General features: G+C 38.7%; 1 protein-coding gene across 1 annotated transcript; it reads left to right on the top strand.

Moving 5' to 3' along the window:
- Positions 1-47672: 47672 nt before the first annotated feature.
- LOC145565181 (uncharacterized) lies at positions 47673-48293 on the top strand. The gene has a single exon (XM_081625262.1). It carries the CDS (start codon positions 47673-47675, stop codon positions 48291-48293), a length of 621 nt encoding a protein of 206 aa, XP_081481388.1.
- The last annotated feature ends 23796 nt before the right edge of the window (positions 48294-72089 follow it).

Here is a 72089-nt window from a genome sequence, read left to right as displayed (position 1 = left end):
TTGCATCTTCAGCTTCTTAAAACATGAGGAAAAGCCATGGAGAGCCTTCGACACCACCTTTCTCTTGAGAATAAAGAAAAATAAACAAATAAAAGAGAAAAAGCAATAAAAACTAAGCAAATGCAAGAAAAAGGGAAAAGCAACTAAGGATGAACCAGCTAAAGAATAAAAGGCTAAAACTAAAGAAAAAGACATAAAGAAGGCTATTAAATGACTAAAATAATCCCAAAATAAAGCCTAATGAGTGCCATAAATGACACTCATCACAAATCTCTTTTTGTGACTGTGAATTTCGAAGGGTATGAGCTAGGAAAAGTATTAGTCGATACAGAAGTGTAGACACCTGATTGGGTCTCCTCAAAAACTAAACCCATTGATGAGTACCTTTCACGTCATTGAATATCGAGCAAGGTGAAATGTTGAGCCATCTTTTGAATTTCCCCTTTTCTAAAATGTTTTAATTCAAAATAATTCATTTTGTATTTTAAAAATCATTCATTTCGCATCCTATTTATGAAAAACGTCCAATCAAGTTAGTTTAGTCCATAATCTGGGTCCATTAATTATGTAGATGGATGAGACTTGAAAAGAGCTTTCCAACGATATATGATAAGCCTAATTCTGAGTTATAACGAAGAAGTTATGGTCCAAATACTAAACTAGGCCCAATTTAAACCTTATATGTGAACCCAATGATCATGTGGAGGGTCCATTGATATTAATAATTATATTTCTAAAATCATTGGTCATAAGCTTCTAGAATCTATAGAAGGTTGTTTTAGATTCTAATTATCCTATTTTAAAAAATAATGATAAAAGGTTTTATGTCGGATAATAATGTAATTTAATTTTGATTTAATGAAGTCGGATTCCGTACGGATCTTATCTTCTAGAACGTATCGTGCAGCGATGGATATATCTCACATCGATAGAAATATCGCGATGCGATACCCCATCGTGACGCGATGAATCTATCGCTACGCGATAAAACCTATTTTTATTCCGAATGGAATTCTAATCGTTTTCTAATCTTTTTTGGTCGTTTTTCTATAAATAGGGGACGTTGTCCTCCGTTTGTATTCACCCACAATAATTATCTTTTTCTCTCTTTAAGCTACAGCTTATTATTTCTCTCTCTCTCTCTCTCTTGATTTTCTAAGCCTTGCCATACAAACACACATCCTTTTGATATTTCTTGATTTGTCACGAATCCTCATTCATGAGATTTAGATAAACCTAGCCAAGCTCGAAGTTTCCTTAGACTTCGACGTGAAAGGTTGATAATTCTGAGGGTTTGGTCCCAAATCCATATTTAAATTATTATTATTTAGTTGTTTGATTTTATCTTTGTTGAAGTTACTAACGTGTGTATTGTTTTAATAGAAAGAGGTAGGCTTCACAGTACGTAATTCAATTGCTTTATTCCTTTAGAAACCATGATTAGAATATTATTTTAATTCCTAGTATCAAGTTAGGATGTCTTTATTGATTCATAGTATCATGTTTAAGATAAAGCTTTGATTTTTTATTATTTTAGTGACATGCTTCGATTTATTATTAATCATGTTAGTATCATGCCTAGGATCTTGCTAATATTATATTGCTTTTTGAGAATATTATTATGATGATGATTGTCGTGTCAATATTATAATTAATTTTTATGTTGCTTGATTATTCATGATTTATTGTTATTGTTTGATCACACACTCTCTTGCAAATTTAAAGGGAATTTGTACTTGAAATCACGCTTAAAAATATAATTAATAATTTAATTTAGGCTAATATGATTTTAATTCAAGTAATAACCAATAATAGATTTATTTATCCATTAAAAATCAACCAACGTAGATTAAACATGCGTAGGATAAATTTAATGTAGTATGTTGATCGAAAAGCGCACATGAATATGAGAAGAATAAAGTAGAGGCCTATTTAGGGCGGGTTCAATCTCTTTTAGGTAAGATTCGTATCATCATCCTCGAATATTCAGTCATGGTTCAGGACTACTATGGAGTTCGGATCTTTGTGATTGTGAATGGGGTGTAACCTTCACACCCGTGAACGGTTTACGAGTTCCTAAAACTTGTTGGCGACTCTTTTGCGCTAGCTTCTTTCCCTTTGGACGCCACCATGCTTAAATGCATGATCACAGTGGGGCTCAAAGTTGAGTGTTTGAAATATTCTCTACAAGGAGCTATCATAAATCTAATCCCTTAATCTGTTTTTTATAAAATTGGTAAAAGCAAGAAATAAGTTAGCTAGTGTTAAGATTAATATCGCTGCTTTTAATGGTTAGTCTGAACAACTAGAGGATAGGCAATGTGGGAAATATAAGTAGGTACAACTAAGACTATTTTAGCATTTTTTATACTAAGAGGAGAATCGTTGTGTAATTTTATCCTAGGTAGGGAATGGTTGCATTAAACATATGCTATTCCCTCATCTTTGCATCTAAAAATAATATTGTGGAATAGTGATGAATATGAGGTAGTTTGTGTTGATGTAGAGGCTATTATGATTGATACTAACCAAGATCTTCTCAGGGTTCTTGTGAAGTCAACACCAAAGATAGATGAGATTATACTCAAACTTGATTCTCAGCCAGTTCTTAAACTAAAGGTAGTATCAAGTGTAATCGCCAAGATAAAAAAGGTAGATGCAGATGAAGACAAACACAACTTTTATGGATAAATGGATATGTTTAGTATATTTTCATGTATAACTATAATTTAAACAAATTTTATGGATAATTACACAAAAACATATTCATATCTGGTACTTTATTAGCTCTTCAAAATTTATATGCAAGTTATTATTTTCAACAAGATATAGAGGTTTACACAAAAATGGAAACTCTTGAATGTTTATCTTACTACTCAAACACTGATGACCATAATCGATCATCACCAAACTTTGATAAATAAAACTATGGTAGGGAAGAGAATAAGAAGGTATGGACTAAGAGTGAAGATATTAAACATGAAGTACATGATCCTCTATAAGAGGTCAATCTTAGAACAAATTACTCCCCCAAATTCACTTATGTAAGTAAGGAACTACTCAACAAGGATAAGTCATTACTGATTAACATATTTTATTGATATAAGGATTGTTTTGTATGGGAACATCATGAAATGCCAGGTATAGATCCTTCTATTATCCAGCATAGGCTTCCCATCAAACCTGATTACAATCCTATAGTCCAAAATCCTAGACGTTTATCGCCAGGATTAATTCCAAAAATAAAGGAAGAAATTCTTAAACTCTTGGAGGCAAGATTTATACAACCCACCAAATATATCTAACATTGTTCTTGTATTTAAAAAGAATGGAAAAATCAGAATATGCACAGATTATAGAGATATGAACAGTGCATCCCCAAAGGATCAATACCTTGTGCCTTTAGGAGATATGTTGATAGATGCTTCATCAAGACATGAGTTTATTTCATTACTAGATGATTTTTTTAGGTATCACCATATATGGATCGATGAAGATGATCTCTCAAAGAATGTATTTAGGTGTCAAGGTTCTTTGGGACTCTATGAATATTTTGCAATGCCATTTGGATATAATAACACACGGCTAACGTATTAAAGAGATATGAATCTCATATTTGATGAAATGATTGGCGACTTTATGGAAGTTTACATAAACGATGTTTTGGTGAAATCCCATGACTTATCAAAGCATTTGGAACATCTCATTTTGTATTTTGAAAGGATGAGGAAGTTCAATCTAAAGATGCACCCCCTTAAATGTGCCTTCGGGGTTAAAGCCAATAACATCTTTGGATTCCTAGTCCATAAGAATGGAGTAGAGGTCGATCCAAACAAGGATAAGGCTGTTTTTGAAGCATCACCTCCAACCCATAAAAGGGAACTACAGAAATTTATACGGAAAATTAACTATGTTCGAAGGTTTATCACTAATCTGGCTAGAAAAATGAAAGTGTTTAAGTGGGAACAAAAACATCAAGAAGCCTTAGAACAAATTAAGAGGAAGCTAGCTACTCCACTAGTATTAATTCTTCCCAAGCAAAATGGAAAGCCATTAAGGTTGTATCATTCAGCTATAATAGATTCAATTGCAAGCATGTCAACCTAAGAGAATGAAAAGGGTCATTAACAAGCAACTTATTTATCTAAGTAGAATCTTACATGATACTAAAACCAGATACACCAATGTAGAGAAATGGTGTCGGAGTTTGTATGATGCTTCCATCAAATTTAATCATTATTTTATGACTTTTCCAGTAGAGATAGTTTCACCAGCAGATGTACTCAAATACTTATTGAATTATCCTTTCATCAAAGGAAGGTTATGTAAATGGAGTACGCATTTATCACAATTCGAGCTGATTTATGTACCTCAATAGGCTATTAAAGGACAAGCGCTGGTAGATTTCTTAGTTAACCATCCACCTATGGAAAATGTTATGGTCCAATAAGAGAAACCATGGACTATGTTCTTTGATGGATCTAGCAAGAGAGAGTTAGTTGGAGCTAGAATTGTGATTTATTCACCTTTCGGTGTAGTTACTATAATGGCGATCACTTTTTAATCTAAATGCACAAATAATAGAGTAGGGTTTGAACTTTGAAGTCTTGGTTAATGGTTTGAGGACTCTCAAATATAAGAAAATTTTGTCAACAACTACTAATTAAAGCACGTGTTTTGAAAACAAATACCTATTCAAATTTTTTTTTTTTTAAAAGAACTACTACAAAGTTTTAAATAGTTTAAGTAGCACTACCACTCTAACAATTTTAGCTAGAATCTCCGGCATTTGAGTCTCACTTTTTACCTTAGTGAAAGGGTAATTTAGTCAATTTAGATGGTGATTTTATGACGTAAAGGTGAAAAGTAGAACCAACATGCCGAATATTTTAATTAGAATTATTACAATGGTAGTGCTACTTAAACTTTTTACAACTTTGTTGTAGTTCTTTTAAAAAAATAAATCTACTCGGTAGTTGTTTTTAAAACAAGCTCTTTAATTATTAGTCCTTGACAAAATTTCCTAAAGATAAAGAGGAAAAAAATTAGATAAAGATAAGAAAAAATGAAAAGTGTGGTGTTTTGGGTGAAAATATCCCTACCACGTGGACAAATCACATGCCAACAAGAAGGCTTACGAGAAGCTACCTGTAGAGAATAATTCAAACATTCAACTTTGAGCCCCACTATGATTATGCAATTAAGCATAGTAGCGTCCAAAGGGAAGGAAGATGGAGCAAAAGAGTCGCCAACAAGTTTTAGCAACTTGTAAATCGTTCACAGGTGTGAAGGTTATACCTCATTCACGATCAAAGAGATCACTAACTCCACAGTGGTCCGGAACCATGATTGGATATTCGGGAATGATGGTACGAATTCAATCTAAAAGAGATTGAATCCGCCCTAAATAGGCCTCTACTTTATTCTTATCATATTCATGTGTGCTCTCCGATCAACATACAATCAATAAAATAATCCTAAGCGTGTTTAATTTACGTTGGTTTATTATTAATGCACAAATAAATCTATTATTCGCGATCACTTGAATTAAAATCATATTAGCCTAAATCAAATTATTAATTGTGTTATTAAGCGTGATTTTAAGTACAAATCCCTTTAAACCTGTAGAAAAGGTGTGATCAAGCAATAACAACAATATCATGAATAATCAATCAACATATAATTATTAACAAATTATATATAAATTATTTGTAAATTAACAAACTACGTAAAATTATTCGTATATTACCAAATAATGTAAAACTATTCGTAAATTAAAGAATACCGTAAAACTGCTAATTAACAAATAACGTAAAAATTAATATATAATTTGACAAAACAATCATCTTAATAATAAAATATATCCTTAAAGCATAATATTAGCAAAATCCTAAGTCTGATACTAACAAAACTAATAACAAATCCTAGCATGTCACTAAACAACAAAAATCAAAGCTTTATCCCTAACATGATACTAGAAAGCAATAAAAGAATCCTAACATGATATTAGGAATTAAAATAACATTATAAGCATGATTCCTAAAGGAATAGAGCAATCGAATTACTCACTTTGAAACTTCGTACCTCTTTCTATCAAAACAATACACACGTTATTAATTTCAAGAAAGAATAAACCAAACAAATAATATAATATGAATTTAAATATAGATTTGAGACTAAACCAGACAACTATCAACCTTTCCGTCAAGTTCTAAGGCAACCTCGAGTTTGGCTAGGTGTATTCGAGTCTTGTGAAGGAGGAATGATAATCAAATCAAGAAGAATCAAAGAGATGTATTTTACGTGTATCTAGGCTTGGAAAATTAAGAGAGATAAAGAATGAATAAGGTTTAGCTTAGAGAGGGAGAAAGATGATGAATGTTGGTTAGTAAAAACGGAGGAAATCGTCCTCTATTTATAGAGAAAAACGATCGAAAAGATCAGAAAAGAGTCAGAATTCAAATCAGAATAAAACTCCTTTCATCGCGTGGTAATAGGAATATCGCAGAGTTTTGGCTCCATTACGGCGCGTTGAAATTATTGCGGCGCGATACAAAACACTTTTCTTGCGGTTTTTGTTTTTATCATAAATTTTGATCCAGAAATCGGAATAAGATAAATAATATGTCGTTGGAAAGCTCTTGAAGTCTAATTTCTAACTCAATTAGAATCAAATAAAAATCTTTTGTAGAATAAAAGATATGGCTGAAATAGTGGAAGGGTGTCAACTTTGGATAGAGTTTGGTATTTCATTCATATTTTCTCGTTATAGCTCGGAATTGCAAATATAATATATCATTAGAAATATAACTTCATGGGCTATCTAACCATCTAATATTTAGATAAAAAAATATGAGGCACAAAAATAATTTCTGACTATCTTTAAACGTCTTTTAATTCGAATAGAATTAGAACTTATAAAAAGAGGAGTTTTATTCAATTTCAAACTCTTTGATCTTTATCTTTCGAAAATGATAGATTAGAACCTTATAGAGACTTCTAGAAGCTCCTAATAAATTTTAATGGTTTTAGAAATATAATTAACATTAATGGACCCTCCACATGATCATTGGGTCCGCATAAAAAGCTCAATTTAAGCCCATTTTAGTATTTTGACCATAACTTCCTCTTTATAACTCCTATTTGGGCTTATAATATATGTTTGGATAACTCTTATCAACGCCTATCTAACTACATAATTACTGGACCGAGATTATGGACTAAACTAAACTGGATTGGACGTTTTTCATAAATAGGATACGAAATGAATGATGTTGAAAATACGAAATGAATTATTTTGAATTAAAACATTTTAGAAAAGGGGAAATTCACGAGATTCTTAAACATTTCACCTTGCTTGATATTCAATGACGTGAAAGATACTCATCATTAGGTTTGGTTTTTTAGGACACACATTTAGGTGTCTACAGAAGCCCCCACTTTGACTGAGTTTTAAGAAACATAAGTTTCAAAAACAAAATTCAAAGTAGTCGATAGGAACGGAGAATGATTCATAATGTTTGCAATCCTCTATCATCTTTTGTAACGTCGATACCTGCAAACTAGTGTTAGTTATACAAATAAAGGAGTTAGAAACGCGTATTTTGCACCGTCGAGTACGCCCCGCTATGTGACATCTTTTGTTGTTGAATCTAATTTTCTTTGCTTAACAACTTCCACAATACCTCGTGAACGCCGTCAAAGGTAACAGTGCTTTGCTATCTTCATTTGTAGTGACAATCTTCCACATTCTAGGGAACATCGTCTAAGGTGACAGTGCCTCGCGCTTTTGATGTCATGGTTGTGCTTCGTCGCTGTTAATGTCGACTCGTCTCTAAACAAAAGAGCTTATTTAAGGAATGTTCACTCGTCTCTGAAATAAAGAGCTTTGGTAAAGATTCCCACGCGTCTCCGAGCAAAAGAGCTTTAATGAAAAGAGCTTTGGAAGATGTTCACTCGTCTCCGAAAAAAAGAGCTTTGAATGTCCATGTGTCTCTGAACAAAAGAGCTTTGAATAGGATGTCCACGCGTCTCTAAACAAAAGAGCTTTGAATAGGATGTCCATGCGTCTCTGAAAAAAAGAGCTTTAATAGAATGTCCACGCGTCTCTGAACAAAAGAGCTTTAATAGGATGCCCACGAGTCACTAAGCAAAAGAGCTTTGAATAAAATGTCCACGCGTCTCTCATGGTGCAAGGATTGTAGCATCTTAGGCTATCTCGATTGATGACTTGGTAATGAATGTATTTGGGTAACTTAGGCGCGGAGGCTAAGTATTTCATACTCTGTGGTGAAATGATGTTATGATAATGCGTGATTCTAAGATGACAAGGCATGCTTCAAAATTGTATCAAGATTTAATGATAAAGGGTTCCTAAGGGAAGGATTATTTGGCTTTGTATTTGTGACGTGTGTGAAAGTGACAATAAAGTTAGGCCGCAACGGCTAAGGGTGTGGAAAAATATTTGAGAAGAGCTAAATGATGGTGACTCTTAGGCTAGGTAGGCTAATGATGTAGGGATTAAGCCCCCAAGCCTAGCTCTAAATGAATAGGGATGAGCATTGGAGATCCTCTGATATGATCATGATGAATGTAAATATGAATATGAATGCATAATTATTACGGTCGCACCCCAATGTGAGGTTGCCTACGTATCCGTTAGGAATCAGGCTGAACATAGCTCTAGTCGAAACTCGCATAAGTGTGTGTATACCAAAGAGGTCTTTCAAGGGTCGTAACGGGGTACGGTTAGGATAAAGGTTGAAAGTAGAAGGGATAAAGGATCATCACCCAAAATAAGCCCCCAAGGTGTGCAATGTTGCATTTGAATCTTGGTATTTGTATGCTTGAGATTTCTCACTTTTGAATTTTCTTTTGTTTATTTTTCTCTCTTTTTTTTCTTTTGGATTTTTTTTTATATTCTAATCCTTTTTATATGTGTGGTCAATCCCGATCAAGCGGTCTATCACTCGGCATTCATGTTTCTCAGGCATAGTACCGAGCACTCGATAAGAGACGCAATCTGAGACGTGTTCATATCAAAGACATGTTTATATCAATGACATTGGAACACTTATCCTATTACACACTTTTATTTTTTGCTATTTGAATTCTTCAATTTTTTATTTTTTTTTTTGAATTTTGGTAAAAATCTCTCAAGCTTTTGTATTTGAAAATTAAAAATTGCACAAGTTGCACACCATCCCATCCCAAGGTTGGGCATATGTAGGTCGAAAAAAGAAAGGCCAATCGTCAGGCGAGGCACAAAGTGGTTTATCAAGAAAGGATTATGTAACGAATGAAAAAGGTAAAGGTAACATGATGTGGCTACATGGAGTGCCTCAAATCATTTGTATACCTTATGCTTAGTTCGGCATGGAATTTTTTTTTATTTTTTTTTATTTTTTTTTTAGTTTATTTTTTTTTTATTTTTTTATTTTTGCAATGCAATGATCACATGCAAGGAAATAAATGATCATTTTATTAAAATGGAAAAGATAAAACAAACTCATGAAGTAAATCTAAGGAAAATGAAGGGTGCCTATGCTAGACTTATTAAGGGGAAGAGAAATCATAAAAGAATCATGAGATCTTGTGGTTAAAGCCCGCCTCGTGTATTGTGCTTTATCATCACTTGGTCTTCTTTCCAGTTGGTGGGAATGAAAGCTTGCTTGCATCGATGAGATCTTGAATAAAGTTTTGAAACTTGTGACATTCATTTGTAGTATGACCGTTGCCTCGATGGTACTTGCAATAGGAGTCGGGGTTCCATTCGGGTGTTCTCCATTCAGGAGGAGGATCTTGCATAGGTCCAATTGGAGTGACAAGTCCCTTGGCATGGAATCGATCAAAGGCAATATTATAGCTCATCCCAATAGGTGTGAACTCTCTTTCTAGTTCCTTGGTCTTTAAAACATCTTTGTTAAGAGCCTAGATTTCATCGATGTAACTGCCATTTTGATGGGAAGAAGCGGAAGAAGGATTGTCGTTCTTCCTGCTCTTGCCATTGTCACCATTGTTCTTGGCGTTCTTGTTGCTCGGAGGAACATGAAGTCAATTTGAATCAATGCGATCTTTAAGGGTGAAGCACTTTTCGGTGGTGTGACCATGACCTCTGTGATATTTTCTATACGAGTTTGGATCCCGACTGGGAAGCCGTTTCTTAGGTACTAGATCAAAAGCTTCATTATAATTCATTCTTATTGGTGTGTATTCTTCAAAGGTCCGTATTTCCCGTGGCTTAGGAGCATTGAATTTTTCCTTAAGTCCTTGATGAGAAGAAGAAGAAGGAGGGTGGTCTTTCTTTTCATTCTTCCGTTCTTGACGAAAAAGTGTTGTTTGATGACTGCATCCGACTTGCTAGGCCTTTCACCATAATTAAGAGCATGGCAACGACATCTCAAAGTTCATGAACGTCTTCTTTTAAACTTGATAAGTTTTCCTTTGCAATATCTAAGAAAGCTTCTTCATCTTCCTTGATCATAGTCACTTCATTAATGGAAGCTATATAGACTTCTTCGATCATGGGCTCACCAACAGGTGTAATGAGGAGAGAAGGATTAAAGAATATTTGATCTTCTGCGATGGCTAGAATCTCGGAATTTTTATCGTCATCGATCAAGTCTTTGATAGCTTCTTTGAGTTTCCAAGATTCCTCAATATCGTGACCCCTTCCCTAGTGTGTTTATTAGGATCCCACTTAGGTGGCTCTTCCTCCGGAATTGGGTCTTTGATAGGTCCTATAGGCATGACCAGTCCTTTTGTGGTGTAACTTATCGAAGGTTGTCTCGTAACTCATACCAAGTGGAGTAAACACTCTTTTCGATCTTTGGAATCTTTTCTTAGAAGTGTTTGTATCATGTACTTTATTAATGGGAGAGGAAGAAAAAGGATGGTCGTTCTTCTTTCCTTTTGCATTATTATGGTTAGCAGTAGCCAACTTCATAAGGTCATCTTCAATTTCGATACCTATATTGTAGACAGCTTTAAAAGTGTTTAGAGGTTGATATTTCACGTGCTTCTAGTATTTGTCTTGAAGATTTTTTTTTGAACACCCTCACGAATTCCTTCTCACTTGGAACCTCAATCAACCTAGCGGAAGTTTCCTTCCATCTATTGTAGAATACAGTGAAACCTTCATTCTCTTTTTGTTTAAGCAGCTCAAGTTCTCTATGATCGGTTTCTACTTGAATATTATACTTGTATCTGTCGATGAAAGCATGTGTAATAGATTCCCAATTAGCGATCTTCACTTTAGCTATAGAGAAGAACCATTGCTTGCATATTGTTTCAAGGGAAAGTGGGAAGAGTGAAGGGAAAACTCTCCTTTCAATTCCCTTAATGTCCATGATTGTTTCAAAAGCTCTTTATTGAAAGTAGGGATTGTCAGTTGGCTTGAAATTAGGGATGTCATTAGCATTGAACTTTTGCGGAAGAAGTTCCTTGTCCACTAAGACCCCTTAGGAGCTAATCTCGTGGTACTTGTACTCATTGGACATTTGACTCAAGCTTTCTTCTATGAATTTGATGGTGTCAACTGGTACTTGTTTTCTAGGATCATTAATTTGAGTAGCAAGCCCCTTAAACATCTAAGTAAGTCCATTCACAGCCTGTTAAAGTTGTTGAAATTCTTCTTGTGTGGCCATTGTTCTTATTTTTCTTCTTCAACGAATTGGTCTATTAAAAAGTAGTACTTGAACAAAGGTATTGTCCTTGATTAGACGCCCTTCTTTGCTTGACCAAATGCTGTGGAAAGGGAAGTCATGGATACTCATTGTCAATTACTTGACTCAAACTCGATTCAACATGCATAGATGGGAAAGATCATAGTCTATGAGGGAATGATATGTATGGAGAGGTGATGTAAATGGAAAGATATGGAAGAATTTGGTAATAGAATAGACCCTCAACTCAAATGACAGAAAGGACGACTCATGCATGGACCCAAGACATGGTCATGGTGACATATATACAAAGTATGTGCATTTGACTAGTGAGTGAAAGTGACATGTTTAAGACTCGTGTAATGACCATGTGACTAGATATGTGATTAGACTCAAACAAAGACTAAGTTAAGACTTTGGTTATTAATGAAAATTAATTAATCATGTGAATTAGACTCGACACGAAGACTCGGAAAGAAAGGATCGAACCATCGCATAGCGATGAAACTATTGCGTCGCGTCAGCTCCATCACTGCGCGACATTTTGAACTCCACGCCGAGACTGGAATGTTAGTTTATTTTAACTTCTTTTTGGTATTTCTTTCGTAAAGGTAAGCCTATAGTCTTGCTAAGTCAAATATAATTAGACTTTTTTTAATTCGAATTAATTTATTAAATAATTAAGCAAAGTCCTTTAGTCATTAGTTAGTTTGTTAAAACTTATTTACAAACACAAATCATCACAAATGGTTAGTTTAATCACAAGTAAGGTGAGCACAAAAAAGGAATGCACAAGTAGTCAAGTAGTCATAACATGATGCAATAATTTTGCAACCTAACTATGGCTCTAGTTCTCTAAAGTTCAAGGATTATGGTAGTCAAAGAGGGTCCATGGTTATGAATCCGGATGCATCGCGTGGAAGCCTTACCTTTGGAAAGGTTGGCGCGTAAGGATAGGACCCCGCAAATTAGACTTGCTTCCATGGTTTGGTGAATTCACAAACTCGAATGTTGCACAGAGCGTTCGATTGGGTAGATGGAGCGTGAATTCCCAAGAGCTAAAGCCATATGTAGAACACATATGGGTTTCAAAAAGGAAGGAAAAACTCAATCAAGAAGTAAAATCGGCCAAATAGTACTAGAATCGGTCAAAACAAGAAGGCAGATTTCAAGCTCGGTGTTCGAAGAACTCGGGACGAGAAAACGCATCGCGATGGTGCCATTGTACAGCGATGGACACTATTGTCTCGCAACAGTTCCTACACTCCTCGGTAGCCTTCTGTGTTCTCGGGATTTTCTAGTTTTCGTAGTATTTTTCGATTCTAGTTGTGGAAGATATTTCTCAATTTTCCTACGTGTAAAAATCCTATGTTTTTTACGCATTACGGATGGTCTTTCCAATGCAGACCTTTTTATGCCACAATGCTAAATAAAATTACGCACATGAATATTTAGAACATTTCAAGTCTCATCCACTCATTCTAAATCAATTGCCAAAATAAATTTTAGGAACAAAAATAGAAATCCTCCCCAGTGGAGTCACCAAAAAACTGTAGGGAGTATTTCAAACACTCAACTTTGAGCCTGTGAGGAGGGTGTGCCCATCGTAGGGGATCCTCCTCTTCTATGCCCATGGCCCTTTAAAATCCTAGTACTTTACACTTTTTAGCGTGTATTAGGATTTGAATTCCTGACTCTTTGGGAGACCTTGAGTTAATTCTATCATTACGCTTTTCTCCAATGAGTTAAAGGAAAACTCATAAATCTCGTTCATGCCTTTCTCCCAAGTAGAGTTCAAGGAATATTTAGCATGAATCATAAGTTTACCCATGCCCAAATTGGTCTACTTGTACCAGAAATGAGTTCGGGAGCGAATGTACTAAAATAACGTTCCCTTTAGGGGGAATCGCTATTCTAGTCCTTGTGCGGCCTCTACTAGCTCTTCCTTTTTCACAATTTCATTACCAAACAATATTGCAACGTGATACCTAAAGCTAAGTTAGTTGATTTTATTTACACACATTAATCACGTAAGAATTACATTGCAAAAGTCGTTATTCTTATTTAATCAATATTCGTGAAAGAACAAAAATAAACAAGATTCGCCTTGGATTAGGTGACAAAACAATCAATTAATTATCCAAATTCTAGTCTTGTTTAACGAAAGAGCATTATCTGAATTAATTAATTAAAAGTTCTATTTAAATGATCAAACAACACTAATTAATTGATTAAAAGTTATTTAGACAATAAAAGAAATAGTAATTGATCTAAGTGCTCGGAATTTTCCGCTTTTCCTTGTTAGATCTTCGTTTAGAACACTTATGGACTCCTTGTTCAGAAACCACCACCGTAAGGACAAGTAACAAAGGGGTGAGTGTTTAGGACAAGAGGGGTGATTAGTGCATAAGTTCACAAAGTTTCTACCGACTTTTTAGGTTAATTTTTGTGTATCAAATCTTCGTATTGAGCCTCTATCTATAGGGAAAGGATGCATTTGGGGTTTTGAACATTCTGTCACAGCAGGTGGCGCGCGCATCTTAAAAGGTCGTGCGCGCCTGCTACGCGCAAGTAATTAGGATGCGCTACTGAGGGCAACGCAACTGATCTTCTTGCGCGTGGATTTATGGTAAGATTCGATTTAGTACTTTTGAGAAATTCTGAATATCCCGCGAGCACAGCACAGTAGATTGCGTTGGGTGTCGCTGATGAGGGTCATTTATGGTGTTCAAAAGAATAAGATTTAGGTTCTTTTTCTATATTTTCTTTCATTATTTTCATATAATTTTCTTAGCTTTCTTTGATTTTACATTTTAATAACTCATTTTGGTTCTCGATTAGTTTTTATGAGTTTTTCATGTTTTTTAGTTCCTAATCCGTAGTTTTAGTTTATGTTTATTTTATTTTGTTTTCTCCCTTAGTTTTATTTGTGTTTTATAGGTGAATAATCAAAGTTCAAGTTGTCGCGCTCTCGTGATTGCGCTCTCACTAACTTTGGTGATGAAAACGCAAAATTTGAGCATTTAGGGCTGCCTTGCTGATGGGCATCACACAAGCTTGATGCTCGAGAGCGCAAACGAGTCGCACTGCTTCACACCACCAACTCACATCAAGTAGTAGCACAACAACCCGAGCAGCCCTGCCACCATTTTGCACCACCTTCCCCTGCTCTAGCCGCAACCAATGCCACCAGCCACCGAGGCAAAACAACCACCAATCAGCCACCAATTGCCTCCAACAACAACTGCACCTCCAAAGCCGCACAGCTCCCGTAACAGTAAACTTCGGCAGCCCACTGACTTCACCATCTCATCCAACAACGGAAGCCCACAGCAACCACTTACCGCCACCAAGTTCCGCCAATAATCGCAGCAGCAACTAGCCTCAATATTGTACTCTAATGGAAGGATCAGAGATGCGCTCATTGTGAGGGTGATCAACCCCTTTGTGCGTGCGCACAGCTGGGTATGATTTGGGTCGTTGATATTGATTAATTTGATGATCAAATGGTTGTGATGGTGCGTGATTGGTGATTTGAGAAGCATGGGATTAATTCCCACTTATAAGAGCAGCCAAAATCGAAAGTCATTGACTTCGATTCTTTACATTTTCTTTTTTTTAATTTTCTTTTTAATTTTCCTTTTATTTTCTATTTCCTTTTTGCTTTCTTATTTTATTTTATTTTCATTTCCTTTTCTTTTATTTTTCCTTTCTCTTTTATTTTCTTTTAACCTTGTAATTTTAAATACCTATTTTGGGGGTAAAATTAGGTGAACAATTTTAGAACAACTTTTTAATCCAATTTTAGATCTCATATTTTAGCTTAGGTTGAGAGTTTCTCTCTCTAGATCTAGGGTTAGTTTTAGGAGTAGATTTAGAGAGAGAAAGTGAGGAATTTCATTGGGGATTTGAAAGATTGAAGATTCAAGGTGACAATTGTAGTGAAGATCTCTATAATCCTATAATCAATCAATGAGGATTTCTAAGTCTATCTCATTTTATTGCTTTGTTTGATTTCATGTTTGTTTGATTTGATTTTGATGTTTGATCTTCATTAGTGTAATTGTTCTTCATATTTTGTTGATTCTTGATTTCTTTAGTTTCTTGTTGATTAGATGATGATTCTTGAGTAATTGGTTGGCTAGGTATTGGGTAAAAGTTGTATGATCGATTGATTGTGATTAATTTGGGAAATGTGTTGATTGATTGTTGAGATTAAAGTGATTAATGAAAGTTTGCATGTGTGTAGTTTGATTAGGCCTTGAGAATTATACTAGATTGCATTGCGATTGCTAAGAATTATACTAGATTACATTGCGATTGCTAATGACACGATCCATTGATTTAGGAATTCTAATTATCAATTGGTTTGGATTGTGATTCTCCTTGTTAGTCATTCATAGTGAACCCTTGCTTGACTTATAAGAGATAGCTCTTTGATTCCAATTGATAGCTCTTATCATTAGTCTTCACAACCATTAATTAGCATATTCTTCTCTAGTTATTGCAATTGTCATGATTACTTGTTGATCCCCATTCCCTAGTGTTTCATTTTTTTGTTTACTTGTTTAGTAGTTGTTTAGTGTTACCTCTTTACCCTTGACTTCGACCTAACATAGGCATAGATTTGAAATACTTGAACATAACCGTTCCTAGTGGTTCGACCCTTGACTTACCTCTATACTCGTATTTAGGTTTGTTAAGTTATTATAAATTTGTTTGTCTCTAGAGAGGATTAGATAACTACCTACTTTTCCCTACGTCAGTCACACGCAACCTTTTGGGTTGCGCTCGCCAGGCCAATGCGACCCTTTGAGTTGCACGCAGTTTTTCTTGCGACAAGCTCGAATTGTAACCTAGGCGCCTCTAAATCCGTCAAAAATAGCACTTTCGGTCGGGACAAGGGACCAAAAGTAGGCGTCTACAGAGCCCCACTATGATCATGAAATTAAGCATGACGACGTCCAAATGGAAGAAAGCTAGAACAAAAGAGTTGTCAACAAGTTTTAGGAACTTGTAAACCGTCCACAGTTGTGAAGGTTACACCTCATTCACAATCACAGTGATCTCTAACTCCATAGTAGTCTGCAACTATGACTGGATATTCGAGGATGATGGTACGAATCCAACTTAAAAGATATTGAACCCGTCCTAAATAGGCCCTACTTTATTGTTATCATATTCATGTGCATTTTTTGATCAACATACAATCAATAAATTAATCATAAGCATGTTTAATCTATGTTAGTTAATTATTAACGCACAAATAAATCTATTATTGGCGATCACTTAAATTAAAATCATATTAACCTAAATAAAATTATTAATTATCTTATTAAGCGTGATTTCAAGTACAAATTCCCTTTAAACCTGTAGAAAAGGCGTGATCAAGCAATAACAATAATATCATAAATAATCAAGTAACATATAATTATTAACAAATTATATATAAATTATTCGTAAATTGATAATTACGTAAAGCTATTCATATATTGCCAAATAAAGTAAAACTATTCGTAATTTAACAATTAACGTAAAACTATTTTTTAATTAACAAATAACGTAAAATTTTATATATAACTTGACACAACAATCATCATAATAATAAAATATATCCTCAAAGCATAATATTAGCAAGATCCTAGGCATGATAGTAACATGATTAATAACAAAACCTATCATGTCACTAAACAATAAAATTCAAAACTATATCTCTAATATGATACTAGAAAGCAATAAAAACGTCCTATCATGATACTAGGAATTAAAATAATATTTTAATTATGATTCCTAAAGGAATAGAATAATCGAATTACTCACTTTAAAGCCTCGTATCATTTTCTATCAAAACAATACACACGTTAGTAATTTCAAGAAAGAATAAATCAAACAAATAATATAATATGAATTTAAATATAGATTTAGGACCAAACCCTCAAAAATATCAACCTTTCACGTCAAGGTTTAAGATAACTTTGTGCTTGGCTAGGTGTATTCGAGTCTTTTAAATAAGAAATGATGATCAAATCAAGAAGAGTCATAAACATGTAATTTTTTGTATAGCTAGGCTTAGAAAATTAAGAGAGAGAAAGAAATAATAAACTTAAGCTTAAAGAGGGAGAAAAATGATGATTGTTGGTGAGTAAAAATGGAGGAAATCGTCTTTTATTTAGAGAAAAGAAACGACCAAAAAAATTAGAAAAGAGTCAGAATTCGAATCGAAATAAAATTCCTTTCATCGCGTGGCGATAGGAATATCGCAGAGTGTTAGCTCTATCGCGGCGCGATACAAAACAAATTTTTTTGTGGTTTTTTTTTATACCGTATCTTTTGATCCAGAAGTTGGAATATTATAACTAATATGTCGTTGGAAAAATCTTGAAGTCTACTTTATAACTTATTTAGAATCAGATTAATATCTTTTGGTGAATAAAAGATATGGTTTTGGATAGAGTTTGGTATTTCATTCATATCTTTTTCGTTATAGCTCGGAATTGCAATTATAATATATCATTAGAATATAATTTCAAGGGTTGTCCAACCATATAAGATTCGGATAAAAAATATGAGGCACGAAAATTATATCTGACTGTCTTTGAACGTCTTTTAATATTCAAATTCTCAAAAAGAGGAATTTTATTCAATTTCAAACTCTTTGATCTTTATCTTTCAAAAAGGTTAGATTAGAACCTTCCAGAGACTTTTAGAAGCTCCTAATAAATTCTAATGGTTTTAGAAATATAATGAACATTAATGGACCCACTATATGATCATTGGGTCCGCATATAAAGCTCGGATTGGGTCCTGTTTAATATTTTGACCATAACTTCCTTGTTATAACTCGGTTTTGGGCTTATAGTATATTGTTGAAAAGCTCTTTTCAAGCCCTATTCAACTACACAATTATATGACTCAGATTATGGACCAAACTAAATTGGATTAGAAGTTTTTCATAAAAAGGATACGAAATGAATGATGTTGAAAATACAAAATGAATTATTTTGAATTAAAACTTTTTAGAAAAAGGGAAATTCACGAGACTCTTCAACATTTCACCTTGCTCGATATTAAATGATGTGAAAAATCCTCATCACTAGGTTTGGTTTTTGGGGAGACACAATCAGGTGTCTACACTACCAAATGACATCCAACTCTGCTCCCATGGTCAATTAGAGCCTTACACATGGCAATTCAACTAGAAGTTCTTTTAAAAATATGAGCTTGAAATCTCATGAATGAGTTTATGTTGGATAACGGAGGCTTCAGTAACACGTATTACTCGTGTATTAGACACTCATGTGGAGTGCTTATTTCAAGTGGTCGTCCAAGACCTTATGACATTCATTCGAATCGTAGTTTTCGAAGGGGTATAATAAAAACTCTAAAACTTGGGGACTAAAGAGAACAATATAGTCTACCTTCTTTACAAAAGAATTAAAAATCATTTTTTTTTTCTAAAAAATAATTGTCACCTTTAAAAATCGTTTTCCACCTATTAACAAAATAGCAAAAAAAAAAAGGAAAAATTGACGAAGGGAAATCATTTGTCGTGAAAGAACGAACAGAGCCTTTAGGTGGCTTTCTAAAAGAAGATGCGTACTCTAATTAACTTGAGTTTGTTTCTACATTTAAAGAATGGGTTTCGATGGATGGAGCTTTTGATTAGGCACTTTTCGCAAGTGGTTCTAAAGAGTGTAAGTTAATTATACACATCAATTTTCATCTTAATAATTGTTGGCAATTATCACAAAAAGGTACTAAAATCATATGTGATTTCATTTTTAAATTATTGTAATCTGAATCTTAATTTCCTTATTTTGATAGTTTGAGAATCACATATTTCCTTTCTTGTGTTTGCGTTATGTTTTATATTGCGTGAATTGTAAAACGCAGGTAGAAGAATGTGAATAAAACGTTTTCTTAAAAACTCTCTCTATTTTTCTTCACAGAATTTCTCCAAAAACACAAAGAGGCAATTGAAGTGAAAGTAGTAAAATCTAAAAATTTAGGTTTTCAATCGCCGATGTAAAATTTACAGATTGACGATCAATAAAACCGACGAGCACGTTAAGGTAATAATTTTTCTCTCAATCAACTTCATACACATAAAAGTAAAAGATTGCTTAAATCTAGTTTTACCCTAATGTCAGTTTCCACTTCCTATGAGTGCCAAGCATATTTCCAAGATGCTTAATTAGGTGCACTTCGAACTACGCCTACAATCAGTAATTATTAACTTGGAAGTGGAAAGTTACCAAGTAATTTACGTGACGGTTTATTTCAAAATTCATCTATTTTAATCTGATTTTTCGGATAAATGACTTTAAGGAATGTAGAGGGTTACGTGGTTTTACCACGATAGTATTGAAGTGGAGAATTTTAACCTAAGGGTGATTATATATATGTTTAGCCAACTAGCCACTTCACTCAAATTTTCCTACTTCATTTAGCCAAGTTTATCTCTCTCTAGAAATTTAAACAGTCAGAGTTTGTTTCCTTTCTTGAAATACTCAAATAAAGTAACTACAATGGTGGAAGAAGTAATTCATGAGGAAATGCCGTAAAATGATGAAGAATTGCAACATGAAGATCAAGAAAATCAAGGTCAAGCACAAGACAAAGCGATGGTACCATGGCCAGTATTCGTGCCGAAAAATAGCGTGGAGTATTTGATGAACGAATATGATGGCTCTTTGAAGTATCCTGGTGTATGTCCAAATCACCATTTGGCCGTTAACAGACATTCTAAATGAATTCAAAATTAAAAAAAAAATGAATAGAGGAGTCCTCAATAGGAGAATTAGAAAAAGGTGTATTGTGGAGAACGACCAGCAATTCTAAAAGACCCTACAGGACCTGTCATCGCCAATGCTACCACTGTTGGTTCAGATGCTAATCTTCTTAGAAATCACATCTCGCCTAAGCTTGTGGAAGACGATGATAAGGCAAATGTTGCGTTAGTATGCAAGGCTTGGGTGCGAGAAGTAAAAGTTGTTCATCCCCCTACATGTAACAGGTTGCTCATGAAAAGGTTACTAGTCCGTTCTGGTACACTTTACAATGTCAAGGTGACTAGAGCACCAAAAGGGGAAGCCCATATCCTCAGATATTGGTGTGCATGTGAGCGCTGGGATGACTCAATTGCTCATCGCAATGTAGTGGATTGGAGCCTAATGAGTCTTGTTGAGGATTGGGATTTTAACGATTATATGAAACACCCTATCATGAAAAGAGCACTAGCAATGATGCGAGACGACCCAGGATATTAAAGGCGTCTCAATAAGTATATCGTTGTATATATACAGCGTTAAGTCCTTCAAAGAGCATACACGACTCAAAACTTATAAGTTTTGATGCTCTTTTTTTGTAATCATCTTCATAACTTTTAAGTAATGTTTACGTTCTGTGTTCTTTGGTATTTAAAGAATAAAACATACACAGTGCTTTTTATCTTTTATACATAAAAAGTCATAATTTGGTTGGCTTCAAACGCCATCAACCACCCAAATTAGGGGGCATTTATTACACCCAAAATTAGATTTTTGACTTTTTATTTGACCTTCTTGACTTTGACCAAGTCAAATGGGTCTTAGAGTCAGCAAAAGGTTTTTGGGCTGACTAGTTAAGATATAAAAGGAACTGGTCCGATATCACTTAGAGGCCTAATAGACAAAAGCTGGTTTAGGAGGCAAGTGGATGTGTTTAAATTTTGAAGAGTGTTGGCACCAAAAAACATAACCGCACGAGAGTTATAGGAGTCAGCCATAACCGCTGCATTTCGCCTATAAATAGAAGTGCAAGGATCAAAGGAGGAGATCAACAAATCAATCAACAAGTATTTCATTTCTTTTAAGCTTTTCTTCTTAGCTTTCGTAGTTTCCATTTGCTTAGTAGCCAAACGATAGTTTAGTTTATCTCTTAGCATATATGTATTGAAGATCGTTCCTATTTTCCAATTGTATGATCATGCATGGAGATAACCTCTCCTTCAACTTACACAATTGTAGACTTAACTCTATCCTTTAATTAATGGAATGCATTTGTATCTTTTGTCATATGTTTATCTACTCGTTTCTTTGTGCAATCTAACTTGTTTTACTTCTTTAGGTAGCTTTCTTATTGTTTTTATTTTTATACTAAGGTTATCTAATCAATCTTTGAAACCGGTCACTTGAGGGGCCCTATTACTCTAGAACAAGATAGAGCATTTAACTTATTGGCGATGAACAATATTTGCCTCAATACATGTAATTTATACTTTTTACACATTATGTTATGTAGCAAATAGTGGAGTGAATGGTCTTCCTAAAATGTCAAGCCCTCATAACCTTTATCATTAGCTTTTCTAAGCACGCAAGGGTTATTAAAAAAAAAAAAAAGAAACTTTACATCATTATTATAAAACAATATTTAAATATATATTATAATCTACTTCCTCAGTTTTTTGTAGTTGACATCGTTTGACTTTTACACTATTCACACAACACGCTTTGACTCGCTTTTGTGGTTTATAGATATGATAAAACATATTCATGTGGGATCTTGTTTGAATCGTTTCAATGTCTATTTTATTAATATCTACTTTTTATAATTTTATAATGTTGATAATTAGGATATTAATCGTTAAAAACATGCGTTGGCAAACGCGTGATAATAGAAAGGTGTCAACTAAAAAAACAAGAGGAAGTATTAAGTTAAAAATAAATATTGCAATAAGTTAAAAATTTTAAGGGTTTTTCTAAGCTATGCCCCCCAAATTCTTTGGTTTCTAAGCTGTACCCATGCATTTTCAAAGTTATAAGCTTTGCCCTCCACCTCACGATATTTTTTATCAACAATACCCTTTGACAGCCATATCCGTTAACGAAAGTTAAGTTATTTTATCAACAATGGTGTCGTGGCGTTATTAATTTGACACGTTTCCCGTTCTAATTGGTTTAACACTTTAAATTTTTTTAAAAAAATCAGAAAATAAAATAATAAAAAAAGGTTATTGTTAACGTCAAAGGTTATTGTTAATAAAAATTAGTGAGGTTAAGGGCACAGCTTAGACGTTTGAAAAGCCATGGACACAGCTTAAAAAACGACTGATTGTATGATAATTATTAACGAATAGATTATGATTCAATTATCACAAAGTTGTATATGTAGTTCGTAGTAATTCAATTAAAAGAACCAACAATAATGTTGGATCAATTTGTTATTCAATAAATGTAATGGCCATATCATAATAGAAGGATAAAAAGAATACGCACGATAGTGTCAGTAATTAATAAGAAGAGAAGTGAAATACTACCTCTGATTTTTTTTAGTTGTAACTTTAAAATATTTTATATCTCTCAAATAATACCCCAAAGTTGTAACTAAAAAAAATCGGAGGTAGTACTTTAATACGTCAAAGGAGTGAAATAATTGATTAGGAAATTATTGATTTGCATTTGAAAAGATTGATAAATGAAGAATACAATCTTGTTGTAATTAGGGAAATTTTTATTTAATTTATTAAGGGATTGATTTGTTAAAATCACTATTTGAATTTTACAAGCATTTGATTTAGAAAGTTAGTTAATTATAATAGAAGATGATGACTATATTTTTTTTTTCTTTTCTTTTTTTGTTAATTTTATTCAATATTGTGGTATACGCCAAGAAGGGTACTAAGCTCTTTTTAGGTAGACGTTACAACCTTTCTCTTGTTTAAATAGTGGAGATACTATTTTAAACTTTACGATAGTATTTCATTATTCGTTTATTAGAAACTGCTCAAAACGAAAACATTCGAAGTAACAAAAAGTACAATGTGATATACCATAAAATTAATCTTAATGTATACTTTTATTGTACAATTCATATGAGATATAGAAGGGGTAATAATATTTTAGTATTCGTAATGTAAAAGCATACTCTTGTTCATAATTAAAACACACTCACTATTCATGTTATTCTTGTTGATAAGAAAAAAAAAATAAAATAAAATAAAATAAAATAAAACATTACTCCGTAGTATTTTTTTATAATATCCTAAGTAGCATTTTATTATATTACATAACATTTCTTGTTCTTTACCACTATATTTTTTAATTTTATTTTAAATTATTATTGTTGGACATCATTCCCTAAATATCCGGACAAACCTTCTCCCGAATATGCACAAACTCTTATATGTGGTTGGCCACACGATGTGGCCAATCATAATAAGAGTTACTTTGTTAGTGTTACTGGGGTTACTTGATTAGTGTTACAGGGGTTAATCGATCAATATTACCGGGGTTACTCCGTACTGTTATAGGGATTACTTAGTTAGTATTATTGGGGTTATTTGATTAGTGTTTTAGGGGTTACTTTATTCTTTTACAACCGGCCACACATAAGACGAGCTGCTTGATATGAGATAGTAACAAACTTTTTTCAATAACAAAAAAAAATAAAAAAATAATAGTCACAAATTATTTTGGCAGGAAAATTTTTTATGAGGTAGTGACACTTGTACTTAGGGGATAATTACAGGGATTAGGTCCTGTTCTTTTGAGTTTCTGGGCAGAGTAGAGTAGAGCAAATTTCAGCAGAGCAAAGCAGATTAAAGTAGAGCAGAGCCGAGCCGAGCCGAGCCAAGCAGAGCATATTTATTATTATTATTATTATTATTATTATTATTATTATTGTTATTATTATTATCATTATTATTATCATTATTATTATTATTACTACTACTACTATTATTACTATTATTAATATTATCGCATTATTATTATAATCATTAAATACAATTATTAAATATTAATTATTATTATTATTATTATTATCGTATTATTATTATAATCATTAAAACAATTATTAAATATTAAATATTATTATAATAATAATTAATTAAGTAGTATTTAATTCTTATTATTCTTATTATTATTATTATTTTATTATTAAAAATTAATAATTAGTACTATCTTTAAATATTCACTTTTATTATAGAAAATCAATTATTATTATTATTATTATTATTATTATTATTATTAAGTATTGTTATTACTATTATAATCATTTTTAATATTACTATTATTATTACTATTATTATTATTACTATTATTAATATTATTATAAATAAATATTAATTATTATTATTAATATTATAATTATAATTATTAAATATTTTTATTATTGATATTATAATTATTAAATATTAAATATTAATTATTTATTATTATTATTATTATTAAATATTTATTATTATTATTATTCAATATTAATTATTATTATAATTATTAAATATTAGTTATTTATTTGTATTATTATTATTAAATTTTAATTTTTAATAATAATATTATTATTAAATATTAATTATTTATTTGTATTATTATTATTAAATTTTAATTTTTTATAATAATATTATTATTAAATATTAATTATTTATTATTATTATTATTAAATATTAATTATTAATTATTTTTTATTATTTAATATTAATTATTATTATTATTATTATAATTCAATATTAATTATTATTATTATTAAATATTAATTTTTATTATAATAATTCAATATTAAGTATTATTTTTAAGCAGAACAGGGCAGAGAAGAGCAGATTTCAGAAGAATAAAGCAGAGCAGCTCTAAAGAAACGGGTCTTACTTTAGTATTTAAGTATAGATAGAAAATTAATATAACAAAAAGATAAAGATTAAAAAAGCGTTATTGTGTTTTACCTATAGTATTTTGTTTTTGGTGTAAGAGTTTGTAAAATGCAGTAGAGCTGTATTTATTCCCCTAATTTTATGTTCTTTTTAGTGAAACAATTTAATTTTAAGTAATTGGGTTAATGATTTTAATCTAATAATAATTTTATAATGGAATTTTGTTATACATTCAACTATTAATTTACTTATTAATTGTACTTCGTAAAGCATCATTTTTTCGGTGGATTAAACTTCACTGATGTTCAATCGTCAAATACTTTTCATTAAAATCAATCACAATTTCATACAACATCTTTTATTACAACTTGAAAGTTGTCTCAAATATAACTTGATATAATTATGATTAGAGGTGAGCAAAAAATCAGGGTACCCTGATCCGGAACAGGAACTTGTTAGGAACCGCAGATCCTGGAACCGGAACCTGTGTAAGAGGTTCCGGTTCCGGGTAGCAAAATGGAGAACCTGTTGCAACAGGTTCCGGCTCAGGTTCTCAATTTTTTGAAACCGGAACCTGTAGAGTACCCTATAATCTGATAAATAAGTTCAAATTATACACCAATTCTAAACTATTTTTTGAATAATAAATACGATGTATGAAACAATTATAAATATATTTATTAAATTTTCTCAACAATTACTATTAGTTTGTTTTATTTGCAAGTTATAAACAACATAAATTAATGATAATCCTGTTTTTTATAAAAAAATTCCGCAAACAATGATATAGTATATTACAAGACAAGGTACCCAAAATCGTAGGGGCAGATCTTGTTTAGAGCGTGTAAGGGCCTGGGCCCCCTTAAGCATATTTCATTTGTTGATTATAAGTAATATAATGTCTAATAATTACAAATAAAATGTTGTGATAGTGGTTAAGTATTGTTATTTTTGTGCAAAAGGTCGAGGGATCAAACCTTGTCCCCTTTAACTTTTTGGTCCAAGATCCGCCATTGCTATGCTCACCCCTAATTATGATACTTCGAGCCAAATAAACTCAGGCTCTGTTCTTTGAAGCTTCTGGTAGAGCAGAGAAGCAGGGGTCAACTGAGCAGAGCAGATTAGATTTCAACAGAACAGAGCAGAGCAGATATCAGGATAGCAGAGCAGAGCAGATTATTATTATTATTATTATCATCATCATCATTATTATTATCATTATTATTATTATTATTATTATTATTATTATTATTATTATTATTATTATTATTATTATTATTATTATTATTATTATTATTATTATTACCTAAAAAACAGACAAATTCATACAGCCTACAAAAAATTAGTGGGAAGCCAAGATACAATCTGGGCCCCCACTCCTCGAGGTATAGCAAATTCTATCCTAGTAAAGATATGAGCAGCAGCACGTGGCCCAATGTCTTGAGTCTTCGAGAACCGCTGGATCCGCTTTAGCAATGCAACCGCCTCCTTTTCTAATTCCCCAAATGAAGAGAAAGAGAAAGGAAGGAAGCCATATCTAATTGCCCGACAACTGGATTCATAATTAACCCGCTTTCGATGAGCCGCATCAGCCACAACCCGTCCAGGTACAAAGTCAGACAACCTAGATTGTGTCAAAGAAGAAGACCTTGTCAAGTCAACACAAACATCACGACCACATTTATTATTATTATTATTATTATTATTATTATTATTATTATTCACTACTAGAAATCAACTGATTTCCGACGGAATGCTTTCAACGGACACGTAATTCCGTTGGAAAAACTAAATTTTCCGATGGATTTACATTTCGTTGGATATTTCCGACAAATTCAATAAATCTGTCGGAAAATCCGTCGGAAATTTTCGATGGAACTTAAATCCATCGTAAAATAGGTAATTTACGACGGATTTAAATTCTATGGGGAAAATTTCGACGGATAAATCTGTCGAAAATTAATTAAATTTCGACGGAATTGAAATATGTCGAAAAATTATTGCTTTCCGACGTCCGAACCATTAAAATAGTATTTTTTTTTTAAAAAAAAAAAACCCCTTAACCCTAAATGAGTTGCTGGGCGCCGCTTTCCTCCTTTTTTCCTTCGTTCTTTCTTTTTCCTCCTCCTCTGCTTATTCTCCCTCTCTCCTATTTCTCTTTTACTCCCTTTCTCCTTCTCCTCTGTGACTCCCTCTCTCCTGCTTCTCATTCGTCTTTTTCTATCCTCCTTCTCCTTCGTTTTTTCTATATCCTCTTCTCTTTCCCTTTCTTCTTTCATTGTTTCTCACGGTTTCCTATCCTCTCCTCTTTCAAACTTAACACCACGCGCAATATTGGTGGTTTTCATTAGGGGTGTTCAAAAATACCCGACCCGTTTGACCTGACCCGCTGACCCGCAAAGTATCCGACGAGTTTTTTTATTTTTTTTCCAATTTTACCGGGTCGGGTACCCGACCTACTAAAATGTCAGATTTCCAGGTCGGGTAATGGGCCGCTATCTAACTGTAGCGGGTACTTGTTAAATACCCGGATATAATTTTATTTTATTTTATTTTACTTTTTTTTATTGGCAGCACTTTACTTTAAGGTTTGAGTTATAGTGACTCACTCCAAGCTACAGAGAGCCGCTGCACTATTCTCTCTCCTCTCCCCTGACCCCTCTTCTATGCTCTCTGCCTCTCTCCTCTCTTAGACTCACTCTCAATTTCTCAAACGACACAAGATACCACCGTACTCACTCCAAGCTGCCACCGAAGTTAGTCTCCGACGATTGTTATCCTCACTCTTCGGCGACCGTTGTCTTCTCCACGATGAGGCACGGGAATCGTCTTCTCCGAACGAAGGAGGACAAATTATCATGCTTGTAGTAGCAAAGAAGTAAATCGCAAGTGAAAACAGTAGGATTCCGGTTTGTTTTTGTTCTTAGATCTCATCTCATCTCTTCTCCGGCCGCCGCTCGTTTGATTCCGACAGATCTGCACCTATTCAAACTTTAGTTTGACAATTTATAATTATAATTATGAAATTAAGTTGATTTCATTAGTTTCCTATTAATTAATTGTGGTTTTGTCTTTTAATGGGGTGTAAAAGTTCGAGATTTAAGCTCGATTTTGATTGTGGTTGATTCTTTTTGCCTTTTTTGTGATTATAATTAATTTATTATTGTTATAGTAATTAGAAAATTCCAAACACATCTATTTTTTTTTTTTTTTTTTTTTTTTTTTTTTTTTTTTACTGAAAACATCAGATTCTTTTAACAAATAAACATCTCAGTATTTGTTTTTAATGAAAAAGGGTTTCTTTTTATATAAAATCAACAAGTTATTAATATACAACAGTTTTTTTTTTTTTTTTTTAAAAAAAAAAAAAATATATATATTAAATTTTCGGGTACCTGGTGAGGGTACCCAATATAAATGGGTACCCGATAAGTGGGTACCCGCTATTACCGGGTTAGGTAATGGGCCGCTTGAATCACTACCCACACTTCCGAGTACCCGCACTTTCGGGTACCTGAAATCCCGGGTACCCGGTTATGAGCACCCCTAGTTTTCATGGTCAAATTGGTGGTTTTGTCACAATATTCGCATAATTTGGCAAAAACGAAGGTTTCTATGGTCAAAATGAAGGTTTTATGGTCATATTCGACCATGAAAACTCTAGATGTAGAGTTTTCATGGTCGAATTTGGTCGTTTTGAACCAAATTCGAGTTGAAAATCAAGGTCATTTTCGGTTTATAAGGTATGTTTTCTTATTCTTAATTTTGTTTCTTTTTCTGGATTTTATTGTTGCGTTGTTGTTTATGGTCGAACTGTTGTGGTTGTGGTTTTTGGGTGGTTTTTTTAGGTGGGTGGGTTCAGGTGGTTGTTAGGCCGGATTGTAGATCTGGGTTAGGTTGGGTGGGTTAAGGTGGTGGTGGGTTTAGGGTTAGGAATGTAGATCTGGTGGTTAAGGCGGTGGTGGGGGCTAGTAGCGGTTGTGCAGGCTGTGGGGAGAAACTAGTGGTTTTTTTTATTACGGTTGGTGGCGGTACTGGTGGTGGAGCGGTTATTTTTTTTTTTTATTTTTTTTGCAGGGGTTTCTGACAGAATTTTCGTTGAAAGCTTCCGACGGACTTTTCCAGGCCGGAGAAACTTCTATCGAGGAATGAATTCTGTCGGAAAAGGCTGTTTTTCCTACCAACACGTTTCCGAAGGAAAATAGGGTGTTTCCGACGGAATTTTTCCGTAGGAAATCGCCTGTTTTCTAGTATTGATTATTATTATTATTACTTTTTTTAAGGAAAGTAGTGATTATTATTATTATTATTATTATTATTATTATTATTATTATTATATCTCAAAAACATACAAAGTTATACAACCTATAGAAAATTAGTTGGAAGCCGAGATACAATGTGGGCTCCCACTCCTCTAGCTATAGAAAAGCCGATCCTAGTAAAGATATGAGCTGCAGCACGCGCCCCAAGATCCCGAGTCTTCGAGAACTTCTGGATCCGCTTCAGCAATGCAACAACCTCCTTTTCCAACTCCCCAAGAGAAGAGAAAGAGAAAGGAAGGAAGCCATATCCAATTGCTCGACAACTGGATTCGTACTTGACCCGCTTCCGATTAGCCGCATCAGTCACTACCCGTCCAGGAACAAAGTCAGAAAGCCCAGACTGTGTCAATAGAGAAGACCCTGTCAAGTCAACGTAGACATCGCGATCACGATCCCATGAATAAAGTAACACATCTGCAAGTCTGAGAGCCCCGTCGTTCCCTCCAGATTACCCAATGTCCACCTCCTTTCTAGCTTAAATCCCTGACCGATAGCAAACATCAACAAAGGTATCTCGAACAACATTATGCCGATGTTTAATGCCCACAATACCAGTACAAGACACCGCGTGATCACCGAAAATATCCCCAACAAAAACCCTTGAACAAGCAGAGTACGGCGTCGTGATAGAGAACAATGGAACACCTAACCGGTAGCACAACACATAGCGATAACTCTTGGCGTTCATCGTCTGACCCAACCTCGAAATAGGGACCACCCGAAGCCAAGCAGAGGTGTGATCTCCCTGGTGTGATTTCCATAATGCTGATTGTCGATGAGTTAAAGAATAAGCAGATTCTGCAGAAGGAGTAACCTTTGTGAAATATATATCTGCCAATTTCTTCATGAGTTTAGGGGCAGCGACCGCAGTAGGATTACTCAAAATGTCAGACTCTACTATTCAATTAAATAGACTCAACGCATCCTCAAAGGCTCGTCCAAGACCAACAATGCTAGCATGCCGTTGATGTGTGTCATAAATGGCACACATTTGACGAGCATTTAGGTCATTTCTATTCTCTTTTCATAGCTTTCATGCTTAATAAGTGCTTAGTTTTATGCTTTGTTACTTAGTTTTACCTTTCTTCTCTTATTTTGTAGCTTTTGTGCTTTTCGTTGGTTTTCTATTCTTTTCTTCTTTATTTGCTCTATTTTCGTGGTTGTAGGTATTGGACGAGGTTCGGGTCGTGATTTTGGTGATCCATTATGGTGGAAGAAGCTTTAGGATCAAGTTCATGGAGTTTGGGAAGCTCAAGATGCAAAGAAGTGGAAGTTCCAAGTCTTGGTTCTTCTCTTGTGCTCCTTTCAAAGGAAGTGTGTGCCCTCAATATTAAGCCTTAGCTACTGCCTACCTTGTCCTCCATCACCATCATAAATCATGTGTGCACCCCTTGAGCTTGAAGAGTTGAAGATCCGAAGAAACCCAGCTGGGTGCGGGCGCACACGAGGGATGTGCGGCCGCACACCATGGTTGTGCGGGCGCACATCATGGTTGTGCGGGCGCACATCCCCTGTTGTGTGGCCGCACCAACGTGGGTCTTTTCCGATCGGATTTCGACGATTTTCTCTCTCTTCTTATACCTATTTGAACCCAATTTTTGTAAGAAGTTTTTCATAATAGAATTAGATCATATTCTTAGCTTAGTTGAGAGCTTCTCTCTCTAGATTTAGGGGTTAGTTTTAGGAGTAGATTTTAGAGAGAGAAAGTGAAGAATTTCAATGGTGATTGAGAGATTGAAGATTCAATGGTGACAATTGTATTGGAGATCTACTCTATTATCAATGAGCATTTCTAAACTCTATCTCATTTATTGTTTTGTTTAGTATTCATGTTTAGATTGTTGATTTTGATTGGATTTTGATGATTTGATGATTGATGTTTGATTAGAGTAATTGTTCTTCTTTGATTGTTGATTCTTGATTGTTGATTACTTTAGTTGTTTGTTGAATTGATGATGTTTCTAGAGTAGTTGTTTGGTTAGGGATTTGGTGAAGCTTGTATTATGTAATGGATTGATGTAGATTGGGGATTTTGATGGAGTTGATGATGTGATTAAATTGGTTAATTGATTATGTGCATGTGTGTGTTTGATTTAGGCTTGATCACCCTAGTTATTCACACTAGATTTCATTGTAAGTTCACATTGATACGGACCATTGATTTGTGGCTTGCATTTACACGATTGAGGTGTCTTGTGATGTTTCCTAGCTAGAGTTTATCGTAGTTGACGCTAGTTAGACCTCTAGGAGAATAGCTTGATATGCTCTTTTGGTTGCATAATTGATCTTCCCTCACATTGCTTGACTTAGTCAACTTCCGAAACCAATTTGCATTGTTCGTTGCTATTATAAGTGAATCTTAATCCCTAGCATTTTATTTGTTTGGTTTCTTTGTCTTAGTAGTTGTTAGTGTCCTCTTTTACCCTTAGTCTTCGACCTAGCTTAGGCACATAATTGAAAGCACTTAGACATTACCGTTCCTTTGGGTTCGACCCTTGACTTACCTCTATACTTGTATTTAGGTTTGTTGAGTGTTTATAAATTTTGTTTGGCTTAGGAGGATTAGTTCAACGACCTAGTTTTCCCCACGTCAAAATGGCGCCGTTGCCGGGGAACGGTGTCTATGTTTGAGTGTTTTTTATTGCTTGAGTCTAGGTCTTTGTGTATACTTTTCTTTTATTTTGTTTTTGTTTCCTTTGTAAAAATGTCATGTCTATCTTTTTCTCAACATGATGATGAGCCTTTTTGTGAATATTTCAATAGACTTAAGGAATTTCTTGACTATAATTGTTGTAGTCTTTGGGAAGCTTGTGAGATTTGTTATCATGGTTTGAATGAGCAAACTAGGGATATAGTTGAAGGAATGCATAATGGTGATTTTAGAGCATTTTCTATTGAAGATGCTTGGAAATTTTATGTTTGGTTTGCTTGGGAAGTCTATAACAAGGGTAAACGTGCTTCCATTTTTGATAAGCAATGTGTTAATTCTTTCAATGCTAGCATGATTTACCATGATATGTCACATGACCCCATAGTTGAACCTAGAACAAATGCTTCCAATTCTATTTCCTCTTTTGTTCATGATAATGTGTTGCATGTTCAAGCTAACAAATCTCATACATTTGAAAATGCTCCCAACCCCCTATTTGATGAAAATGCTCATGCTTGTAATGATGATGATCCCACTTTTGGTTGTACTTCTTCTTCTCTTGTTGAGCCTCAATCTCCTACCCCTTTTGAATCTCTTGTTGCTACCTTAGAAACTCAAATTAGGCATGTTGAGCTTCGTGATGATCTTGGGCCTACAAAAGAGTCGACTCTTAATTGTTTAAGAAGTCAATTGGAGATGATGAAAAAGAGTGAGGAGCGTCTTGAGGAGGGAAGAAGGAGAAATGAAGAGCTAGGAAGCCAATTGTCATCCTTGATGCTTATGTGTGAAAGTTACAAATCTAATGTGTGTATTGAGGGTGATGATGGTAATTTCGAGCAACCAAGAGTGTGTGAGGATCCTATTGTTGAGCATAGGAGTGAAGGAGAGAGAGTTGAGAGTGATAATGAGTTTGATGAAATTTTAAGTCTAGACATCTCTTCCTTTGTTGATAGTGATGAGTTTCAAGTGTATGAATGTGACTCTTCTATCCATGAGTATTTGGACTCGTTTGAGGTTATGACAAATGTGTTTGTTGAGTGCATAGGGAATAGGCATAGCCTTTTAAGCAAGTTCATTGATGATGCTTCATGGGAGAGAGATGATTTTGAAATTAATTTGCCTCCATTCATACATGGTTTTGAGACTCTAGGCTTTAAGGAAGTTGAGGGAGCTATTGTTCATGTAGGTAATGGAGGAGATTATGTGGTTCCTCTTGGGAGTTGGATGTTTGAGGGAGATGGTGATCATGAGCGTTCTTCTTTTGAGGATTCTATGATTGATTTTCATGCCCTCATTGGTGATGTGAGACCTTATGTTGAGGGAGTAGCTAACCCTTTGCCTTTTTCTCATCCCCCTTTCTCTCAAAAGTTTAACCACATCCCCTATTGCCCTATTTTTCTCCCTTCCTTTGTTGGTAAGCCTATTGGGGATCCTGATGTCTATGAAGATTTGAATGTGGCTCATTTGTCTCCAATTTGGGAAAAGGGTGATGTTGCCACCCAAAAATATTTTGAGGAGAGTTTGCCTTCTTTTTCCTTTTCTTCTTCTTTTTCTTTTTCTTTTTCTTCTTATTTTGTTGAGTTTTCTTTTGATTCTTCTTCCTTCCCTTGGCATCTCTCTCCTCATAGGTGTGCACTATGCTTATTGCATGCCTTATTTTTGTCATGTGCACACTTACTTTCTTATGAAATGTGTAGTAGTGCATTTGACAAGCTCTTGCGATCTTTGCAATATTATTTTACTAGAGCGGTCAAGCTTGGACCTTAAGCAAGCCTTTCTCGGGAAGTAACCCGTGTTTTAGATTAGATTTTCCTTTTCTTTTTAGAATAGATTTTCTCTCATGGAAATTTTTGTGTGCCTTTTGCTAGGTACATGACTTGATATACTTGGGTGCTTCGATTTGGATCAAGAATCAAGGAAGGTTGACTCCTATCTTTGCGAGCATATGGAAACAAGGTTTAATTCTTGAGAAATTAGCTTTGAAAGGTTTAAATTGGGTCATTTGCGAGTATTTACACCCATCTCAAATCCGGTAATATCTTTCTTTGCTCTTTCTCTAGTGGATGATGACTTGTTGGACATATGTTGGTTTGTTGGATTGATCTCCTTGTTTTCCCCTCCCATGGATTATATGATTTATGTTTGAGTGTATTGTCTCATTCAAGCTTGGGGGAGGGTATTCTATCATGTTTGGTGGGATGTTGATTCATATATGCTTTGCACCTTTGTATATGCTTTTCCATGTTTCTTATATTTTGAAAAACTCCAAAAAGATTTTCCTTTCTATCAAGGCAAATTTGCAATGTGTTTTGTTTTGTTCTTGCTTTGGACATAATAACATTTGGACTTGTATAATTGAATGCATTTCTTCCTAAATGGTAATGGTGTGCACGGTTGGAGAGTACGCTTGGTTGATTCTAGGATAAAGCATGCTAAGGTAGTTGGTTAGAACTAGTGGGAACATGAAGCCGGATTCTACTTGTTTGTGGCATGTTTGGTAGTTGCTTCCTATAGTCGATTTGACGCCAATAGTGAGTTTTTGCTACATCCGTGTGAGTTCTATGTTTTTCAAGCCTTCTACCTTACTTGTATGAGCGGCATGGATCCTTGACTTCTTGCAATCCTAATCTTGAAACTTGACTCATAGATCTTGAATCCGAGACCGAACCATTTAGGGAGGACAAAGGCACCTTTTTCGGGGTGGTATTTTTCATTTTTAGGATAGTTTTATTCATTTTCTTTATTTTTGGGTTTACATTTGCCTTCTTGCAACCATTTGAGCCTTATACCTTCTTTTCAAGCCACATCTTTAGATATTTGGCCTTTTGTTTCATTTTCTTTCTTTTCTTGGTTTTTGTGAAGCAATTGATCGTATTTGATGGAGTTTGTGGTGAAGAAGTTGAAATGTTTGGTTCTAATGATAGCAAGATTGTGTGATTTCTTCCTTGTGAATAATGGCAAATGAGTATGAGTAAAAGCCGTCCTACATTATAAAAGGCATGGACAAATAAGTGCAAAATCGAAAAAGCCGTCCAAAGTAAAAAGAGGCAAGGACAAAGCATTATTGAAAAAAAAAAGAAGAAAAAAAGTGAAAAATGAAAAATTCAAAAAATATTTTGATGTGAGTTTTCTCCCTTTTTGAACATTGAGGACAATGCTCCATTTAAGCTTGGGGGGAAGTGTTTTCACGCTTTTTGTGTATATGTTTGTGGTTTATAGCTTTGAATAAGCTTGGGGGTGTTAGTTTGTTTTTGTTTGGTGACTACTTGATTGTGATTCTAAGAATCGGCCGTTCTTTGCTTTACTATTAGGAAAACCACCAAATTTTAAATTTTAGCCTACCTTCACCCTTATTGCCTTACGTTACAACCTTGGGGAAAGACCTTTTGACCTAAATGGTTGAGTCATTCTTCGGTGGAGAGGAATGTGAGTTTTAGGAATAGGGAGAGGGGATGCAAAAGTCAAGATGTCGAGTAGCCTAAAAATTCTCTTTTTCCGGTTCCTTCGTGGAATCATTGGGATGCTCACTTGAGGTCGATTTGAAGCTATTAGGAAGAACGCGGTAAGATTGTTTGGGATGAAAGTGGATTGTGAAAGCTAGTTCCTATGCTTAGCATATTTATGTTTCAATCAACCTTGGGTATCTTGTAGCGTGCACTCCCTTACTTGTTTAGAAAGATTTGCATCCACTTGTACTTGTACATTTGCAAAAGTCCTTTCATGAACATTTGTTTGCTTTTCTTGTATTTTGTTTTCTTGTTCATGCTTTGCCTTGTTTGTTTTATTATGAGAGTTATGGGTCAAACTCTTAGGATACCCTTACGAGACCTCACTCGTCCTCATAGGCGACTTTGGGGTTTAAAGGGCTTGTTGTAGCTAAAAACAACCGTGATTCCTACGAAAGTGAGTTAGTGTATATTCTCATCTCGTCTCTTCTTTAGTTTGTTTTATTAAGCTCGCCATTTCCACTCCCTTGGTTTTGTTTTGCTCGAGGACGAGCAAAAGGTAAGCTTGGGGGTATTTGATGTGTGTCATAAATGGCACACATTTGACGAGCATTTAGGTCATTTCTATTCTCTTTTCATAGCTTTCATGCTTAATAAGTGCTTAGTTTTATGCTTTGTTGCTTAGTTTTACCTTTCTTCTCTTATTTTGTAGCTTTTGTGCTTTTCGTTGGTTTTCTAGTCTTTTCTTCTTTATTTGCTCTATTTTCGTGGTTGTAGGTATTGGACGAGGTTCGGGTCGTGATTTTGGTGATCCATTATGGTGGAAGAAGCTTTAGGATCAAGTTCATGGAGTTTGGGAAGCTCAAGATGCAAAGAAGTGGAAGTTCCAAGTCTTGGTTCTTCTCTTGTGCTCCTTTCAAAGGAAGTGTGTGCCCTCAATATTAAGCCTTAGCTACTGCCTACCTTGTCCTCCATCACCATCATAAATCATGTGTGCACCCCTTGAGCTTGAAGAGTTGAAGATCCGAAGAAACCCAGCTGGGTGCGGGCGCACACGAGGGATGTGCGGCCGCACACCATGGTTGTGCGGGCGCACATCATGGTTGTGCGGGCGCACATCCCCTGTTGTGTGGCCGCACCAACGTGGGTCTTTTCCGATCGGATTTCGACGATTTTCTCTCTCTTCTTATACCTATTTGAACCCAATTTTTGTAAGAAGTTTTTCATAATAGAATTAGATCATATTCTTAGCTTAGTTGAGAGCTTCTCTCTCTAGATTTAGGGGTTAGTTTTAGGAGTAGATTTTAGAGAGAGAAAGTGAAGAATTTCAATGGTGATTGAGAGATTGAAGATTCAATGGTGACAATTGTATTGGAGATCTACTCTATTATCAATGAGCATTTCTAAACTCTATCTCATTTATTGTTTTGTTTAGTATTCATGTTTAGATTGTTGATTTTGATTGGATTTTGATGATTTGATGATTGATGTTTGATTAGAGTAATTGTTCTTCTTTGATTGTTGATTCTTGATTGTTGATTACTTTAGTTGTTTGTTGAATTGATGATGTTTCTAGAGTAGTTGTTTGGTTAGGGATTTGGTGAAGCTTGTATTATGTAATGGATTGATGTAGATTGGGGATTTTGATGGAGTTGATGATGTGATTAAATTGGTTAATTGATTATGTGCATGTGTGTGTTTGATTTAGGCTTGATCACCCTAGTTATTCACACTAGATTGCATTATAAGTTCACATTGATACGGACCATTGATTTGTGGCTTGCATTTACACGATTGAGGTGTCTTGTGATGTTTCCTAGCTAGAGTTTATCGTAGTTGACGCTAGTTAGACCTCTAGGAGAATAGCTTGATATGCTCTTTTGGTTGCATAATTGATCTTCCCTCACATTGCTTGACTTAGTCAACTTCCGAAACCAATTTGCATTGTTCGTTGCTATTATAAGTGAATCTTAATCCCTAGCATTTTATTTGTTTGGTTTCTTTGTCTTAGTAGTTGTTAGTGTCCTCTTTTACCCTTAGTCTTCGACCTAGCTTAGGCACATAATTGAAAGCACTTAGACATTACCGTTCCTTTGGGTTCGACCCTTGACTTACCTCTATACTTGTATTTAGGTTTGTTGAGTGTTTATAAATTTTGTTTGGCTTAGGAGGATTAGTTCAACGACCTAGTTTTCCCCACGTCAAAATGCCATTTTGATGTGGAGGAGAACGGTAGGTCGTTGGGCTACCACCCCACCCTATCAAACAAAATTTGTAACTTAACTAACCCCTATTTAGCGTAGTGGCAAGTCAAGGTCGAACCCAAGGGAATGGATATCAAGTGCACGAAGTCTAAATCAAGCTATTTCGGAATCAAGAAGGGGTTTGAGGTAGAACTAAGGCTAAACTAGGTAATGCAAACTTGTATAAAATCAATCTAAGACACTAGGGCAATGGATCCACATGCAATCATAATGGAATCGGTAATTTGGGAGGTCAAACCGACTAAGTCAAGCGATATGAAGGAAAATCATCATGTATCCAAAAGAGCATACTAAGGTGGTTCACCTAGAGGTCTAACTAGCGTCAACTACGCTAAACACTACCTAGGGAACGTCACAAAGCACCTCAATCGTGAAATTGCAAGTTCACTAATCAATGGTCCGTATCATAGCAAGCTTACAATGCAATCTAGTGTATTAATCAAAGATGGCCAAACCTCAATTAATCACACACATGCACATGAAACATCAACCAAATTTAATCATATCATCAACTCCATCAATTATCCCCAAATTACACTATTCCATCATTCATACATGCTTCACCATCTCCCTAGCTAGGAAACTACTCACTAGCCATAGGAATTAAGATCAAAACTCCAACATTCATCAAATTCATCATCAACATACTTGAAATCAAAGATTAAACCAACAATCAATCAAAATCAATCAAAATTCAATCAATAACCAAATCAATCATCAACAATATGAAAAACTAATGAAATCAACTAAAATCAAACTTGTATTGAAATCAAGAAGAAGATCCTTACAAAACTTTGATCCAAAGATCAAATACAATGAGGAATCCTTGAGCAATCACCAAAAATCATGAGTTTCTCTCTCTAGTTCTTGAGTTTATCTCTCTAAAATTCTCCCAAACACTAACTATCAAATTCAATCTAAAAACTAAAAACTAACTTCTCCCCAAAAATAGGTAGAAATAACTATATATACAAAGGAGAGGTCGGTAATGACGCCCAAAAATAGACCCTCGTAAGTGCGGGCGCTCGGAGGAGGGAGAAAGGCGCGCACGGGACACACCCAGGAATGTGCGCCCGCACGCACCTGGTGTGCGGCCGCACACGACCAATGTGCGGCCGCACACTCCCTTTGTGCGCCCGCACATAGCTGGGTTTCCTCCCCTTCTTCTCTTCGTCCTAGCTCAAGTGGTGCGCGCATCCAGGATGATGATGATGGAGGACAAAGTGGGCAGAAACTTTCTTGAATTTCTTGAAGAATAAAAGCCATGAGTAAGGCATAAACAAAGCCTTGAAGCTTGCCCCTTGGATCCACCTTTGACTTGGAACTTCTTGCACCTTCTTTAGGCATACAAGCAATGAAAACTCGTAGAGAGGAGGCTCGGGAATTCTTGGACAATCAATTACCAACTACAAGCAAAAGATAAAAAGCAAGTAAAAGAGAAAAATAACAAGTAAACTAGAAAAAGACATGAAAAAGAGAAACTAACTACAAAAAGCATAAAATGAAGAAAACAAGAATAAAACTAAGGAAAACTAAAGAAAAGAGAGATAAAATGAAATAAAAATCATCCAAAAAGGAACCAAATGAGTGCCAAAAATGTCACTCATCAGCCGTAGAAGTTGTGCCTGCAGCCCAACAGACTGCAACCGAAAAGCAAGAAAAGTATAGTGACGAACATCACCTGCGGAATAAACACCAAGCCCTCCAAACGCAAATGGTAAGGTGGCAAGCCTCCACTTCCAGTCGCCAAACCCAGGCCCTGAAGTAGTAACAATACACTCCAAGGAAGATCGAAGCGCCCCATCGAAAGTGCGCTGAGCCGCCTCTAAAGTATTAGGAGGACAAGGACGCAATGCAAAGTAGAGTTTAGAAACTCCGGTACATGCCCTAAGTAACAACAACTCACACTGAGGATCATCCAACATAGCGACCTTATCCATAAAGGCAATGGTCTTGGTCACCCTCTGCATCATAAGCTCACCACTAAAACCAGAATCAGAACTAGCGGGACCACCAAGCAACTTAACACCACGCAAAGGTCAAGCAATATTAGGTGGAAAGACACCCGCAAGCCTGCTTCGAGGGTCTTCTATAGGCCAGAAAACTTCAGTTTTTTCCACGTTAAGATGTAACCCAGAATGAGGCCCTTCCTCCATAATCAACTGCAGAACCTTCCCCACCACCAACGTGTCACCAATAATCGTGCCTTCATCCAAATACCAAGCCTGAAGACATACATCAAAAGTCTCCTTGATTTTACACTTTAGGGTTGTAAAACCAAAGCAGAAAGCAAAGGACCAAGGGGATCAACCTGCTGCACCCCTTGAGACGACCATAAGGTTTGGTCCCCATAATACAATCTGGCTCGATTAGAATAGCAGAATTCAATCCATCGCGAAATGCCCGGACAACGACGACGTACCTCACGTAACATGACCGAACGATCAACTAGATTGAAGGCGTTTTGAAAATCCACCAACAACATAGAAAGACCAACATCAGAACTACAATCTTCAATCAACCGATTCACTGCATGAAGAATTGCCTCATCACCTGAAGAAACCCCAACACCAAATTGAAGGTCATCAAAGTAACTCCCTAAAACCTATAAAGTCAATCAATTTACAAGAAATTAGTGGGGAGATGAGATACTATCTGGGGCCCCACTCCTCTAGCTATAGCGAATCCGATCCTGGTGAAGAAGTGACCAGCTACAAGAGCACCAATATCTTGAGTCCCAGTGAACGCCTAAGCCCTTTTTAGCAACGCAACATCATCCTTATCTAATTCCCCCAATGAAGAAAAGGAGAAAGGAAGAAACCCATAGCCAATAGCCCTACAATATGTCCCATACTGGTCCTGCTTCTGCTGAGCCACAACCGACACAACACAACCAGGAACGAAGTTAGACAATCCTTATTGTGTCAAAGGGGAAGATCCTGTCAAGTCAACACATATATCAAGGCCTTTGTCCCAGGAATAAAGCAACACTTCTGCTGGTCGAAGAGCCCCATCGTTTCCTTCAGTCAACCCAACGTTAACCTCCTTTTAAGCAGAAATGCCGGACCGAAAACAAATATTAACAAGGATATCATGAACAACATTATGTTGATGTTTAATACCCACCATCCTAGCACATGACTCTGCATGATCCCCAAAAATATCCCCATCGAAAACTCTTGAGCAAGCGGAATACGGTGCCGAAACGGAGAACAATGGAATACCCAACCGGTAACAAAGAACAAAACGTTAAGCCTTACCATTCATAATCTGACCCAACCCCGATATTGGGACCGCTCGCAACCAGGCAGAAGTGTGATCCCCCTACTGGGATTTCCATAAGACAACCTGACGCGGAGATAAGGAGAATGTGGATGTTGCAGAAGCGGTAACTTTCGCGAAATATATATCAGCCAATTTCTTCATGAGCTTGGGGGTAGCGATCTCACTAGAGTTACTCAAAAGGTCAGTCTCCATAGTCTCATTAAAAAGACTAAGGGCATCATCGAAGGCCGGTCCCGGACCAACAATACCAAAATCGCAAAGAAGCGTAGCTTGAAGACCAGTAGACTGCAAACGCGATGCAAGGAAAGTATAGTGTCAAACATCACCCGCTGAATAAACACTAAGGCCTCCATAAGTAAAAGGTAAAGTCGCAAGACGCCATTGCCAATCACCAAAACCAGGCCCCGAAGCGGTTACAATGCGCTTCAAAGAAGCCCATAGGCCACATCAAAAGAAATTTGTGCCGCTTCAAAAAGACGAGGCAGAAGAGTGCGCATAGCAAAGTAGAGTTTTGAAACCCCAGTACATGCACGAAGTAGCAACAACTCACATAGGGGATCATCAAGCTTAGCAACATCATCCATTAGTACAATGGTTTTCAACACTATCAGAGAAACAAGCTCACCACAAAAAGAGGAATCAGCACTGACAGGACCACCAAGCAACTTAACACCATGCACAAGACGAGCATTATTTGGAGGAAAGACACCGACGAGACAGCTACGAGGGTCTTTCGTGGGCCAGAAAACTTCCGTTTTCTCAACGTTAACATGTAGGCCGAGACGAGGTCCCTCCACCAAAATCAACTCCAACACCCTTCCTACCACCAAGGTGTCACCAATAATAGTACCGTCATCCAAATACCAAGCCTGCAAACATACGTCAAAAGAATTATTGATTCGGCTCACCAACGGATGGAGAACCAAAGCAAAAAGCAATGGGCCAAGAGGATCACCCTGTTATTATTATTATTATTATTATTATTATTATTATTATTATTATTGTTATTTGCTTGGGTCCAATTTATCTAATTGGGCCTGGTCCATAACTTATTCAATTTAAAGCCCAAGGCTAAAGGTCCAACTCTCTGATCCATGCCAAGTCAAAGTCAAGTCAAGGTCCAAGTCCATATGGCAGACCCACTTGGCTTTAGGCCCGTTCCTCCAGTTATGCCAAGGTATAAAAGCCATCAATTGCATCACTTTACATTCATTCACATATAGCCTCAAGCAATTAATTCTCTTACATAGCTTTCTCTCCCTAAACACTGTTTGACTTTGGCATCGGAGGGGCCTTCTTCGGCACAACCCCCGAGGCTATTTTACGTGTGTTCGCTGTGCAGGAAACCCTCGGCCCAGCATTCTTTGGACCAAGTTAGTCTTCATCCGTTTCACAGGACCTTCGGCAAGGTCCCATTGTTTGTACCCGAAATAATTTGGCGCCGTCTGTTGGGAAGACTTTCCAAAATCCTTAAGCCGATCTCAATCTTGCTCTCAACTTAGTATCAATGGCTAAGAACCGCAAGAACAAAAAGTCCGAAAGTGGCCCTTCCCCAACTAAGAAATGTCGCATGGCAATAACGCTGGGGAAGAGGCCCTTAGACCCTCCTTCTCCGTCGCCGTCGCCTTCCCCGAGTAGGCAATCCTCCGGGGAGGCCAGCTCGGGAGGGGCATCTCAAGGGAGATCTCAATCTCCCTCCATCCGCTCTCAGCATAGGACGAGTCCTCCTCGGTCGAGTGCTGCGGCTCAGTCCAACCTTAGGACTCAATCTAATACTCGAAGCCAGCCTTTGAGTCTTCATTCTCGTTCCCAGCCGAGGACCCCTTTAACGGGGCCCAATTCGGAAGAGGTAGCGAGAGCCCTTGCAGTTCTCATGGACGCCATGAGAGCCCAAGTCATGCCACCCCCGCGCGACCGAACCCCTCCGCAAACAAGGAATCAGCGGAGGAGAATCGATCAAAAAAGGGGAAAGCCCTCTTCTCTGAAGGAGCTGGCTGGCGAGTAGGAGGAGGACACTTGGAAAACCGAGCGAGAGAAAGAAAGAAACTCGCATTATTTCTGGGAGTCCAACACCCAAGCCTACCAATGAAACAAAAGCAGCAGTTCTACCTCTTGGCCAGAGACTGCCTGCCGAAGCGTTTATGACCGTCTCGGCGTAAGGGAGCCGAGTGTGCACAGCCGCCTCTCTTTCCCTGACCAAGCCGAGGCTCATCCTGAATCTTCCCGGCCAGGGACAAAAACCACTTCTACCTCTATGAGAGGGCGGAGTGCGGTTCCTTCGGCCAAGAATAAAGGAAAGGTCATAATGCTTCCCACCAGTTCTCCATTCGAGCAATGGATTCTAGAAGAGCATGTGCCAATAGTTAAAATCCCGTCACACATTACCTATGATGGGACTTCGGATCCGAAGGACCACATTGCCTCCTACAAGGGGCATATGCATCTGAACCCCAAGTCCGAAGCGACCTGGTGCAAATACTTTCCCACCACTCTCAAGGGGATCGCGCAAGTGTGGATTTCCAAGGGGGTAAAGGAAGGCTCCATAACTGGGTGGGACGATCTATCCACCAAATTTAGGAGCAAGTTTTCTACGGCAAACCGCCGGGAGAAGACAACTGCAGAGCTCATGGGCCTGCAGCAAGGGGAGGCTGAAAGCCTCCGCGACTACCTGACTCGCTTCAGCAACGAGTCGTCCAGCATCTCTCGGCTGGACCAAGGGTGGAGGCTCTGAATACCCCTCAAACCTTGGAGGAGGCTCTGAATGCCTCGGATAAATTCATCCGAGCCGAGGAGTGGAACAAAATAAAAACCCAACCTCAAACTAAGGGCGGGAAACAAAAACAACAATCGACCGAGGGCCAAGGCCAGAAGTCGAAAGGAAGGGCGAAAGCCTTGGAACAATCTTCAGCCAACGAGCCGAAGAATGACAAATCTGCTCCTCATCTGGGCAGATACGAGTCTTACACTCCGCTCGCCCTCCCGCGCGCTAAGATCTACAGCGTGACGAAGGGAGAGCAGATTTACCGAAAACCGAGACCATTTCCCCAGTGGTATCAACAGAAAAATAAGAACCTTTGGTGTGAGTTCCACGAGTCACCGGGACACAACACCGAGGAATGTATCCAGCTGAAAGGCCAGATTGAAGATATGGTCCGGAAGGGGTACTTGAAAAAATACATCGCGGATCACCGCGAGAAAAAAAAAGGCTGAGAAGTTTGAAAAAGACTCTCGGCAAGAGATAGACTTCCCCCGGAAGAACACAGCTTCGGAGGATAAATTTCCTCCGATACATGTTATTTCTGGAGGGACATGTTCTCGGAGGGAGCACAAACGTCACCTTAGGGCTCTGACCCACCAGGTGAACAATGCTGAATTCCAACCTCCCCAGTCGCCGGTGCCAAACATGACGTTCACATCCGTGGACTGCCGGGGGGTGACGTACCCTCACGAGGATCCGTTGGTGATTGTCGCCACGGTGGCCAACCACTACGTCGGGCGAATCCTCGTCGACGGTGGTAGCGGAGCAAACATTTTGTTCCGAAAGGCCTACAACCAAATCAAGCTGAAGCCCAAGAACCTCACGCCGGTACTCTACCCGGTATCCAGATTCAACGGGTCTTTAACTTATCCAGACTGGAAGGTCACACTTCCTGTTACCATCGGCCGCGACGAAGCAGCCAAGAACGTCATGGCCGAATTCTTGGTCATTGACGCTCCCTCAGTGTACAACGTGATCATGGGGAGACCTATGATTCACGAAATTCAAGGGGTAGTCTCCACGTATCATCAGATTATGATCTACGTTTCAGACGCCGGCTACACCGAAAGAATTCAGGGCATCCAAAAGGAAGCCCGAAGGTGCAACTACCTCAAGCCGTCCACCAGTCGTTCGGAAGACGGCGACGAGGATGAGGAGGAGAAAGAAAGAAAGCCAAGTGCGAAGAAGCCGAAAGGCCTAAGTGCTTCGGCCCAAGGTTCTCTGGCCAAAGAAAAACGGTCAGAGAAAGGAAAAGCTGGTTCTTCATCTGAGCCGAACGACTCAGGGAGCCAGCCGAAGAAAAATTCTGGGACGCCTGCTGATATTGACAGCAGGCCAGATAGCGAAGAATCCGGCCCTAATGCAATGGAGCTGGATCAACATACTGAAAAGGTTGAGTTGACCGAAGGAGACGTTGAGAAATGTGTTGCGATCGGGCTGGACCTTGATCCGAGTGTTCGCGTTGAGCTCATTCGACTCCTTCGGGACAACCGAGATGTGTTCGCTTTCTCGGCAGCCGATATGCCCGGGGTAAGTCAAGACATCATCTGTCACAAGCTTAATGTCGACCCCACGTGTCGGCCAGTTAAGCAAAAGAAGCGGAATTACTCCGCAAGCAAGAACCGGGACATCGCGGCCGAAGTCAAAAAGTTGCTGGATGCAGGCTTCATCGAACCCTGTCAGTATCCAGAACGGCTGGCAAACGTGGTGATGGTTCAGAAGGCAAATGGCGCCTGGAGAATGTGCGTTGACTTCACGGACCTAAATAAGGCTTGTCCGAAGGATTTTTATCCCTTGCCGAGGATCCATCAGCTAGTCGACTCGACAAGTGGCCATGCTTTGTTTAGTTTCATGGACGTATTCTCAGGGTATCATCAGATCTTCATGCACCCCCGACGACCGAGCCAAGACGGCATTCGTCACGAACGCCGGGGTGTACAATTACAAGATGTTGCCCTTCGGATTGAAAAATATGGAGGCAACTTATCAAAGGCTGGTGGATCAGGTTTTCGCCGATCAAAAAGGCCGAAACATGGAAGTCTATGTTGATGATTCTATCGTCAAAAGAAAAAAGATCAGAACCATGTTAAGGACCTGGCTGAAACCTTCGCTAAATTAAGGAAGCAGCAAATGAAGCTGAATCCGAAGAAGTGTGTCTTTGGCGTGAAGTCCGGGAAGTTCCTCAGCTTCATGGTTAGCCAAAGAGGGATCGATGCCAATCCCGCAAAGGTGCAAGCGGCGCTCGATCTTCCCGAGCCGAAAACAAAGAGGGACGTTCAGCGGCTCACCGGAAGAATGCCAGCCCTGTCGAGGTTCATTTCTAGAGCCTCGGACAAGGGGTTACCTTTCTTCAAAGCCTTGAAACTCCCAAAAACGAAAGAGCTCACCTGGAAAGATGAGAAAAAAGAAGCCTTTAAGCAGCTCCGAGAGCATCTGGCTCAGCTCCCGACGCTGGCCTGCCCAGTCGAAGGAGAACATCTGTACTTATACGTGGTTGTTAGCCCAGCCACCATCAGTGCAATGCTGATGAGGGAAGAGGAAAAAGTTTAGCAGCTGATCTACTTCATCAGCCACACTCTGATAGATGCCCAGACTCGCTACCCCCTACTCGAAAAAGTTGCGTTTACAGTAGTGGTAGCCGCTCGGAAGCTGAGGCCCTATTTTGATTGCCATCAAATAGTGGTCTTAACTGATCAGCCGCTGGAAAAAGTTCTCGGCAAATTTGAAAAATCTGGTAGGCTGGCCAAATGGGCTTTCGAGCTCACGGAGTTCAGAATCAGTTACCAGCCGAGAGCAGCTATCAAGGCTCAGGCTCTAGCGGACTTCCTGGCCGAATGCTCATACCAGGAGCGCTAGACGAAGAAAAGAAAATCTGGACCGTTTTTACGGATGGATCCTCCACCGTAAATGGTTCGGGGGCAGGGGTAGTGATAACCTCTCCCGAAGGCAAATCCTTTGAGTATGCACTCAAATTTTCTTTCAAAGCTTCGAACAACGAAGCCAATTATGAGGCAGCAATTGCTGGCCTAGAATTGTGCATCTCTTTGGAAGCCGAGCATGTCTGTCCGAAGACAGACTCTCAGCTAGTTGCGTATCAGATCAGGGGTGACTATGAGGCCAAAGAGCCCTCAATGATAGCTTATCTCGGCAAGATCAAAACAGTCATCGCAAAGCTGAGAACTTTCGAAGTTCAGCTGATCCCAAGGGGTCAGAATGCTCAAGCCGACGCACTCTCCAAACTTGCTAGTTCAACTCTCGCTGATCTGAACCGATCTGTACATGTGGAAGGTTGCCGAGAAAGAAGTGTCGACGAGGCACCTGAGGTATGCAGCGTTGACCACGAACTAAGTTGGATGGACCCCATCCTAGCTTTCAAGCTTCGGGGAGAAATTCCCGAAGACAAAATCTTAGCTTCCAAACTGAAGCGAACCAGCTCAAGGTTCATTGTCTTCATAGGAGAGCTTTTGAAAAAATCCTTCTCAGCCCTATTGCTGAAGTGCGTGGGCCCAACAGATGCTGATTACATCCTTCGGGAAATTCACCTCGGCATCTGCGGGCACCATATCGGCGGGAGAACTTTAGCCAAAAAGCATAGAGGGTAGGGTACTACTGGCCCACCATGATCTCAGATGCTAAGGAACTTGTCAGAAAGTGTGAAAAATGCCAAAATTTCTCACCAGTTATCCATCAGCCAACCAGAGATCTTCAGCCGATCCTGAATCCGCTTCCATTTGCTCAATGAGGGCTGGATATCTTGGGTCCCTTCCCAGATGCTCCATACCAAAAAAGATGGTTGATAGTGGGCATAGACTATTTCAAAAAATGGATTGTATTATCACTCGCTTTGGTATTCCAAAGGTCTTTGTCTTTGATCATGGAAGGCAGTTTGACAATTTTCCACTGAGGCATTACACCGACCAGTTTGGCATCAAGTTGGCATACTCAGCAGTGTGTCATCCACAAAGAAATGGTCAAGCCGAAGCTGCAAACAAGCAGATCCTCAATGCTCTGAAGAAGAGGGTCGAAGATCAAAAGTCCAAGTGGATAGAGGAACTCCCCGGAACTCTCTGGTCACTTCGGACAACTAAAAAAGAGGCAACGGACCACTCACCATTCGAGCTGGTGTATGGTGCCGAAGCCGTCCTTCTAGTAGAAATCGGTTCCGAAAGTCTGCGAGTGCACCACTTCTCGGCTGAGAATGAGCAACTTATGAAGGAGTCCCTCGACTTCCTTGACGAAGTAAGAGACTCAGCCCGGGATAGAATGGCTGCATACAAGTAGAGAATCAGCAAATTTTACAACCAAAGGGTTCATGTGAGGCCTCTCAAAATTAGAGACCTCGTCCTTCGGAGTGCTTCTGCAGTTCAAAAAAACTGAATTCATGGTAAACTATCAGCTACTTGGGAGGGACCCTATGAGATCTATGATGAGATTAAGCCTAGAACATACCGACTTCGGCAGTTGGATGGAACGGAGTTGAGAAGTCACTGGAATGCTGACGTACTTAAGAAATATCATGTGTAAGCCCTCCGGGGCAGAACGGTCTTTGTAAGTACGTCTTTGATTATTAATGAAAGGCCCCAGAGCCACCATTCCTATAAACATTTGCAAATATTTATTCTTTCATTTTTCTTTATTCTATCTACTCTTTAAGGGTTTTCTTCAACATTATCGGAAACCTACGCCCTAAAGGCACCAGGTTTCAGATTACCGATAAACTCGCCTAAAAAAAAGAACATCAGTCTTTCAGCCGAAGCAAACGCTTCGGTAAGGCCTGTTCTCCGAGGCAATGAGTCCATGGACGAATCTGGGATATTGCCTTAACTGTGCCCTGTACCCCAGAAGGTTTTTGTCTGAGGCATTACCTTAAGTTGGTCTTGTGTCTCAGATATCCATCCTTTCAGATAGACAGAAAACCAAGAATAGTAGCGTAACTGTTAGAAATTCTTCGAAATATTAAAAGCTGCGTCTAAAATTAAAAGAGACAACAGTCATCTCAAAAATCCGAAGATAAAGTCTTCAGATTCCTGGGGGGCAATAAACACTACAAGTGCCTTATCCCCTTACCAAAAAAAAAAAAAAGAAGAAAAAGAATAATGAAGTTTTTAAGAGAAAGCAAAAAAAAAAAAAATAATAATGGAGTTAGTATTAACTATTAAGAGTACAAGCGTCTTTCAAAAAAAAAAAAAAAAATAAGAGTACAAGCGATGAACAAAAAAAAAAGAAGATTTTTTAATAATTTGCTCATTTTCAAGCAAAATAAGGAAGCCAATCATCAATAATCAATAACATAATACTAAAACGGATATCCGGAATGACACATGCCACTTCCTGATTTTGTTTTTTCCTTCCAGAAAAACTTTATCCAAAAAAAATAATAATCATAAATCCTAACATTATTTTTCTTTTTATATATTTTTTTTCTTGACAACTTATTTAAGACAATAAAGTTATACTTCTGTATATGTTTAGTCATATATTATAATAGAAATCAAGGATTCTTATTACTAATATTATTGAGAGTGACTATAGCTCAAATAGTTAGAGCTTCTATCATGGTTTCAAGTGATCCTGAGGTTATGATATAAATATTACAATCACATGGATTTAATTTATAGTATGAAATAAAAATATAAAAAAAAAAACATGTACGTTATATTACATCAAATTGACTTTAACACATAAATCTATAACTACAACTATATTATTATTATTATTATTATTATTATTATTATTATTATTATTATTATTATTTCAATAACTTAATACTAAAACAGACACCAAGAGTGACACATGTCACATCCTGGTGCTTTTTTTTTCCCTCAAAAATCCCCCTTTTCTTTTTAACCTTTTTTTTTATTATTAATATTTGATTCTATAATAATATCATTCCAATATATAATCCTTTTTATTTGGTGTTCATAATTATTCTATATACATCTATCTAGAAAATTATTTCAATTCCTTTTTAACTATCTTTTAAATGGAGTAATATTAGATTTTGCCAAAAAAGTTATAATAAATTAATTCATATAATAGATGTTAAAGAAATTACTTTAAAACATCAATTAATTTTTTTTTTAAATACCTCCAGCTAATATTTTATTTCAATTTCAATTCAATGTAACTATATATTCAAGTTAATTAAAATTTTGTTTATGAAATTTTACTACTATACGTACATGCTATCACAAATTAAGGATTATAGGGTATAGTGTAGACATAAAATAAATGTTGTGTTTGACAAATGATTTTTTAGATATAAAGGTGATATATTATTTGTAATTTTGTGTGTGTTTGCACTTTTGCTAATAGTTTCAGTGGAGATATTAGTTTGTTGTTTGATTGATTTTTGATGTTTATTAAAAATAAATTTATAAATATAGCCACTAGACCTGATCAAAGTAAGCCCCGCCTGAAAATTCTCGAATTTGGACAGCCTAAAAAATTCATTTTTCAGATAATTTGTTGCTTTGCCTATTAATATAGATTAAGACATTATAATTTCTATATATTTTATTCTTATGTTTTATCAAATTTTATTTGTGTGCCAACATATATATATATATATATCAAAAAATATTAAATACTATGCAAATATTTCCCTTAGTATTTGGTAATTATATTTCACTTATACACATTCAGATCAACAAAATATTATTCGTTTATTTAATACTGTGCACTTCCATTCCTTCATATAACTTTGTGACGTAGTCCATCATTATTTTTTTTTTTTTGTCGTGCATGTAATATTCCAATTTTCACTATATTCATTAGTATGATATAATTTTATTTTTATTTTGTAATTACGAATTTATCATGCAATTAGATAGTTATTATAATTAAATATAGTGTTAACAAATAATAAATAGTGAAAATTACCGTGCATGACACGGGACCTAAATCTAATAAACTAATAATATTAAGACTGCTCCACCTATAAATACAACTAGAATATGGAAGCCAATGAACTTCCGAACCTACAAGAAAAATAAATGTCACATCATTTAAGCGAAAATGTTGGCTAAAATATTTTATATAAAAGAAACTTGGATGCATGTTCTCCTAGTTAGGTAGAATTTCTATAAGGTTCTTACGTGAAAAACTAAATAACTAAAATAAAATCTTAAATAAATTGGTTGTAGTAATTAAAAATAAATAAATAAACTAGTTGTATTTTTTTTTCTTTTACAGGAAGAAGAATATTATCAATAGCAAATAGTCATACAACATCTACAATAATAATAAAAAGATGTAAATCACAGATTTAGAGAAAATAATATAACTTTTAGAATCAAAATTATAACTATTTTGCATATTGGGCGTAGCTCATACTCCACCGCTTCAAACTTGACGCGAGTAGTGATTTTCGATATCTTTACATCTTTCCAAATAGAGGTCTTCGCAATTTGCGCTAATGTATTGATCGTAGTGTTGATGACGAAGCCTAAACCCGTATGAGTCCAATTCACCTTCTAATTTATTATTAAAACCCTGAAAATAAAAGTATCATCCATAGATGAGAATCAAAATCCCTAAAAAATTGGGAAATATAAATAAAAGTTACATTCATTGATAAAATTACTCATCTCCTTGGAGTACTAATCAAATCACAACTTCTATGTAACTTTGAACTTGGGAAAGGAAAAATTGATGGGAATAATCTCACCTTTGAGCCGTCCGCGAAAATTAATCCCACCTTTGACATATTTTTAAATAATCCCACCTTTATACCTTATCTGCTCCTAATGGTCCCAACTGGTCATGTAACTTGTTATAACAAGTTACCAGACACGTGTTGCTTAGAGATTGGTAAAAAAAACAAAAAAAATAAAAAAGTTTAATTTTTTTAAGAAAAAAAATTGAATAATTAAAAAAAAAACCACCCAGCAGCCCCAGCCACCCTCCCCGCCTCCCGCAACTGCTGTTATTGCCGCCAACGTCCCCTGCCCCATAACGTCGACCGCCTAGATCGACTCCCCCAGCGCCGACGTCCCCTCTCCGCTTCCCCCGAACCACCAACTTCCTTTCCACCGCCACGAAAACCCTCAAAAACCAACCATCCCACAACCCTCGAAAACCCTTTCTTCGCCCCGATCCTGGCTCCCCTCCCTTTCCCCCGTTCTGATCCCGAAAGCTTTCCCCTTCCTCCGTCTCGATCCCGACCTCCCTCCCCTTTCCCCGGCTTTGATTCAAGCCGATTGGTGGGTTTTCGATTTATTGAAGGTGGTTTTGGGTTTGGTGGGTTTTTTTATTTTTCGAAGGTGGTTTTGGGGTTGAGTTGGCTGGGTGGATTGCGGTGGTTTCGGGTTCGGGTGGCGATGGCGGTGGTTTCGGGTCTTGGTGGTGGGGTGGTGGTTCTGGTGTTTGGGTTTGGATGGTGTTGGGGATGGTGGTGGCTGTGGTGTGGCTTAGGTGGTGTTGTTTTTCTTTTTCTGTTTCTTTTTAATTTTAGACAAATCAAATTGTGACACGTGTAAATTAAACTAAAAAAAAAAAATTACCTCTGCAACCGGTTTCTAGTCACCCGAGACCATTAAGTGCGGATTGAGTATAAAGGTGGAATTATTTAAAAATATCCCAAAGGTGGGATTATTTTTCGTGGACGGCCCAAAGATGGGATTATTCCCAAAAAAATTTCCCTTGGGAAATCCTTACCTCTCCCCTCTACACTAAAGCAGTCTTTCACCTGAGTCGAATGACTTGTATAAGGTGTTTTTCCTTATTTATTAAACCAAAAAAATCCTTTACTAAATGTTGATTCTCCATTGTTGATAAACATGGTCCAACCCCGTAGCGACACGTGGCCCAGTCAAAGGGCAACACGTGTCCCTATGGGAAGATGAATGTTTAGGGTAAAAATACCCCATAAACGTGGTCCAACCCCATAGCGACACGTGGCCCAGTCAAAGGGCGACACGTGTCCCTATGAGAAGATGACGCGTGTCCAAGGCTCAAAAGAGCACCTGAAACTAGCATAAAGAGGCCTTATTGCATCATAGCCCAACTCCTGATAAATATTCTTGAAACCCGCACAACGGCGCCCCCGTATTACGCGTGGCACCTCCTGATTGCGCAACCAATCATATCACGGAATTTTAGGTCACAAACCCTAAAGGGGCACAAACTCCCACCCCTATAAATACCCCAATCATTTATGATGGGAGGGGTGGATTACGACATTACATAACAAGAGCATACAATAGCTCCAACTTCTCTCTACTTTCTCTCTCTAGCCTTTCCTTTTTAGATCTCTAACTTGATCGTCGGAGGCGAATATTCCGGTAAAGGAATATTCGTTCATTTTGCAGGTGTCCGAGTCTCATTGCCTGAAGAGCGCGACCAGTATCCGAGGAGATCCAAAAAACACCCGAAACATTTGGCGCCGTCTGTGGGGATACTCGTCCGTTATGGAAATAAATGGTCAGACACCTAATACGGGCCCTCGTTCAGGCGAGGACGATCACGTAGAGGATATAGTCCCTACAATTCATTCCAGTAACCCTTTGACCGCCTCATTTCAAGAGGCCGATGATCCTCCAGTTACTGCTGCTTCCTTACAGACCGCACTCAACAAACTTCGGAAGGAGTTTGAGAGCATTCGAGCTTCTACCTCTAGGTAGCTGCCTAGAAAAGAGGGAGAAAGAGCTCCAAAGAAAACTCAGGTAAAAGTAACCAATGCAACCGATGCTGGGAACACCCCATTTCGCAGGCCGAATGGAAGGTGTCCTAGGGTGCCAAGAACGAATTTGTCTAGTCTGTTGGCGAAAACCCAGTCGGCTGGGGGGAGGGGTTGACAGCCTCGAAGAGAGGAGACAGAGCCGTCTCGACGCTGGAAGGACGCGAGAGACTACCTTCGGCATAAACAACGGGAACGTGCCGCTTATTCAGACACAACCTCCACTCCCACAATGCCGGATAAATTTTCTAACCACTCTCTTTCCCAACATAGCAACTCGACCATCTCCAACAGGAGTCAGGCTGTTCGTACTCTAACCCCCATTCCAGTACAACCGCTTCAGCGTCAGTCCCCCAGGGTTTCAACGACACTCTGCAACCGAGTCCCCAGGTCTTCGGACAATATAGGCCATTTGGCCAGACGTTCGGCCAGACTCACTATTTGGTTGGACAATCCGTGCAGCCCCAGCCAATTGATTGGTAGATGCGTTTGCTGACTCTTGGAGATAAGCTGCCTCCGTTTTCGCAAGAAATTTTAAGCGCTCCTAAGCCGCCGAAGGTGAAGAGTGTACTTGTGGGCGCCTATGATGGTACGGGTAACCCCGAGGAACACATCACTTCGTACAGAAACCTGATGTACTTGCAAAGCGTAGATGATGCTACCTGGTGCAAATGCTTTCCGGCCACTTTGAAGGGTGTAGCGCAGGATTGGTTTAATAATCTTCCGGCCGGGTGTATCAATTGCTTTACCACACTCAGTTTGTTGTTCGTGGGGAATTTCTCTTACAACATACCACCTCGAAAGACAAGTCTCAATTTGGCAACAATTGTACAAGGAAAAAAGGAGGGCCTACGTTCGTACGTCCAAAGATTTAACCAAGAAAAAACCCAGATTCATAATCTGCCGGATGAAATGGCTTACTCTGAATTTCTTCGGGGATTAAGGCATAATGGTTTTAAGTTTGATTTGGTAAGGAAAAAGGTTCGGACATACGCAGGCGTTTGGCGGGAAGCCGAGGCCTACATTAAAGTAGTCGACTTTTGTTCGCTTACTAAAGCAGAGGCGCCGACCAAGGGGGCTGAGAAGAAACAATCTACTCAGCAAGACTTGGCTGGTAAAAAGAAGGAAGGAAGCAAAAGGAAAGAATTTTGGGTGGCCGATGGCCAACAACCAAAGTCAAAGAAAGTCAAGACGTACGAGCCCCAGTACGAGTTCAACAAGGACTATTACTCTATCTTGATGGTAATCAAGGATAAGTTCGAGTTTGAAAAGCCTCAGTCGTTAAGAGGCTCGCCCTAGTACAGGAACAAAAACAAGTACTGCCACTACCACAAAGATGTGGGGCATGACACAAACGATTTTATCAATCTGAAGAGATTGTTGGACAAGCTAGCCGAAAAGGGCATGTTGAACTCCTATGTGATGAAGTCCAAATTCACTTATACACGGACAGACAATACGTCCGAGAGGAAAAAGAAAAATGATAAGGAAAATGATAGGAATAGTACCGATTCAGGCTTTGTGGCTGTAATATCGGGGGGATTCGCCTCAGGCGGCCCCACCATGAAGGGAATCAAGTAGAACGCTTGGAACTTAGGAAAGGTGATGCAGACGGACGTGGTGAAGGTCGAACCCTTCCCCGAAGTAACTGTTAGTGAGGCCGACCGGGGGGAGGTTAGAGCCCTACACAGCGATCCTATGGTGTTCATCATGAAGATAGCCAACTTGAAAGTGGGCCGAATACTGATAGATACAGGCAGCTCGTCCGATATTATCAGCCTGGCCGCCCTGAAGAATTTAAAGTTCCCAGAAGATGCTCTGAAAGACATCACTCATCCCTTAGTGGGGTTTGGAGGAAGCATCATTCACCCAGTCGGATAGATAGATTTGCCAGTCCGATTTGGGCAGAAAGGGAAGGAAGGGATATGGGCGTCCAATTCTTAGTGCTGAAAAAAATTGACTGGCTATAATTTCATACTCGGCCGTCCCACCCTAACGCTGCTAAGGCTGTGATCGTCCCCCATTTGATACTGTTGAAGTTTGAGCGATCGGACGGAAAAATTGGTTCGATCCAAGGAAGTCAGAAGATGGCAAAAGAATGTAATCAGCTAGCTGTTAAGCCAACGATTCGTGGACATGGAACACCGTCTGAGTCAAAAGGGGAAGAACCCCCACTCTAAACATACCAGGTCGGCCAAAAGCGAAAGCAGGCCATGGCCGACCAGGCATAGTAGTTAATGACCGTCGGCCGGCCTGAAGAGCTGAGACCCCAACCGGCCGGCGATCACTAAGATGTGGTGCTCGACCCCGATCAACTAGGTCGGACGGTTAGTGTAGGCACTATAGCTATGGGTCTGCTCGGAGATGAGGTTGTTCAGATGTTGAGAGAGTTTAAAGATGTGTTTGCATTCGAAGTTAGTGAAATGCCCGGCATAAGCCCTAGCCTGGCCGTGCACAAGTTGGCTGTGAATCCAGTCATTAAACCTGTCCGCCAGAAGAAAAGAAATCATGGAGAAGAGAGGAATCAAGCGGCCGCAGTTGAAGTGAAAACGGTGCTGGACGCTGGTTTCATTCGGCAATGCTACTACCCAGATTGGGTAGCTAATGTAGTTCTTGTGAAAAAGCCGAATGGGAATTGGAGGATGTGCGTAGACTATACAGATTTGAACAAGGCATGTCCTAAGGATAGCTTTCCCTTGCCTAATATCGACCTCCTAGTTGATTCCACGGCCGGGCATGCCCTAATGAGCTTCATGGACGCATACTCTGGATTCCATCAAATTCCCGTATGGGAAGAAGATCAAGTGAAGACTGCATTTGTGACCGAGCAGGGGTTGTACTGTTACAGAGTTATGCCATTCGGCCTCAAGAATGCCCGTGCTACATTTCAGTGACTGGTCAATACAGTCTTTAGAGATCAACTCGGCCGAAATATGGAGGCGTACATTGATGACATGATTGTCAAGTCAAAGGAGCCGGCCGACCATCTAAATGATCTTCGAGAAACATTTATCGAACTCAGGCGGCATAAGATGATGTTAAACCCGAAGAAATGTGTCTTTGGCGCGTTGAGTCCGGTAAATTTCTCGGATTTTTGATTGATCAACGTGGAATCGAGGCTAACCTTGAAAAAATTCAAGCCGTCTTAGACCTGAAGTCCCCAAGAACAATTAAAGAGGTGTAAAGATTGACTGACTATTTAGCAGCACTCGGTCGATTTCTGTCAAGATCAGGGGACAAATGCCAATACTTTTTTCAAACTATCAAAAAGAAAGCCATGTTTGAGTGGACGGAAGAAGCTGAGGAAGCATTCGTACAGTTAAAGAGTCATCTGCATACATTGCCTCGGCTCGTCAGTCCACTCAAGAATGAGAATTTGTACATTTATCTCGCCATCTCAGAACACTCTTTAAGTGCCATCCTGCTTGCTGAAAGGGACGGCCACCAGATCCCAATCTATTTTATCAGTCATGTGCTATACAACGCCGAGCTTAGGTATCCTCCTGTTGAAAAGTTTGGTCTAACATTGTACATGGCATCAAAGAAGCTGCGGCCGTACTTCCTGGCATATTCAATTGTGGTCTACACAGATCAACCACTCAAGAATCCGTTTGCAACTTTAGAAGCTAGTGGCCGCATACTTAGATGGGATTTAGAGCTGAGAGGCTTTGACATCATGTTCGAGCCCAGGAAAGCTATAAAGGGGCAAGCCTTTGCTGATTTTTTGGCTGAGATGACACGGCCAGACTTACAACTGGCTGGAGACCATATCTGGAAAGTATATGTTGATGGTAGTGCAACGGCGGCCGGGTGCAGCGCCGGGATTATCTGTCAATCTCTAGAGGGAGATAAGTTTGAATATGCAATGAGATTTCAGTTCCAAGCCTCCAATAATGAGGCCGAGTATGAAGCGTTGTTGGCCGGCCTTAGAATGTGAAAGGCGGCATGGGCAACTAAAGTTGATGTGAGCTTGGATTCCCAGCTTATAGTCAACCAAGTTAATGGTAACTTTGAAGCCAAGGAGCCGGCCATGATGAAATACTTGCAAATGAAATACTTGCAAGAATCCGTTTGCAACTTTAGAAGCTAGTGGCCGCATACTTAGATGGGATTTAGAGCTGAGAGGCTTTGACATCATGTTCGAGCCCAGGAAAGCTATAAAGGGGCAAGCCTTTGCTGATTTTTTGGCTGAGATGACACGGCTAGACTTACAACCGGCTGGAGACCATATCTGGAAAGTATATGTTGATGGTAGTGCAACGGCGGCCGGGTGCAGCGCCGGGATTATCTGTCAATCTCCAGAGGGAGATAAGTTTGAATATGCAATGAGATTTCAGTTCCAAGCCTCCAATAATGAGGCCGAGTATGAAGCGTTGTTGGCCGGCCTTAGAATGTGAAAGGCGGCATGGGCAACTAAAGTTGATGTGAGCTTGGATTCCCAGCTTATAGTCAACCAAGTTAATGGTAACTTTGAAGCCAAGGAGCCGGCCATGATGAAATACTTTCAAATGGTAAAAGAAGAAGTTAAGGGTCTAGCGCACTTTACCCTGCAGCAAGTCCCCCGTTCGTCCAATCACCAAGCGGACGCCCTCTCCAAATTAGCATCCTCGGCATCATGTGATACTCCCATATCAGTGTTTTGGGAAGTAAAGGAAAAGAGGAGTATTGATGCCGAGCCAGTACAGATCATTGATAGAAGCTCAACTTGGATGGATGGAATCATTTCCTACCTTAGGGATGGATTGCTCCCGGCCGATCCGAAAGAGAGTTGGCTGATGAAAAAGAGAGCGCCCTGGTTCGAGATGAAGAAGGGGGAGTTATTTAAGAAAGCCTTTGTGAAGCCTTATCTGAAGTGTATTACCCCTGAGAGGGGGCATGGTGTGCTGGACGACCTCCACTAGGGGCATTGCGGTTCCCACATTGGAGGACGAGCTTTGGCTGAAAAGGCCACCCACTTAGGATACTACTGGCCGAGCCTAAAATCAGACGCCATGAAAATGGTAAAGAAATGTGACAAGTGCCAGAGGTTCGCAACCGTAATTCATCGCCCAGCCAACAGTTTTTCGGCCATAAGTAGTACGCTCCCTTTGCAAAATGGGGCATGGACATCTTGGCTCCATATACACCAGTGTCTGGTCAAAGGCGATATGTGTTGGTAGCAGTAGACTACTTCACAAAGTGGGTCGAGGCCGAGGCCGAGGCCGTCCAGAGCATTAAGTGGACGGATGTGTTAGCTTTCATATGGAAGAATATAATTACCCGCTATGGAGTACCTCAGTCGATGGTGTTCGATAATGGGCCCCAGTTTGAAACACGCCAGCTCAAGGAATGGTTGGGAGACCAGGGCATAGCTCATTTCTTTGCCTCAGTTGGCCGACCACAAGCCAACGACCAAGTAGAGGCTTACAACAAGTTGATCTCCAATGGTATCAAGCGCAAGCTTGAAAAAGCAGGTGGCCTATGGGCCGATGAGTTGGTTAATGTGTTATGGTCCATACGAACAACAGCAAAAAGTTCCACAGGGGAGACTCCATTCTTTTTGGTCTATGGTGCCGAGGCAGTTCTCCCAATAGAAATGTACGAGCCTACCCTCCGGGTGATGTTATATGATGAATCAGCCAATTGGGAGGCCATGAAGACTGCCCTGGACTTTCTTCTAGAAGTCAGGGGCAATGCGGCACTCCGGCACGAAATCTATCGCTTGAGGATGACAAGGGCATATAATCGCTGAGTGTCTAAGCGTCCGCTAAAGATGGGAGACCTAGTGCTAAGAAAAATGGAAGCTGTAGGCTAAGCAAATGAGGATGGTAAGTTAACCCCAAACTGGGAAGAGCCGTATCGAATCAGCGTAGAAGTTCGAGATGGTACTTTCCGTCTTAAAGCCCTAGATGGCCGTCCAATTCCACGAACATGGAACACGGACAACCTCAAAAAATATTATGTTTAAAGTCTTTTGTACTTAGCCAAAAAGCTGTATATACAGCTAGGTCTTAATGACCGAGCAATGTAATTAGAGCCGTACGGCCTCAACAATGTAATCTTGACACATTAATGAAAAAGTCAGGCATTGTTATCTTATTGAGTTATCTGATTTCTTTTCCATATGCTTTTTGAAAGGCCGAGTGAAAATCATAACTATGTTGCTTGCAACACGGTCTATAAGAGCTGAACAAAATTGTTTACGATATAGCAAGATGGTCACAAGGGACCACAAAAATATATATATATATATATTTATATATAATAATGACTAGAAAGTCACAGGTAAACCCCCATCAGGGCGGACGATAAAAGCATCAGGTACCCTAAATCTGCCAAGGGCATACCTAAGCATAATAGCCCAGCCAAATTTAGAAATTTTTGAGTTGAGATATTACTTGAAATTTCTTAAGCACGTCCGAGTGATAGATTTAACGGACGGCTCACATGAGGCACATCAAGCGGCGGCATAAGCTGTTGATTCGGCGTTTCACCTAATCCAAGGGCAATAATTACTATGATTTGATTAACTCGCTAGTTGTTATACCCTTTAAGGTATAAAAACTACCGGGTCAATCAAAATACTCAAAATATGGATTAGGCGAACGCCGAATAAAGGGGCATACCCCCCAGGTTCGTAAGAAAGCATAAAAGCGTAAAAATGCGCAAAAATTTGCTAAGTAAAGAACAGATAACATGAAAACCGCTTAAAAGGCGGCAAAATTTGCATTAATAAAAACCGCTCAGAAGGCAGCAAAATATCTTACAAAGCCGCTCAAAACAGGCGGCACCAAATAAAAAAAATAAAAAAATTTCGTTCAACAAAAACAGAAGTTAAAGACTGAAAGGCTTGAATTGAGGGACGACCGGAGGAGGACCTAGGCTCTATTTAGCCAAGTCTTTGTCTTGGGCAGGCTCTTCAGAGGCAAGAGTAGCATTATCAGCAGGCTGTGTCTCTTCTTCTTCGCCTTCCACCTCGTCCGCCTCACCCTCCTCATCTTCCTCCTCGTCCGAAGTGACCGGTGTAACGACCAGTTTGGGAGAAGGTTGTCCGGTCTTCTTGGCCTCCTCTATGAGGCAGACGAAGTTGAGACGCTTAGCGAAGCGTTCCTGATAATAGGCGGCCTCCCCTTCCTCCACCATCAACTCGAACGCCTCGAAGAAGGGGCTTTTCAACCTCTCCTCGACGTTGTGTTCAATACGGACGATCTCGGTGGGGCTGGGCGGCCGAGGTGCCTTAAGCTGCTCAGACAAGTCTGAGACATTCTTCTTCAACTTCTTCACCTCCGCCTTGAGGGCCTCCGCCTCTTGGAGGGCCGTCTCCAAGTTCCGTTGGGCAAGGGCCAGGTCCCCCTTCAGCTTTTCGGACGCCTCAAAGCCCTCCTTCCATTGTTGGGCGTTAAGGATAGCCTCGTCCCTCTCCTGCCGAAAGGTGTCCCTGGCTAAGGTCTCCTTTTCAAGAGACTTCCCCAGCTTCACTAGATCCTCAGCTTGCCGCGCCGCCTTGTCGGACAACGCGTTAATCTGGGTCTCCAAGTGAAACCTTTAGATGGCGGTCGTCCCCGTCACTTTATCCTGGGCCTTTCTGACATTAACCCAGGCCTCTTTCATCCGTTCATTCTCCTTCTCCTTCCACTCTAGGAAGGCAGTGAGCCTAAGAAAGAGCTGCGCGCGTACGGAGATTCGTAAGTAAGAAAAATTATTTAGGTATAGAAGCTAACATAGCAAGTGGACGTAGACAGTTACCTCAGCGCTGCAATTTATCATGGGGCCGAGGAAGCCCTCGTTAATTCCCCAGAGCTTGTCCCTCTGCTCTTGAGGGACGGCCCTAGCCATGGCCTCCCTCATCGCTTTTCTGTCCGCACTAGTCAGTGACTGGTCGAGCAGCCTCATATTCATCTCCTCCCCAATATCTGTACACAATCGCAAAAGCTGTTAAGTTAGGAAAAAGATTGCAAAAAAAAAAAAAGAGAAAAAAAAAACAAGTATGGAATTCCCCTCTAACCAGTTGAGAAGCTGGGAGGAGATGGAAAGTTGAAGGGAGGAGGAGGTTGAGGTTCGTCCTCCTCTTCACCTCTGCAGCCGGTTAAATCTTCAGTCGAGTGACTGGCAACCGCTTGCCAGTCCGAATTCTCAACCCTTTGAACAGGGCACCCGTCCTCTCCCAAGGACAGGTCGTGGACCGACCTTGTTGGCGGGTCCACGGACTTGGAGCCCCCACTCGTTGCCAGCTGGGGTTGGTCTCCTTTGGATTGCTTTGAAGCAACCCGCGGCATCGTCTTGGCCGCAGAAGCTGAAGGGGTCCTAGCAGAGACCGACTTCCTTTGTTAGGACGCCTTCTCTTTGTCCTTGGAAGAGGTGGTCGGTGCCTTTCGTTTTGCCCTTGGGGTAGGGGTGGCCAGCTGCAAAGAAAGGAGGAAATTAGCGCATGAATAATTAAGGCAAGTAAGCGTCCGTGCTAAAAAGGGAAGGAGACCCCTCCAAACATAGCAACACGGACATGAAGAAAAGCTCGCGCAAAAAAAGGTTACTCCCCCCATATGAGCAGCATGGACAGAAGAAATTGTCCGTGCCAAAAAGGGAGGAAGCTTCTCCCCGATGTACCAGTACGGCAAAGGACTTAAAAGAGGGCAGCTCGTACCTCCTTGGTCTGCTCGTACATTCGCTGCCGAGCCTTGTACCAAGCAAGATCAATCTCGGACATGTCAGCTTCCCCCTTCTGCTCCTCGTCCAACATGGCGTACGCTTCCTCTGCAAAAACAAAATTTAACCAACAGTTAGAATAATTTCCAACACGAAATGAGTTTGGATGCCAAAAAGAGCTAAAGTCCCACCTTGGGGAATGTTTGTGTACAGGCCACATGCAGACATAAAAATTAGGTCCTTGAGCCAGCCGGCCAAGGGGATCCAGTTTTGGGGCACGGTCACCAACTTTCCATCCCGTCTAACCTTCTTGACTTTAAAATATTCAAGTTGGTGAGCCTGGTCTGGGTGGACGGGCGGTTTGTATGGTCTATGATCCCCTCGGCTGAGTTGGATCGGCTTGGCATTAAACCGATTCATCCGCAAATTGAACTCTGTATCCTTGGTTTTGATGCGTAGAACCGGTTCTTCAAATCACGCCACTTCAACTCACGGTCCATCACCACCATATAATCCTTTGTGGGGCTAAGTATGAACCATCCGTCTGTGTGCTTCTCGAGGCAGATCATTGCGTGCATCTCGTAGAAAACCGGGAAATCCGGCTTGGAGCCCTTACGGATGCACGACACCAAGTACCCAAATATGTTCAACTAGCTGTTTGGCACCTGCTGAAAGAGGGCAATATCGTACTCGTCCAGTACTGTACGAATGAAGGGCTGAAGGGGGAAACGAAGTCCAATGTCTAAAGCAGCTCGGTAGACGCTGAATGATCTGCGGCACGGCCGCTCATCCTCCCAAGCGGCCACCGAAAGAGACCTTTTCGGGGCCTTAAGTTCAAATCCTTCTCCCAGCCGGAGAAACGCCTTGTACTTGTCAAAGCCATCATTCAAGTATTCTAAGGCCGTGTTATCCACCGTACAGGCGTACGGGTCCTTAAAGGTGTCTACATTAGCAAAAACCTCCTCGACCGTTGCCTCACCCTCGGCCGCATTCCCGCCTTCGGCCGTATCCACTGCCTCCTCTTCTCCAGGGTGAGGAGCAGACGTAAACTCAGTGGACAGAACTCTGTCCAGATCAGCAGCCTCGCCCGAGCTCCTACTTCTAGAGCCATGGCCACCCCTACAGACAGCTGCCTCTTCCGGAACTAAGAGACCATTGCCCTTGTCCCTTGCAGCGGCCACCTGATTTGTCGAAGAAGGGTTGCTGCGAGGTGGCAGGTCGGACGGCTGATTAATGATAACCCCAGTCCTAGGCCTGTCCATTCTGCTATGTGTGAGATGGGATGGTGCAGGAACTTAGACGGACGGACCAGCAGTGGCCGCCCGAGAAAAGGAAGGAGGCCTCTCATGAGATAGCAACTCGGCCGCTTGCATGGCCAAGTTGGCATGTTGTGAGGACCTGAGTTCTGGGGTTGGCCTGGACACTCCCGCAGAGGAAGAGACGCCCTATGCACGTTAGCGCTCTTCAAAAGAAGAAGTTACTTCCACGACCGAGCAATGAGTACCCGTGGAAGCGGTTGTATGGGTAGTAGACCCGGTTTCTACGTCCGTGTTATTGGGGTCATAAGGATTCCTAGGATTGACCAGACTACCGTCTGGATTTCTGGCCGCATGAAGATCATATGTTTGCCTTGTTCTTGCCATGTCCAACTGCAGGGACAGAGAAGAATAGGTGGAGGTGAGTAAGTACGCACTAGAAATGGACTCACTCCCTGAAGGAGACGACTCGTCTCCGTCCACTTTAAACTCCTCAGTCCCAAGCGAACGACCGACCTCATGAGGAGAAACGGACGAAGCCGGGTGTTGAGCCAAATTTGAAAAAATAAATAACAAAAGGAAAAATAATAATACAAGTAAAGGTGAAGGGAAAGAAAACAGGCGGCCTACCTCTGTCCGTGTAGAAAACTCGAAGAGTTCTTGAGAAGACTTGAAAGTTGACCAGAAAGGTGAAGGTGAAGGGAAAGAAAACAGGCGGCAGAGCTCTTGAAGATTTAAAGGAAATCACTTTCTCTCTCTAAAAAGCTCTGATCTCTCTCTAAAAATTCGCAAAGTTCCAAAGTGCAAAAGTGAGGTCAAACCCTCTGTATATATAGGCAAACTTTATGGGGGCATATTAGTAAATTCAGCTTTCCCGCCTTCAGAATTCGAACGGTTATAATTTGAAAATGTAACCTAGAATTCAAAAGGGTGAAAAGATAGTCCTGTTAAGTTGGACGGAGTAAGAGAGGGACGAGTAACGGCGCGTCCAAATAGACGGTCAAGTAAACGAAATTAAGGGATTCGACCTAAAAATCCGGGCGTCCGATCTCACCCCCGAGAATCCAAGTGGCATAGTTCGTCCGTCTATCTCCCGGGCTCGAGCGTCCCCTAGAAAAGTTTTTAGGCGGACGAAGACAGTCAACCAGCGCCGGACGACCAACTTTATGAGGGCGGACAGATCTGCTCGCCTTCTCAGCAACATGCCCAGTCTCCATGTACCCGTACGCCTCAAGTTGGGTGAAAGATCAGAGGAGGCGGCCTGTAGCGTACGAGCCACCCCCTCTGAGGAGCAAATGTCTAGGGTAAAAATACCCCATAAACGTGGTCCAACCCCGTAGCAACACGTGGCCCATTCAAAGGGCGACACGTGTCCCTATGGGAAGATGAATGTTTAAGGTAAAAATACCCCATAAACGTGGTCTGGTCAATCCTAGCCCAACTCCCGAGAAATATTCTTAAAAGCCGCACAACGGCGCCCCCGTATTACGTGTGGCACCTCCTGATTGCGCAGCCAATCATGTCACGGAATTTTAGGTCACAAACCCAAAAGGGGCACAAACTCCCACCCCTATAAATACCCCAATCATTTATGATGGGAGGGGTGGATTACAACATTACATAAAAAGAGCATACAATAGCTCCAACTTCTCTCTACTTTCTCTCTCTAGCCTTTCCGTTTTAGATCTCTAACTTGATCGTCGGAGGCAAATATTCCGGTTAAGGAATATTCGTTTATTTTGCAGGTGTCCGAGTCCCATTGCCTGAACAGCGCGACCAGTATCCAAGGAGATCCAAAAAACACCCGAAACAATTGTGATTTTATCTTCAATTAAATATAAGCATGTGATTTGTACTGTTTTTTTTTTTTTTTTGAGAAATGTACAACATTACTACATACCAATCTAGGTTAAAGTAGTTGAGACAAGCAACAAATTAACCCTCTACATTAAATTTTCTCTATTTTCTTAAGTAATACTTCTTCCGTCCCTAAATTAGAAGCCTATTTCTCTTTATTATGTAAATAATAAATATTATAAATAGGCCTCTAATAAAGAGATAGAGTTAGTACAATTTAAACAATAAAAACATGTCAAGACACTATTTTAACCAATTATCAATGTGTAAAATTATACAGAGTAAAAATTTGTATAATGAAAGTAAAATTTGTAATCTATTCAACAACAACATAATATACTCCTTATATATATATATATATATATATTAAAGTATGAAGTTATTATTTAAGTACTATAAAATCAAATAAAATGTTCCGTACAATTTAAAAGACGAACTGGATTACAAATCATGTAACAGTAATACATTATTAAACTTACTCTAATGTTTGAAGTGATAGAAATTAAAATTTCAAGTTATATATTAATATTTTTGGTGAAATCAAAGAGTGGGGGATGTAGTGATGATAATCACCTACTTATATTAAAACGATATTGCAAGTTGGTATTGAATATAAGTTGATTGTTTGACTTTGTAGTTATTGCCACCTCTATTTTGAAAGGGATAATTTTTGGACTGTTCAGTAGCGTAGGCAGGCGTGACTTTCTCTGGACCCCATTCCTTTGGCCGCCCATTCCATCTCCTGCTCAAGATATCTTTCTTAGTTTTATTTTCATCACTTTTACGGTTTAACAATCTACTTCACTCTTTAAATAGCTGAACATCTTCTAAACAACACTGTCATGCTGGGGTTTTTGAATTCATACATCCATCCATACCTTTCCATCAAAATTTTTAATTCCAAAAGTTCGACCCATTTAAGTTTTAGACGGTCTACAATGCAAAATTTAGCCAATAATTAAATTTTTACACCATAAAAATTTATATGGAGACTAATCTAACATGTTTGAATATATTAGTTAACTTTTTCATTTTTTTACATTTTTTCATAATATGTCACCAACGTTTTTTGACCACATATACACAGGGTGGAAACTCATCAGATCAGTTTCAAGTAACACGACAAATCGATAATAATCGAAACAGCATGAAATGTATCAATTTGACCTAATGGATCAGTTTAGGTCGGGTCTAGACATTACCAGGTCATGTCAATAAAGTTTTTTTTTTATTATTTTTTATTTTATTTTATTATTTTTTTTTGGCATACTTGTATTGGATTATACTTGGTTCGAGTCATAATTGGACCGGGTTATCTAATTTAGGTTTCAAACATGTGGAGGCATGTTATTATGGGTTTGGGTAGGCTTCAAATTGGGTTATTTTTTCTATTAGGTTATCTTGTGCCAGACTAGTATGAGTTTAAGTAGACTTATAGTTATGTTAATTTTGCTCACATTTTTTTTATGCGGTCTGTTGTATTTACTCGGTTAGGGGTTACTCAAGATTCTTGGTCAGGCGTTACTCGAGTTGTTGAGGTTAATCGAGTTACTCGAGTTGCCGGGGTTACTCGATTTACTCGGTCAGGGATTGCTTGAGTTGTTCCTGATCGAGTAACCCCTCAAGTAACTCCTAACTGAGTAACCCCTCGAGTAATTCATGACCGAACCCCTCACCGAGTAACCTTTGACTGAGTAACCCTTTAAGATATCCCTGACTGAACCCTCAAGTAACCTCTGACTGAGTAATCCTGACCGAACTCCGATCCTTAAGAGCTAACCGAGTAACTCGAGTAACCCCTGACCGAGTAACCCTTTACCAAGTGAACCCCTCAAGTAACCCTTGTCCGAACCCCTCAAGTAACTCCTAACCGAGTAACTCGAGTAACTCCTGACTGAATAATTCGGACAACCCCTAACAAAATAACTCGAGTGACCCCTGCATCACGGTGTGAGCGCTGCCACACCAAAAAAGTTGCTACGAGTTATCTTGGTTCGAAGTATTTCAATTTTAAACTATATATATATACATCCTATTTTTAGTATTAACTAAATGTAGGTATTGATGAGTTAGCCTACTTAACATATGTGAATGTGTTTGCCAATACAAAGAAATTGTTTGGATTTGACATAGTACATACTTATCACATATACGCAATAAGGGACAAAAATGTTGTCAATTGTCAACAAGTATTTATAGGAACTTGTAAACTATTAATAATAATAAAGATCATCATATAGAGGAAAAGACAACTACAATTTAGGGTCAATAATTCTAAATTAGGCAGACACGTTAACTCTATATATGATTTTGAACCATCGTAGAAGGTATGAAACCGAGTCGTAAGACTTCTCATAAAATTTGAGTTGTTGTTACACTGAGGGGTTTAGGGTAATTTATTACCCTTACATTAATTATTGTAGGCACAAATAATTACCCTCAATCTAGAAATTGGATTCTAGCCTAAAATGACTTATCCTAATTCCTTTAACATAGGCAGCCTACAATTAAGGTGTTAAACCTAATTGGATTCATAACCTCAATCAATCAATTTATCCACTCATTACATACTTATATGCTGACACAACACCCATGCATGCAAGTGGAACTATCCATTCTATATTCCCTAAATAAAGGGGAATAGATTATTAGTAGCTTATAAAAATGTTGAATAAAAGTACAAGTACGAAAAAAAGGTCATGTTTTTATATGAGACATTCACGAAAGTGCGAAACACACTTACATAAGCATTTGGATACACTTGCATGCATGGCACAGTCTTGCTCAAGAAACACACATTATCTTTGACAGTTTAGAATGAATCTATTCAGATGATGAAACATATTTTGTACTTGTATCATACAACTGACTCTTTAGGCAAATCTTAGTAAGGCATCTAGGAATTTGCTTAGGGATTTAGGGGTAATAACAATCAAATCATAAATTGAAATATAATAACCAAGAGCAATAATTAGACAGTAAATAAGCAATTAAACTTAAAAGAGAACGAGTTTAGAGATACAATACTGAGTAAGGACAGAGCTCCTTGTTCAGCAAGGACACGATTCCGAGAGCATAAGTGAAATAATCAGTTTATATTAATGTATATGTGAACGTACATGAGTATTATGATGTCTCACTATGCTATTTATACTTAGGACCCATTAGGGTTACAAAGATATCGAATATATTCAAAGCGTGGGAGATCTTCTTGATTTATTCTATTTCCCTATTCAGCAAGTATATTCTTGGCAAGTATCTTCATGATTGATATTCTAATCTTGCTTGCCATACTTGTTCCAATCAGGTCGTTTTGCTTGATTTAATGTATCTTTAAATTATTGAGCAATGCCCTAGACATATTGGGTTGCTTGGTAATATGGGCCCAACAATTGCCCCTAATTTTTATGTTCAAGCCTTGAAAATGAAAATTACCTAAAGGAAGTCGTTGGAAAAATATTTGAATTTTGGAAATTATTTCAACGGTTAACAAAAATGAGGATCGTGGTGACAGTTTTAAGGCAAGTGCCTAGATAACTGTGAAGGGCGGTTTATTCTCCTTGCAGTATTTATTGGGTGCGCAGGCTTACATTAAATCACTTCACTTCTTTGCCCCAATTTCGAATTTTCTTCAGGTATTTTCTCTCTCTTCTCTGTTCTTCTCTGTTTCTTTATTTCTTTTACTTCTCTTGTGTTTTGCGATGGGTGACGCTGTGAAAGTAGTGTTTACTGGGTTGATGAGGGTGTGAAGAAGCCGACTTTTACTGCGCATAACGTTTTCCCCGCTAAGGATGTCTATCCTTCTCATATGACGAAGGAGGATGTTCAGAGAATCGCTGCTGTTGCGCGATTTCCTGATGGAGTGGTGGTGAAAATTCCATCTTCTAAGGAAAGGGCGGACTGGACTGCCCCTGGCTGGGTGTGTTTCTTCGAGTATCCCTATGTAATTAGGCATACATTTCCTTTCTCTCCCCTTGTTCGTCAATTTCTGTCTAGGGTTAAGGTTTCACCTTGTCAATTGTTGCCCCAGACTTGGAGGGTTTTGCGAATTCTTGACTTGTTGAGTGCGAGGTTGGGTATAGAATTGGATGTGAGGGATTTGTGCTTTAGGACCAGTGGCAAGGGAGGAGTTGGGCTTCGCTTGAAGGATGGTGTTGGTCCTTTGCTGACAGATCTGGAGAAGGCGTTTGATAAAAAGTGGTATCACAAGTTTCTCTTTACGAGGATTGATTCGTTGGGTGATGACTGTGATTTTTTGATTGACACTGTTGAAGCTGAAGATATTTTGTTTTCTTATTTTCTTTGTGCTGTTTTCCTTATTTGTTGATTTGGGCTTATTTGCTTGATGGTTGTAGTGAGTAAATTGAAGCAGCGCTCTCAATCTCCATCTCTGATTGATAATTTGTACAAGCTGAGTGCGAACGAGAGATCTTTTATCAAGTTGACGCAGCCTGAAGTAGTTGTCCAGATTGAGTCTTTGGACGATTCTGACTCTGATCAAAAAGTTGCCCCAACTATGTCTCAAGGTTTGTTTTCCCTTTTTGATAAACTATTGTAGTGTTGTCGTGTTGCCCTTGTTGGACATCTTCTTGTTGCATTGCTGTGTTGTTCTTTCCGTACTGTCTTTTTGTTGGGAATGACATTGTTGTTTGTTTACCTTGTTGAACATTTGCTGAGTGTGTTTTGTGCCTTGTAGATACCTCTAGGTCATTAAGGTCTTATGATTTGCTTAGTTCTTCCTCCATCCTGGGTCGCATTAGGTCGCGGGCTTCTTCTAAGGGTCCAGAAGATGTCCCTGCTCCGGCTAATGTGATTCTGCTGAGGAGTGCTCCTCCTCCACCTCCACCTCGCAACAACCTTAAGAGAAAATTGGAGATCCCTGTTGATGTTGATGCTGTCAATTTTTCTTATGACTCTTTAGCCCCTCATGTGGGTAATCTGCTCTTCCCGGCTTTTAAGGAGCGCCAGTCCTCGCAGACCTTTGCTGACCTTTCTCAAGAGGCTGTTGCGCAGTCCTTCCAGGTATAGTATACTCCCTTAAAAAAAAAAAGAAAAAAATCGACAACACTAAATGTCTAGATGTTTCGTCTTAACTTTAATGTATGCTATTGCAGAGTTTTCAATCGTGTTTAGGCGTTTTGAACAAGGTGTCAGAATTCACTCAGGCTTATGATGTCATGAAGAAGGAGCATGATGCCCTTGCTGATAAGTACAAAGCTACCACTAACGCTCTGAAGGCTGAAAGGACCAAACACAAGGAGTGGCTTGCTGAGCGGGATGAGTTGAAGAGTACTTTGAAGGATGCTGCGAATGACTCTCTTGATACGGCTAGTTATTACTTTGGGAAGGCACGCTTGGAGATTGTGGAGGATTATCAGCAGGGAAAGCATGAAGCGTGGGACTATGCTGCTGAGAAGTCTACTTTTGAGAAGACCTTTCCTATAGGGACTATTGCTCCTGGCACATTGCTGTTGAGCTGTGATGATGAGGAAGTCAACTCTCCCATGAATGAGGATGCTAAGGATGGCCTGAAGATATGAAGTTCGTTGCGGAAGAGAGGGTCCCTGCTGACAACACTGAGGAGAATTAGTTTCAATGGTGCTGTGTCACCTATTTGTTCTGAACAATTTTTATTTTCTTTGAATTGTGTTTGTTTTTACTGCCTTACTGCAGTTGGATATTTTGTTTTTGTGCTGCCTTGCTGCAGCTTGATGCTTTACCTGTTTTGTTGCTTTTTTGCAACTATGTAATTTTAATATTTTGTTATGCTATGCGTATTTTGTGTTGGCTTATGTTTTTCTTTGTATTACAGTTGTACTACAGTTGTATTACAGTTGTATTGCAGTTGTAGTATGGGTGTAATAATGCTTACATGTATTCGCTGTTGGTGTTTACTTGTTCTGCAGGGATAGATGCTTGCGGTAATGTATGCCTTTCTGTGCTCCGTATGGTAGTGTAGCTGTTGTCCTTGCAAAATAGAATTGGGTGAGGGGTGGCCGTGGGTTTCCCCAATGGCCCTCCGATGCTTAAGTCAGTACTCGTAGTTAATATAAACTTAATTGACTAAGTTTAAGTGAAGAAGAGTACCTTTCGTGCTGTATCTGGCTGTTGGAGATTTTTTGCTTTTTGTTTTTCTTCTTTTTTTTTTGTTTTTTTTTGTTGTTTTTGTTTTTTTTTTAAAGACGAAAAGAAAGGTTGGGACAACTACTACATACCTTCGTTCTTCAGAAATTATAGAGTTTTAAGTGTGCTGCGTTCCAGCTTCTTTGTACCTCTTTTCCTTCTACACTCTTGAGTCTGTAGGCTCCGTTGCCTACTACCTTGATGATCTCGTAGGGTCCTTCCCAGTTGGGTGCTAGCTTTCCTGCATTCACCTCTCTTGTGTTTTCATATACCTTCCTGAGGACCCAATCTCCTATCTTGAAAAATCTTGCTCTAACGTTCTTGTTGAAAGACCTTGCTACTTCTTGCTGGTAAGCTTCCATTCTCATTTTTGCATCCTCTCTGAGTTCTTCTACAATGTCCAAGTTATGTATCAGCTCGGCGTGGTTTATTTCTTCTGTCATTAACCCATACCTTGCAGTGGGGACTTCCACTTCTGTTGGAATGACTGCTTCACACCCGTACACTAGTGAGAAAGGTGTATGTCCTATAGCGCCCTTT

Source organism: Chenopodium album, chromosome 10 (genome assembly GCF_948465745.1).
Source record: "Chenopodium album chromosome 10, dcCheAlbu1.1, whole genome shotgun sequence".
Taxonomy (NCBI): Eukaryota; Viridiplantae; Streptophyta; class Magnoliopsida; order Caryophyllales; family Amaranthaceae; genus Chenopodium; species Chenopodium album.
The sequence above is the reverse complement of the archived record's forward strand: the minus strand, read 5'-3'. Positions and strand labels throughout refer to the sequence as shown.

Bases quoted from the DNA above. Each gene is read 5' to 3' on its own strand.
- LOC145565181 (XM_081625262.1), top strand. From the start codon at position 47,673: ATGCCAAAATTTCTCACCAGTTATCCATCAGCCAACCAGAGATCTTCA.